The 72,089-nt window shown below is 34.1% G+C and overlaps 1 protein-coding gene across 3 annotated transcripts; it reads left to right on the top strand.

Moving 5' to 3' along the window:
- The first annotated feature begins 14,931 nt into the window (after nucleotides 1-14,931).
- Nucleotides 14,932-54,393, top strand: YTHDF3 (YTH N6-methyladenosine RNA binding protein 3). 3 transcript variants are annotated; one of them, XM_031946355.1, is made up of 8 exons: nucleotides 15,239-15,277; nucleotides 15,764-15,788; nucleotides 17,781-17,868; nucleotides 19,599-19,744; nucleotides 21,873-21,958; nucleotides 26,521-28,125; nucleotides 47,111-47,198; nucleotides 51,196-54,393. In XM_031946355.1, exons 6-8 carry the CDS (start codon nucleotides 26,539-26,541, stop codon nucleotides 51,204-51,206), a joined length of 1,686 nt encoding a protein of 561 aa, XP_031802215.1. In that variant the 5' UTR covers nucleotides 15,239-15,277; nucleotides 15,764-15,788; nucleotides 17,781-17,868; nucleotides 19,599-19,744; nucleotides 21,873-21,958; nucleotides 26,521-26,538; the 3' UTR covers nucleotides 51,207-54,393. The 3 variants fall into 3 exon arrangements, with proteins under 3 accessions (XP_031802214.1, XP_031802216.1, XP_031802215.1); XM_031946354.1 differs by lacking the exons at nucleotides 17,781-17,868; nucleotides 19,599-19,744 and having other exon boundaries at nucleotides 14,932-15,277; XM_031946356.1 differs by lacking the exons at nucleotides 15,764-15,788; nucleotides 17,781-17,868; nucleotides 19,599-19,744 and having other exon boundaries at nucleotides 14,932-15,277.
- The last annotated feature ends 17,696 nt before the right edge of the window (nucleotides 54,394-72,089 follow it).

Here is a 72,089-nt window from a genome sequence, read left to right as displayed (position 1 = left end):
ATGTTTGTTTTATGGTAGATTAAATAAATTAATATATAAACATACCCTTGGATATGTGCCGTGTTCTTGTACCACTCTGACCCTGTAATACTTCTACTCACATGAAAGTTACTTTAAAAAGGACTTGTAGAATGAAGTCAAATTCTAGCCATCTTTTGACTGAATATTCAATTCAAATTACATTTTGTAATAGAAATCTTCACTAATTTGTTGTTCAGTCATGTTTGATTCTTCATGACTGGGATTTTCTTGGCAAAGATACTACTGTGGTTTGCCATTTCCTTAATCGGCTCACTTTACAAATGAGGAAACTGAGGCAAAAAGGATCAAGTAATTTGCCCAAGGTCTTATAAGTACTGTCTGAAGCTAGATTTGAAGGAAGTACTCATTAGGAAGATGACTTTCCATTGCACCACCTACCTACCTCTACCTCACTAAATTAAAGATTCTTAAACTGTGGTTTGTGACCACATGGGGTGTCGTGGGACTGAATGTGAGGGTCACAAAATTATAATTTATTATTAGTGTTTGATTTGCATACCTATTTTATATATCTAGTGTCACTTAAAATTTCTCAAGCAAGAAGAGGTCACAAGTAGAAAAAAGTTTAAGTATTGCTCTAGACAAAAATCTTTCCTTCCTCTGACTTCAACTAAAATATAAGATGTAGCATACAAATAAATGCTTAATCATAAACTGTATGCATTTGTTCTTTGTTTAGTTTGTGGAATTAGACTGTAATCTAGGAAATATGTCCTATTTTATACCACTTAAGATAGTCACAGATAAAAATAATTTTAGAATTGGAAGAAATCTACCTCAAGCACCATCTTTTGCATGAAGCTTTTCCTAATCCACCCCAATTGTTACCTTGTTATTTACCTCAAACATATTAGAGAATACAAATGAGCTAAGAAATGGTTTTGGGGGAAAGAAGTGGAATAAATGAATAGCAAGATAGCAAAGGGGGTCTTAATAGATGTAGAATACTGCATGTGATGTCAATTTTTAAAATGTGATTTGATTTGCTCAATTTTTTTCTTCTTTTTTTTGTTTTTAAATAATTTGTTCTAAGAGATGGCTGAGACAGTAATATTCAATAACTTCATATGTATGCCACATACTTTTTATATGTACTTGTTTCTTCTATGAGAATGCAAATATAATGCAAGTAGGGATTATTTTTTTGTACTTGTAAATCCTCTACTTAGCACAAAGTCTGCCATGGGATTAGGTGTTAAAGTTTGTTGATATACACTCACTTTTATTGTCTTTTAAGAAGCTCACATCTGATTGGGGAGGAAAAAAGCAAATGCAAAATAATTTTGGGGAAGAGGTGGGAGCACAAGGCAAATAGGACAATCAAGAAAAAGGCTTCTTATAGGAAATAGTATTTAAACTGAGGTTTGAGGAGGGTAGGGATTCCACTATCAGGCAGAGGTGGGGAGGGAGAAAGTACACTCTAGGTAAGGGGTGGTAGTATATGAGCAAAAGCAAATAGGTAAGTGTATGCAAAAATTAATAAAATAGAGGATATTTTATTACCCCTCCTTTTTCAAAATGTTACAAATCTTTTGTTTCCGGTAAAGAAAATGTAGACTTTATATGCATTTTATATATATATATATAATATGCACTTCATTGATATTTAACAGTAAATGACTACTTCATCTGAAAACTTAATTTTTACAAGGACGTTTTCTGGGGAACTTTTTCAGACATTTTCTGAACTCAATTCCAACAAATAATATAATTTAATTCTCAATATTCAACATTCTCAGAAATCATACACTTCTTTTTGCCAAGTTCAAGAAATTACTTCTGAATGATAAAATTTAAAAAATTTTCATTTGAATTACATGCATCAATTAATTTCCTTATGTCATTCATCTAAATCCATTTTCCTTCATGATACTTATTTTAAAAGTCTTGTCAAACACAGAAGCAAGAAATTCCAGATTTATTTTTTTAATATTATAATAAATTCACCTTATAAATGCATTTTATTGAAAATATCTATAGAAATTTAGAAGGCATGAATCTCATTCAAGTCACATACAACTTTACACTAAAAATAAGTATGTTATACTGGAAATGGTATAGATTAAGTAAGATTTAACTTTGGAAGTAGTTGAATAGGGTATTTTCTACAACTTTTATTTATTTAAAACATTACAGCTACTATTTAATGAATTTAAATATTATGTGTAAAATGCCCAATAATAAAACAAATCAATAATTAAAATTACTTTTTTAGATTATACAATTCTGATCTACAGTATAAAATTTCCCAAGATCATTTCATAAATTCAAAAGGTTTAGAGCTACAAGGGCTTTTAGAGCCTGTCCAATCCAATTCCGTTATTTTAGATAAAGAAATTAAGGAATTTACAGATAGGAAAACTAAAGAAAACCATAAGTTAAGCAATTTGCCTTTTATTACACTAACAAGTTCTCATTTCTACTTCCCAATACCTACTATTTTGAATACATTAGGAAAAAAGGGAACACCACAAAGAGCATACAAAGATTTTCATGAGAATATTTTGATACATAATTTTGTGAAGACATAGGATCACTTAATGATTTTTTAAAAAATAAATGGATGTTTCAATTTTGAATGTTCTTGTAATAAACAGAGGCTTCAGAAATTAAGTTGTTGATCTTTCTGTGCTGTTCCTTTGGTTGTTATTTTACTAGCACTTGCAACTTCATTTAACATCCTGAGAAGAAAAGGCATATAGCTCTTTAAAATTCATGAATCAAGCACATTTGATTATTAAAGTATTTCCTCTATCACTAATTGGTACCTACACCTCATTGTATCCAAAAAAAAAAAAAAACAAAAAAACAAAAAAAAAAAAACCACTCTCAATTTTATGGCTGAATTTGAATCTGAAACCAGAAAATCAAGAGTTCTTTACATCTTACTCGGGACTCCATATATTACTTTAAAAATTAATGGCTTGTAACTTTCATTAGAATCCTGCTTTTTTTGTCATTTAAGAAAAGATTGACTAACAAGGTGGTATGCATGTATGTTCATACAAAGGTTTTTTTTTTTTTGTTTGTTTTTTAATTAAAAAGGGACTTTACTTAAACTTGTCTTCTGGGGGTAGGTTTCCAGACATACAAGAAAATCAATTTTAGTACTTTAGGTCTCTTCCTTCACCAATGCCAAAAGTAAAGGAATTTACTAGATAGGAATTATATTTGTAGCAATTAAGAAACTCTGGAAAGACTGGAAGTGGAGTCACACCACCACTAAGATACTGAGCAAGAAAATACTACAAAAGCATGTAAAGTTCTAAAGAAAAAAAAGAAATAATATATAATTCACTTTTATAAAAACAATAAAATGTAACTTATTTCTATGCTGCTATAAATGGACATAATTGCCTGATTGACATAAATACAAATAATATAAATTCGAAATGGCCTAAAGGATCAGGTGGATTCTTTATGCATATTGATTTTTTTTTATTAAGAGTTTGATATTAATTTCAAGGCAGTATATAATGTCCTAAAAGACTAAGTGAAGTTTTATGTTTCAACAGTACTAAGACTTTTGAGTAACATGTATATCATCATTTTAAAAAATGATTTGGTTGATAATGGAGAAAGCAAACAAACCAAAAGTGAGAAAGAAAATCTAATACAAGAAATGACAAAATCAGGATTTAGAAAGATTTAATGTTAAAATGAAAAAATTTACTTAAGTATTTCAAGGATCCATGAGTTTACTATTTTGTGTACTTTGTCCATTTGGTACAATTTATGATCCTCCACAATTGAATCTTCAAAAAGATGTTATGATTGAAAAATTCTTCACTCTGCAGTCAAGTTAGATGATGAGCTCTTGGGTATTGATATACAGTTCATTACTGGATTCATAATTGAAATCCTTCAGGATGACAGGCCCAAACAGAACTTATTAATCATATTAATTAATTAATTAACTAACACAATCTTTGGGAAATTAGTATCACATGTGGCATCAGAGCAGAATTCCAATAAATTAAATTTAATAGGAATAAATATCAAGTACTACCTTAAGGTTAAAAAACAAGCAGATTAAAAACCTCTCATATATAGATTATATAGGATTAGGACCAATTACCATGGAACACTTTACCCTAAAGGATTTTTAGCTTGTAATTATTTGTAATATACGAAGTAATTAGCTTATAAGTTGTTTATAAACTTTATTTCGAGGGCTTAATTTTATGGGTATAAGCAACTCTAAGTAGGTAAACTACCTCTAATAGTATAGCCTGTATCCCAACTATTCTCTTAAGGTATAGTTTTAGGGAACTATCTATGGTACTTAAACACTAAATGACTTAGCCTAAGGACACAGAGGCAAAGCCAGAAGTGGGATTGGAACCTAGTTTTCTAGATTTCCAAGGCCTCCGCCTCAATACCCTCTTAACAGGTTTTCTTAAAATTTTTTTTCTACTTGTGACCTCTTTTTGTCCAAGAAATTTTTATATGACCCCCACTTACATAAAACATACAAATCAAATATTTATTAATAATAAATTATAAAGAGATTTATTTTAAAACAATTCTTTGGTATACATAAAATCTCACCGTTTATTAAAGACAAAAGCAAATTTGCATACTGAGATGGATATGCTTATTTTTACATAAAGATTTAAATTTTGAAAGAATATATATTTCAGGATATAGAGCATTTTCAGCATTTTTTAGAGTTGATGGATATTTTGATTTTATAACTATGCTGAAAATGCTGCTATATATAAATATATAATACAAAATGGCAGAAGTATGTTTAGTGCCACTTTAGAAACTGTTGGAAACTTTGTCTTAATCCCAAGCCAAAATTCATTTAACAATTGTTTTAGGAAACTCAAATTTTAAACCTGTGTCACTTGTTAACTTGGCAAGTTTTCTTAAGACAGATAACTGACATTTTTTATTTCAATTGAGTATTTTTTATGAATGAATCCAACTTAGTTTTTTAGAATCAAAATTTGAAGGGAAGTATGTCTGAAACTCCAGGCACATTCCAATGATCATTTTTACAATTAAATTTTTATTTAATAACTAATAATTTAATTATTATATTATCATATACATGTAATATATAATATATTATATAATTATATTATGTATTAATAATTATAACTAAATAATTTTCAAGTATAAAATTATCTTTAGCTGTATACATTTCTAAAAATCATTTTCCATTCTATTCTTCAGTAACTTTTTTAAAGTTTCAATTTTATTCTTTAACATAAACAATTTTATCTTTTTAAAAGATGTTTATTAAATCAATTTTTAAAAAGTATTCAACAAGTAATAATTTTTAAAGTCACAAGTTATTATGAAAAAAATTAACAAAACCAGATTTCTGCTAAAAAACAACTTCATCTTTCAATTTCAACAATCTGTTTAAACCTTGCTTTCTCTCAAGCCACCTTACCTCTGCTTATATTAATAAACTTTTGTAGATGGAATGCATATCTTTGCAAAGGCTTTCTTGAAAACAAACATCTGTTAAGGGAACAGTTTTTAATAAAGTTAATGATTTTGAAAGTATCAAGCAGCACAATTTTTGCTACAAATTCAACAAGCATTGCTCCAGCACTGTCTGTACAGTCTCCAACATATTTTTTGTACCATAAACACTCAATTGTAAAAAATTCATTGACTTTTAAAGATATGTCTGTATGCGTATGTATATATGTCTTATCCTCTTGTGCCTTTCCAAAGAGCAAAAAACCAGTAATTCCTCACATATATATTTCCTTCACAAACATATCTTACAAAAGAACTGTGCCATGTTAGAAATATCAAGTATAGCAATAAGCTGCTGGACTGGTCATTACTAATTTCAGAAATTCTTTTGGAAACACTATCACTTGAATAAAAGAATTGTATTAATTTCATCCCCATACTTTTTTCCCTATGAACTTTTTCTGACATTTTTAAAAGAGTTATTTGGAGTTGTGACTTGTCCCACAATGTGTAGTAAGTATTAAGTGTCTGAGAGCAGATTTGAATTTAGGTCCTCCCAACTCCAGGGCTAGTGCTCTGTCCACTGTATCATCTAGCTGCCCTTATTGCTGATATTTTAATAGTAGTAAGTAATACAGGATCTTCTATTGTGTAGGGCTTTTTAGGTTTTGCAACTAAATAAGATGTTTCATAAGATGCAAGTAAATACTTTTTGGTAACAACAATTTCCCCAAAATGTTGCTTTTTTTAACTTTAAAATTTTAAAAGTTGTTCAAAATTTTCCTCTTATTTGCTGCAACATATTCTATGGTTGGTATTTAGCTGTTTTAGCTCCATTGGTTTCATGTTCTCCACAGCCAAAACTTCATTACAAATTAAGCAAAGAGATTTTTTCCACACCATCATCACTATTACAAGTAAAACCAAGTTGCAATTATTTGACATATTTTCTTTTCATTGTCCATTCAGGTGTACTATAACCTAGTTGTGAAGTCTTTGCAGCATTGATATCAGTATTTTTTACCTCTTTTATATATATATTTAAACAACTTATACAGAACTAAAATTTTTCTGCATAAAATAGAATTAAATATTGCTAATAATTTCTCAAATAAATACTAAATAGTATTTATGCATAATAGTTCATAATAGTTTATGATTAATTTAAAAAACTGATGTTCATACTTATATACACATACGTTGGTGATGGTAGAGAAATATTATTAAAGGACTTTTGTCTTGTTCCAATTAAACACTTATCTTTCTATAAAAGGAGAAAGTAGTAATTAAAAAAAAAAATCAAACATTCTAACACAACACAATACAAATATATACCAATCTTATACTTACATTCTGAGGAATGATGGTAGAAAATATTACAAGTTTTTATTTTCCGTAATTAAACTATTATTTCTCTAAGATCAGGAAACTTTGTATATACAGTAAAAATCAAAACAAACAAAAAACCCCCCACTGAAACTCATAACATAAAATGGTCTTGAATGTGAGCCAAGGCGTTATTGGCTGCATTTGTTGGTGCTGCATGGCTTGTCAGCATGACCAGTACAAAGTATGCATGTATGTTCAGAACCAAGGCTGCAGTGATGATGCAACATTGACAAATGCTGCCGGAAGCACCTCCAATTCACTATGCATTTGATTTTGAATTAATTTTGGCTTGTGTCTGATACCCTTTTATTCAGTTATGCAACCCCATATGGGGTTGCAACCCCACAGTTCAAGAAGTTTTGTTCCATATCATACTTTCTCTCAGCAATCAAAAGTATGATGTAGCTAAAATTTTAAGTTGCTTCAGGAAAAATAATGTCTAATTCATGGGTAATAATTACCCTACTGTATCCTATACCTGTCACAGCCAGTTCAGTTGAAGAGCATGAGACCAGTTTAAGCTACTTTTCTCAGAAACAGACTGATGGGATGGAAGCCAGTGATGGTAAGAAAAAGATTTCACTTTATTGAGCAGTACAGCCTTTGTTTTATATGATTCAGCAAGCATGATCAGTGAGCATTCTCCAATCACTGTGCAGAAAACCTGCATGAGCACCTTGTAGACAGTGAAGGAACACCAGAGGAGAGCCTACCCAGCGCATCAGCTGCTGGCTGCCAAATAAGCAGTTCCATGGGAACATCCTTGCAGTTAGCAACTAGCTGTGACCCTCGGCTATTTCCCTGCTCATATGTATACATGCCAACTTCTTGTCCTACCCCTAGAAGAAGGAAATGCCTTTCACTCCCATGGGTTCACCTCACCATTCCCCCTTATTGTTTTTTAGGTGCATTAGCTTTATTTCGGCAGAGGACTCCTGCACAGCATTAAACAATCTTCTAAAGAGATACCCAAAACATGTGGGTCCACACAATAAAGTAAAATAACAATTATGACAATCAAATGTTCAATACTCCAACACCAACTGGAGGAATTATCAAACCAATTTATAATTTTTTCTGTCATCTCATTTGGATTTAAATCTGCATGAGAAGCCTTTTCGATGTCTGAAGCCAATTTGTACAAACTTTCTATATCGTATGCTATAGGATTATTGAGGAATAGACCATTTAAATGCTTTTTGTTCTCATCCCAAGAATAATCTGACCTCAATTCATTATATTGGAGATTCGTCACACATAGATTCATGTTATCTATTATTGTATTTCAAGGTCCTCTGTAATTTAAGCAGTTCAACTTCCACTCCTATTTTTAATGTAGGTTCTTTATCATCATATAAAACTGATTATTTGAATCGGTTTAGCAAATCCTACTGACATATTTTTAGCTAGTTCTTGACATACTATGCCTGCACTATGCTATTCTATACTTCAGAAAGATACTGCTAATGAAATAGATAATGCAATCAGAGCCACCAACAGTGTGATACCTAAAATCACACAACTGATACATCATTTAATTCTGTGAACTACTGGATACTCTTTTTTTCTTATAATGATGTCAAATATGTGGTCTGTTTTGCTATACCACCAGTCTTCATTTTTGACTGGCATCATAGCTACATGGGTCCTAGTAATGACAAACATGGTCTGGGACTGACCAATTTTGGGCCTATGCATTTGATGATGAGTGAATGAATGAGATCCCATTCTGAATGAATAAAATTCTCCCTGTTCAGAGATGCAGGTTCAGAAGCAGAAAAAATTCAATACCCCAAAGTCTGGCAAAAAGGTGGTTTGAATTGATAATCAGACCAGGATCTTTCAATTGAATGAAAATTAGAATTTCCTGAATGAGGATGTGACTCACCAAAAGATCAATGGGAGTTGATTTGTCCTTGAATAATGCTGCTTATCTCACCCTAGGAGGATGGGTCTTCCCTCTAGACTCTGGGTAGCCTGGGAGACACTGATCTCTCTTCGTTTGCACGTCAAAGGAGACATGGTTTCAGTAATTATTTTACACAATTTTTCCAGAGTTCACTTGCATCACATTCAATAACAGTACAGTTTTTACAGATAACATTAAAATATTCACCTTGATTTGTAACATTAATATCATTTCCCTACATAAATGCCTATTTTTCCTCTAAGCATGCCCTTGTTCCTGTTGTCCACAAATGAGTTCCCTCCATGTCCTATATTGAGTCCCCAATTCGTGTTATCACCATGTAATCCATGGCAAGGAGCACCTTCCACAAGGATTCCCTATTGCTGGTATCCACATGAGCACAGGCATTTCTTTATAAGAATGTTCCTCAGTTACATGCCAAGATTGAACAATATTCTCTGTCAAGTTAACACAAATACAAAAATGTCCAACACATGGTTCTAGAAAGGGCCACCGGAACTCATTAGTCAGTTTGCAACTGTCCAATCCCCTTGCACATAAGAGGGTAATATTTGGGCAAGGCATCCCTTGCTCTCCTCACAGGTAGACCTGGTGGAGCCCCATTCCTGGAACACTCATGTTGTATGTGCACTTGTACAAAATAGGGATTTTTTTTCTTGTCCAACATAAAGGTGGATACAAGGTGAGGCCTGTAAAGTTATACTTTACTGACAGTACCATTTTGTTCCCTGTTCCTTGAAACATGAATTTGTCACATACCAAATGCGATCCATTTCCCCAGAGTACCACATTAGGTGATTTTATCACCCCACACAGTTATTCTTGGCCATGGAGGGTTCATCATGATAGCCAACAGTGATTCTCCCCTTTGACAGCAGATGGTAGATGGTGCCAATATTGCGAGATGAATTAGCATCTGTTGAATGGGCGTATTCATCTTTCTTGTTGACAGGCATTGCCTTCTCCTTTGTCTTCTAGGTGTTAGTGACAACCTTGAGATGTCTTGAAGGAACCTACTATTCAGCTCCATCTGTTGAGATACAAGCATACCCTGGTCCCCAGATTAATATCCTATGGGAGGGTCTTTTCACACAGCTTTTGTGTCTTTAGGGGGGCTTTGTATATAGTGGCTTGATTAAGCCCTGTTGTGCCCTTTTGATCTATAAAACTTCACAGCCCAACTCAGTTCTTGGGAGTCAAATTTTACATAATATATAGTATATATGACTTTGTCTATATCCCCTTGTGTCACTTGGTGCACCCCAAATCCCCCTTTTTATTTTTGAAGAAATCTCTTTATAGTTTGATTTGTATGTTCCATAATGGCTTGACCTGTGGGGTTATATGGTATGCCAAATATTCATATACCATGATTAAGAAGAAACTGCTGAACAGTCTTGGATGCATAGGGCGGTACATTATCAGTCTTTATATTTTTGGGCAACCCTGCTATTGAAAAACAATGATACAGATGGTAGATAACATGAGAGGCAGCATCTCTTCTCTGTAAAGTGGCCACAGTGAATCCTGAATAAGTATCCACTGTAACATGTATTTCTGGCTTTTTTGTAATGTGTAATTGTAAAATGTAAAAATAACATTTGCCAAATATTATTAGGTTTAAGCTCTTGTGGGTTAACACCTTTCTGAAGGGATGAGGGTTAATAAGAGACATAAGCAGTGCATCTTTTCACTATTTGCTTTGCTTTCTCTTTCTTTATATAAACTTTGTAAGAGATTTGGAGATAAGACAATCAGCATGGGCTTTTTCTGTTTTTTCTAAAGGGGTGATGATTGTATAAATTTCTAGGGATGCATCAACTTATCTGTTACCCTCGAATATGGGTCCTTATCAATGGTTTTGAGATCTCACATGTGTAATAAAAAAGGGATTAACATGTTATTGGATTGTGTCTTGGGCCAGTTTAAAAAGGGTAGTGATTTCTGACTTTTATGCTTGCTGTTTCTATTCTTTGTACAACCCCTACGGCATATTGGCTATCAGATATAATATTTATAGAGAGTTTTAGCATAAGGGACTGCATTACAGCATACAACTCATTCTTTTGAATGGAAGCATAAGAAGTGGAATATACGTTTTTGGCAGAACATAAAATAGCCGTCTTATAATCCCTTACAGCATCTATGAAAACATTTAAGCCAACTACAGGAGCAGATTTGGTAACTTTGGGAATAATCCACGACCACCTTTCAAAGAACTTCATGTAGATAAAATTAAAGCAGGCAGAGTCCTAACCTATTTCCAGCAGTTCAGTCCATAACTCATCATGTGCCAATAAGAACTCCAATCGGCTTACACATGTTGATCCAGATGATGCCCTTTCTATCATTGATTTGTAAAATATGAACGATATCTAAATAGGGTTTTATTACCTTTTTAACTTTTGACATATATATCTACTCAAGAATACTATTTCCTTGATGTATTATGCTTAAGGGTTGTTTTGGAGTGAGCAACACAAAGGTTTCAATGACTTTATGAATATCTCGCCTTCCAGTATGGGCATCATGGAACCTCTTTATAATCTCCTGGAAGCACTTCACAATCTGGTTTCAATCTATCTTTCCAGCATCATGGGACATAACCTGTCCTTGACACATATTATAATTGCCTTTCTCTGTACATTAGCAATGGCAAGCTCCCAGGCTAGAATGTAGCATTACTTCAACTCAACATCTCCTTTAAAATATAGCCCTCACACAATCTTCTACCATCAAGCCATACCTGAGGTCCCATATGCTAGTGCTTTCCCTCACATGTAACTCCTTTCATTTGTATGTATATGAAATATGTATTTATTAACTTTAAGCTGTATGTATTTTTATATGAACTACACGGATATAATGATTTACTAGGTTTTGGGGATACTTTTCTCCCTGTTCTCATTCCATCTGGATGATGCTTCTTAGGCCCTTTTACTGAATCCTCACCTACACCATGCCCTCTAATTGTAGGTGTCAGCAGCTTGTTCCCAGGCTATATTGTCTTCTTTATTACTTCACTTATCAGTAAGTAAGATCAGTATAAGTGATCTTATCATCTCCCAAGGATTTAATTACCATCTCTGTACAGATCTTTTTCCTATCTAGCAGTCCTAACCCTAATTGTTATGGGCCAGAACTCTGTACTTGAAGGAAGGATTCTTTTAAGGTGTTAAGTCAGTGGAATTGATAAGATAATGGTTATCTAGTTTAGCAAGGTGCTTGTTCAGTATGACTGATTTAATCTTACAACAAATAATGGTTTCCTAGTGATATAATGATTGGTTTATACTCAGTATACTCCATATAAGCTGGGACAAACTCAGCCAGAGAAATTCACTCCATCTCACACCACCATGGTGGCTGGCCTGTCTTCCTGCATTTCTTCCACTGAGACCAAGCTAGCCCAGGCCCTAGGCAAGGATACAATAAAGAACTTGGACTTTAACACTTGGCTATTCTCGTGGTGATTAATCTGCTGAAATGAAGGCTGTTCCAAGACCACCAGAAAACCAACCAGAACCTTACACCTAACCTATAGGCAGACCTCCAATTTCACCTCTCAAACCTTTTAGGCATCTTAAACAATATGTCCCAAACAACTCTCTTTACTTTTTCTCCTAAACTCTCTTTATGTTCACCTTCTCTACTACTATAGAGAGCAACATTACTCATGACATTTCTCAGGCCCATCATCTAATAGTTAGCTTTGACTATACCATCTCTTAGCCTCCCTAATCAAGCTCTTGTCAAAGTCAACTAGTTTCCCCTTTGCAACTTCTGTGGGATATGCCCTCTTCTCTCCTCTGACACTGTCTAGTTCACCTAGACACCTAGTTCAGACTTTTACCAGTTCACACTTGGACTATTACAGCACACTGGTAACTTGCTTCTTGTCTCTTTCTCTCCCCCAATCCATCTTCTATTTAGCCATCAAAGTGGTTTTCCTGAAGTGTAGGTCCAACCATGTCTCCTTCAGTCACACACTTATGGCCCCCTGGGTCAAATACAAAATCCTCTTATTTGGAATTCAAAAGCTTTGCAAACCTAGTCTCCTCCTACCTCCCCCCCCCCCCCCCCCAATCTACTCTTCAATACAGTCAGTCCCTTGGTGTTTCCCATGAACAAGAGATTCAATGCAAACAGCTCTAAGCATTTTCATTGGGTTCGCTATTTCTGGAGTAGTCTCCCTACTCACCTTCTAGGTTTCTTTTATGCCCCCAAAATAATCCCATCTTTTACTTGAAGTCTTCCCCAATTTTCCCTTAATTCTAATGCCTTCCCAATCCTAATTATTCCCTATTTATTCCACATAAGGCTTTGGATGTTTATTTGTATTTTGCCTCCTACATTAGATTGTAAGCTCCTTAAGGGGAAAGGCAATCTTTGGCCCTTCTTATATTACCAGTGGTGAGGTAGCTAAGTATGGCTGGTCTGCTTAAAATCCCTTTATAATGGGATTTTTTTTTTTTTTTTTTTTTTTTTTTTTTTTTGCTAAGAATGGAGAAAGGGGGTGGGGAATAATGGGATTTTTTTTTTGCTAAAAAATCTTTTTGCTTAGAATGGAGAAAGGGAGGGGGGGGCATTGTTTTGCACTAAACATGAGATAGAACATCATATGTTGAAAGCCTGAAAGATCAGAAAATTGTTAACTCAGTACTAACACATCATAACCCATCCCCACCCCTTCCTTCTCCTCCCAACTCCCACAACACACAGAATAATTCCTGCAGAAAAGGCTGTCTTACTCTCCATAAAATTTAAGAACCCCTGAGATATACACATACACTGAGGATTAGAGCAAATTACTAATTCTTCTTTAACGGTACAGTTAATTCAAATTCACCCGGCATATCCGCAGGGCTGGAATCAATTATCATATTTTTTTATAATTACAATTTCTAATCCATACAACCACTCGATGAATTTTTTTTTCAAACTAATTGGGGCCTAGCGGTAACTCTAATCTCACAGGGTTGTAAGACAATTCTAATGAGGTAAATTATAAAAACATGGATTTACATACCAGAAGGTGCTACAGAAATGATCATTACCATGAACATAATGGGAGAAACGGGAAGATTAAACAAGGTATGCTCCGTTTTCTTTCTTTTTTTTAAATTTTTATTTAATAGCCTTTTATTTACAGGATATATACATGGGTAACTTTACAGCGTTAACAATTGCCAAACCTCTTGTTCCAATTTTTCACCTCTTACCCCCCACCCCCTCCCCTAGATGTATGCTCCATTTTCTTTAAGAATTAAGCCGTACACAAAGATATTTTTATCTTGCTTTGACTACTGGAGTCCTAAGAAAGAGAAAAATGGGGCTGAGCACCATGGGCGGTCTTCCGGAACACCAGTTGCTAAAGTATAAATTTAAGGGATGCCCAGAGGCATTCACTCCACCAGCCTCGACCCAACGTCCCTCAGCACGATCCCCAGGACAATTTTCTAAGTCGCAAATACAGAATCTAGGGAGACGCCCGCCCTGGGCTGCACCCACTTACCCGAGGAGCGAGGCGCTGGGTGTGGGGGAGGGGACCTGAGCCGCTCCTCCTCGATTGACTCCCGGGGCTGGGACCAGGACCCCAGGCCCAAGCTCCGCTAACAGGCCCAAGTTAGTGACTGCGCCGGCCTCAGAAGCCTCACCTCACCCAGCCTCACCGCCCTGAGGTGACCTCAGACTGCACACAAGGAAGATACCCCACAGCCGCAGACTCTGCCGCGCGTGCGCATCAGGAGACACGTGCCTGGCCATAAGTCTCTCACGTGCCTCAAATCTTCTTGCTTTCCTATTTTCTCGGCTGGGGGGGGGGGGGGGGGGATATTAGTAAACCCAAGCACCACAGGCCCCGAGCTCTCCGTCCCCTCCCCGAGCTCTCCGTCTCCTCCCCGAGCTCTCCGTCCCCTCCCCGAGCTCTCCGTCCCCTCCCCGAGCTCTCCGTCCCCACCCCGGCCTCAGAGAAGGTAAAACGTTTCTGCGCGTATGTCCTGGTTGACGCGATTCCGTTTCCGCTTCCGGAAATAAGGCCTTGCGAAGCCCCTCTCACGTGATGTGGAGGTGGGGAGGAGGAGCAAGACTTGGTGGCGGGAGGGTGGAGGGAAGAAGAGAGGTCAGCGCGGACGTCAGAGTGGGGAGCGGAAGGTCAGGACTGCTCGGAGCGGAAGTGAGACGGGGAGTCTGTCCGCCATTGTGGACCCGAGGAGCGGAGTGCGAGAGAGAAGAGGAACGAGTAAGCGGAAAGCAGGAGTCCCCCTCCTCCGTTTCCCCAGTGCAAGCCTTCTTTCTTCCTGGCCTCGCAGCCAGCGGCGGCGATAGGGACAATCACTTGGCGGAGGGCGGCGGCCGACGGCTGGGAGTGCACGGGGAGAGGCCCAGGAGGCGGCGGCGGCGGCGGCGGCGGCGGCATCAGCAGCAGCAGCTCTTGGGTTGTGGTGAAGAATGTCAGCCACTAGCGTGGATCAGGTGAGGAAGCTTGAGGCCTCAGTCCGGCGAGGCCCCAAACTCCGGGGTTCCACCCTGGGGTGGAGATTCGGCTTCTCTTCCCCGCTGCTGCTGGCCCCATAACGGTGCTGACCGTCCGCCCGCCCGGCTCCAGCAGCTGCCAGCAGAGCCGCTGCTCGGGGCCGGAGCTGGCCGGGGTATAGGCGCTGGGCCCCGGCCGCAGACCGAGCCAGGGATCGCGTGTTCGGTGCTGAAGTGAAGAGAACTACTGGGCTGTAGGACTCGGCCTGGGGGACACTCTGTAGAGACTAGGAGAGAGCTAGGAAATTGGTGAGGAGTGGTTGGTAGACGGCTTAAAGATGGAGGAAGGGTGGGGGATGGTGGGGTGTGTTAATTCTACGCCAATTAGTTAAAAATAACTTGGATTTGGTGATTTCTTTGATTAACACGCTTTTCCCCCTCCTTCCTCTCTCCCTCACTACAACCGTTCTTCATCTTGTTACACAGAGACCTAAAGGGCAAGGAAATAAAGGTGAGCGTGAATTGTTTTTTTTTACCTAACTATTGTTTCCTATTGGGTGACTCTTGAGGCTGGAGTGTTGGCTTATTTTTTCCTTCTTAAAATGTACACTTTAAATAGAAAAGTACTAATCAAACTAAGCAGCTTTCCTAAATTCACATGCCATCCAGACAGCGTTTTCCCGCCTTACATTCATTTTTTGCAGTGGAGTGCAGAACAGATTTCCATGCCATATTCTTTTTCTTTACTTTTTTTTCCCTGAACAGAAAAGGGAATTTATGGTAACAGCGATAATTTTCAGTTGTTCAGTCATATGTAGCATATTGTGCAATTCCCATGCAGTTTCTGCACTTCCTATGTAGACAAGTTTGTTTTTAAAGTTGATGTCTGGTTTGACATCTCTACATTAATTGGGACGCAGTTGCAGCCCACTTAACATTGAGCATGACATGTTAATGAAAGTTGTTATGCTCATAACCTCAGTTGCACTAAAATTGGGTACTAAGAGTTAACATGTGAGAAATCGAAATTGAAGTAGCATGCCATCACTATATAATGAATGGAATCTCTCTAGTGTGTGATCCTGAGTCTATGAACAAGATTTGTTCTAATTTAGGAATAATTTATGACTTATCTAATATACTTTTGTTATTGGTTATATTTATAAATTGAAGGGCATTTTAAAAGTCTGACAGTCTACATACTACTTGAGATAATATATTTTCCTCTTAAAGGAATGTTTTCTTTGCTTCTTATTATGGTCCTGTGCAGTCAGCTGATTAAAACATGACAGTCATGTGACACAAAGTATAAAAAATACTTTCCAAGGAAAAAGGATCAATTAAAAGATTTTTTTCTTTTTTTTTTTTTAAATGAAAGCGAGACATATTGCTGGCCTGGTGTTATTGTAGGGTTGGAAATGATTCAAATTAAAAATACTTTTCCAGCTTATTTTCTTTTAGCAAATTTTTATTCCTTTAAGCTATCCTATATGTTCATTTTCCTCTCACCTTTAGTGTTCCATATATTTATCTTGAAATATATTTTTTACATCATTATTTCAAACTTGGTTAATTCTGAAATGTAGACCTGTTTCTAAGTTTTGGACTAAACTTGGTGTTAATTTTAATATTCTTTTCATTTATATGAAATTCTAAAATAGATGTCTGTTTTTGGAAGGAAAATCACATGTTATCTGAATTTGTATAAAGTATTGTGAAAAAAAATTGTCATCTTTAACATAATTTTTATTTGTCTTTTATATAAAAAAAAGTAGCACTGTCACAACTACCTGGAGAATATATGCTTTTGCCCCTAACACCATTTCTTTTTCTTTTCCTTTCTTTCTCTCCCTTTCCTTTTCCTCCTTTTTTCTCATCCACACACATTGATTTTTGAGATTAAAATCCCATTTTACTCAAATGCATTTGTGAAGATATTTTAGTGTAGTATAAATATTGCCTACTTAACATACCATCTTATTCAAAAATGAGGGCTTTTTTAAAATTGGAAAACTATAGAGAGAGAGAATAAAGTGACATTGACATTTCTTTACCTTTTTACATTTCTACCAGAAAACCGAAATTAAAATGTTTTTCCCCTCTACTACTCACTTGATATAATTGACTTATATAAATGGGGAAATGGTTAAGTTGCTAAATATTTGTGTTTTTAGCATTAAGGTAAGTAAACAAATTATAAAAAGTATATATAGCGTTTCATAGCTTGGTGTTTTAAAAAGGATAATCAGCTTTGTACAGTGAATATGATTTTCGACTTAGGTGGAAAAGAGGTCATAATGGTGGTTTTGGTATCTTAGATGGAAATTTTTTCCTATGCTTTTAAATGGCCTTTTTTTAAAACTTGAGTTAACTATTTTTAATTGCACTTGATTTTAATCCTTGAGTAACACTTTGTTCAAATGTATTTAAAAACATTGAGAGTAACTTACTTGGGTAGTTTTTTTATCCAAGAATTTTTCTTTCTTTCCCCCTTACTGTTCAGTTCATAGTCTCATCCATGGATAGAACGTTGGACTGGGAGTCCCAGGAGAACTGAGTTCTAATACTGACTGTTGCTACTGACTTGCCAAGTGAGCTTGAACACATTTCACCTTTTGGTCAGAATTTTCCCTCCACCTGTACAATGAAAATAGTAATACTAGATATAAATCCCACTGGTATGTTATGAGGATTACTATATTTACAGCAAATTTAGTTTGGTCCTGGATTCTGCTGTATACATTGGAAGGCACAACATGCCTGTCAGAAAATGTTTAATGTCATTTATAAGAAAACAAAGCTTTTTGTTTTGTTGATTTCCTCTTCACCGCTTCATCTATATCTGTACTGCAACAATGATCTACAGTGAAAGAGGGAAAAATTGGATTACCTGCAAAATATTGGAAATTAATTTTGAAAACTGCTTTAAAATTGATGTGTAATAGTGCATGTGCACCTAGCACACTTTTTATGCTTCTTCAGAGGGAGGATTAAGAGGGAAGGAATAAGTTTATAACTTAGTTCAATACATATAGAAATAGCAGCCATTAGTTATATACATGCAGTAATTAAATAATGTTGGTAAAGTGCTTTGAGCTCTTTTAGTGATGCTTAGAATTTTTCCTCATATTAAAAAAATAATTATTAGTGGTGGTAGAGAAAATCACCAGTGGATATTCTTAAATGAGTGCAAATTCAATAAACCACTATATTCTAATTTTAAAAATTATAAAGCCATATTTTATGTGATTTTATGAATTAAAAGTGAAACTATCTTCAAATTCTTCTTCAAAATAATAGGTACAGATTGTGAGAGTTGATGGAAAATTTCCTGTGTTCTTTTCTGATGTATCCTGTTCTTTGTAGATGTGCTCCTGACAAGTTTGTGTAAATTGAATTTTTAAAACTAGATTTTAAAACTAGATTTAAAACTAGATTCATTTCCCAAATCACTACAGAGATTTTTTTTTTTTTAATTTATGATTAATCTTTGGTAGTCATTGACTTATATTTTTAGCATTGGATTTCTCTTAATTACTGTCAAGTGATGATCTGAATAGAATATAGGAATAATTTGTAGGAAAAACACTTGCTCTATGGTAGCTATTAGAAAGGAATTATCCGAGATTCCTTTTGTAAAGCCCTTTTTGTCTTTTTGATAATATTTATCACCTATAATTTGTTGTATTTTTTTTTTTTTTTTTTGAAGCATTTTATACTTTTGATAGTTAAGCTAGGGCCTACCTTTGATCATCCTTGGCAAGATGAGAGTACAGATGTTTAATTGAAAGTCAAGGGTAAATATGAAATGTTTGCTAATTATTGGAACTTACTTAGTCATGGAACTTTTTTCCTGGTAACAAATACCAAAATTGTGTGTGCTGGAGCAAATGATCTCTTGTCACTTTCCCTTAAAGGCAGTACTGATGATGATGATGATGCAAAAAGTGGGGAAAGGACCAAGTGTCAAATTACTTCCTGGAGTCTCAAGACATACATAACTTTTTGTTTCCCTACTATGATTCTTCCACTGGTTTTATTGTTCTACAATTAGACAAATACATATAGTATACTCTTTCCCCAACAAGATATGTACATATGCATTTGTATAATTGTTTTCCTAAAAAAAAAAAAAAAAATTAAATTTCGACAGTATTGGTAAACCTTATATTTTAATGGTTCTCCTTTTCCATCCAAAATCAAAAAAAAAAATTCAAAGCACTTTACTGTCATTATTTTTATTAGTATTTCATTTTTACTAATCCTCAGAACATTGCCATGAGGAGATAGAGGGTATATGGTATTATCCCTGTTTTTGTAGGTGGGAAAACGATGCACAGATGTGTTGACTTTCCTAACTTCTTGGTGTAGTCAGGACCAGAACAAAGATCACCTGGCTCCTAAGGCCCATGTTCTATCTTGATTTGACTCTGCTCCAGAGAGCAGAGTAAACAGGCGAAGGATCATGTAAGTCATCTGTTCTCTTTTCATTGAAGAAGGTTTTCGGCACTACAGGACTGTGTTGGATTTCATGACTATTTCATGGTCTGAAGCTTTCAGTCTAAAAATATTGTCTTGTAGTTAATGATATTCAAAAACTAAATTAAAAGATTTTGGACTATTCCAGAAATGTATTTTTAAAGAGATGTATTCATATTAAGGGTTTTGATTTAACCTTACATGACTGAGATTTAGTGAAAAGTATAATTCATATTCTAATTTTGTTTAAATTGCTTGTCAGTATAAGTTAAATTACTTTTGATAAAATCTTCCTTCAAGCTGACATTCTTTGAGTAGTATTTTTAGACATTTGTAGACATGTTTATGTGTCATTTTAAGATTACCAATCATTTTCAGGTAAAATTTTAGGTAACTTCATAGATTTGAAGATTGTTATTCTATATTGAATATGTAATATGTTCAAAATTTCTACTGAGGAAGATGGGGGAAAAAAGGATCAAAACAGTGGGATAGGAAATATTTAGGTTAATTTTGAGAAAAACCTTTTTACTTTAATGCTTAAGTTTGTAAACAGATTTATGATGTATATTAGAATTTATTCCTTGGGCATCAAAAATTCTAGAAATTCATAATTATTTGCTTGAAACAGATTTTTAAATGATTCTTGGTAATAGAATAGATAGTATATCCAGAATAAAGGACCTGTTTTCTGTTGAAATGTAATTAACTGGAGCTTTAGCTAAAATGTTAAAATAAAAAAAGTGACTAAATTTTATACTGGAGAGATATAGTCTTGTACATATCTGACACTAGAAACAACTAAAGAACCGTCCCATTTATTCTTGATTTATGGAACAATTTTTAGTTTTGAATAACCCTAGATATAGCATAACTTATCTACTGTTGCTAATCTAGGCACAGTTGGTTGAGCTACCTTGGTGTGGAGCCAGGATCATGTCAACCTTTCTATGTAAAATCCTTCCATATTGCTATGTTTCAAAAATGTGAAGCAGTTATGTTGCCAGGCATTCCTATTTTTCAGTTCTCAGAATAGCCCAAACTTTCTCTATTACCATGCTACTTGTTAAACACTGAGAAACCCTTCTATGAGACATTGATTATATGTCACTCTCAAATTTTACATAAACAAGATTCAGGGTAAAAGTTGGTCAACAGTTGGACTAATGTGGCAATAGTATTGGACAAATTGTACTAGCCTGCTAGATTTTAGTTTAGAGAAAATGTTTATGCCATGATATACTCGACAAAAACTGGTTCTCAACTTAACTTAATAACTTGACTCTCTTAGCTGGACCAAGAGCTGGCAGTATTCTGATTTTTTTTTTTTTTTTTTTTTTTGGTGATTTTAAACATTTGGTTTTATAAGTCAGACATTAGTATTATAGGGACATTAGTGTACAAAAATAATTGCTTAGTAGCATTTGGTATAGGAGTAATTATAGTTATCTTTTATTTTGATGTGAAATCCTTTCTCATACTATGCTAAACCCTCTTGGGATTTTCAGATTGTTTTTTTTTTCCCTAGAATTCATGAAAACCTTATTTCAGCAATTATATTTTTTAAATATCAGTTTTCCCTGTTACTCTGGGTCTATCCAAGTAATAACTATAGAATGATCAGAGATGTGATATTTATTTTTAGAAAGTTCTGTGTTGTCTTGATTTCAGGTTCTTTGTGATTTTATTCTATACTTTGTGTTTCCCCTGCAAACAAGCCAAACCCAATTTAAAATTGCTATTTAGGTTGAAATGTAATAATATACTAGTGTGTTGAGGATTTTTTTTTAGTAGTGTTTTATTACTGTTATTTTTAGAAGGCAGGTAATCTTTTAATGTGTAAGAAATATGCTGTTATTTTTGCGGACACTGTAGATTTCAGAATATAAGTCACTTTCTGGTTCTTTTATCACAAAAATAAATATCTGACACTTAAATACTTAATGTGTTTCAAAGACTATTACTAATATGAATGCAATGTAGTTTGTTTTTTTGTTTTTTTTTCCTGAATTAGACTGAATAAGAATGAATTCATTCGGTTGCTGTATCACTATCTTAAGACATTGAGTAGTGCTCCATGAAAGCCTTCAGTAGCTTATAAATCTTACTTTTTTAGTTTCAGTACAAAATGGTTCGATTCATCAGAAAGATGCTGTGAATGATGATGATTTTGAGCCATACCTAAGTAGCCAGACAAATCAGGTAAGTGTATACTCATTCTTGAAATGGTAATCTTGGAAGTCTTCTGACATCATTTTTCTCTTTGTTATTTAGAATGTAAATTTCTATTTATAAAATATTTTACATTACCTTTTTTGAACTATTATTACCACGAAAGAAAGAACATATTAATAAGTGAAACTATCTTTAACATGAATTTAAAATTTGATTTGCTGTGATAATGTAGGACTTGATATTTTACCTTCATGTAAGAATAATTACTTTAGTATTATTTTCTTCTAAAAAATAGACATTTCTCAGATTCTAACATCTATTTTAGAGAAAAGGAAAAAAAAAAGGTGGGTTATCAAAACTAAAGTGTTTTTTTGTTTTTTTAAAGAAGGGGAAGGCTTAAATATAAAATTTGTAGTAAAATACAAAAAAAAAAATTTAATACACTTTGGCATCAATTCACAATAAAGTAGAAAAGAAAATTAAAACAATTTTTAGAAATTTCAGATGTCAAGAATCCTACCTGCCCCTGAATTTTCTGGATTATCATGTTTTGTCATTTTCATTTGATTATAGAAATCTTAAAAATATCTTGTGTTTTCAGTATTATGATAATACTTTTATTTTGTTTTAGGAAAGTATTTTTTCTTAAAACAATCATAGTAATTTTTGAGAGTCTTTTTGTTTGTTCCCAACCAAAATAATTGCTATATTCATAGAATCTTAGAAATTTGTGATAGTCTGTTTCGATGGAATATTTTAATTTTTTTATTTATGGAGACAAAAAAAAAAACTTTACAATAAAAGCATTTTTGAAGATGGTATGAATGTGAAGTCACTTGTCTGAATAAGCCAATATCTAAAGCTTATCATATTGAACTGGCTTTTGATTATAAATGTGTATTATTTCTAACTTGTTATAGTGTACCTTTTAAATGAATTTATTATAGCTTATAATGGCAACAAAAATAGATATTTTATTAAGGAAAAGTGAATTTTAAAAAGTACTTGGGATGGTAATTCCAATTATGAAAATATTTTAAATAAATTTTACTTAATAAGAGTCCATTTTGGAAGTAATTGTAAGTTTAGGTTTAATAATAGTTAGTACGTAACATGCTTTAATTTAGCTTATTTCATAAAATTCAATTATACTTACATGTATTACATGTGTATGTGATATTTTTATGCAAATTAAATATGTATGTAATCATGCCAAAATGCCATTTTATTAAATTAATTGGTAACTTGAAGTTATATTTAACTATGAGAGATATATGCCTCTTGATAGAATAGTTTTATAGAAAAAATTCTGGACAAGGTGGATTAACAATTTTTTGTGCTTTTTTTATAGGCTTTTGGAAATTTGTCCATATTTTTTATCTGCTTCTTAGATAACATTTCTCATAGAAAAATTCTGATTTTAAAATAAGCTCATTTATCTTGAGAGTATTAGTAAAATGCTCTCGTTAATGGAGGATTTCTGTATTTAGATATTTCTAAAAAAAAAAAAAAAAATTTCTAACTTATTTGTTTTCTGGGCACAGCATGATTTTCATAACACCAAAAACCATATTAAAGTAACTATCTTGTTCAGAAGGCAAATTTAGTGTCTGAGAGTAATCATTTTTGAAATCTAGTTATATTAAAATTTTATTTAAGTTCTTTTGTTTATCATATTCCTTTCATTTCTGAATAACCTTTTTCCCATGGACTTAACTTTTTAAGGAAGAGAAACAAGCAAAAATGGATATCGATCAACCATGTCTAGTATGTCCAGCATTATGTCAGTTTATTCCTTCTTTAGCAAGGATTTGAATTCACATAATTTTCAAATTGTTTTTTTTAATTGCTAAAATGCTGGATTAGAAAACTTTTACTATCAGCTGACATCTCTGCACAAATATGAAATGTTAGATATTTGTGAAATAAAAGTACATACGGTATTGGATAACTTTAATCTAAAAAAATGCAGCAAATTTTGCATGAATATTTTCAACATGGAATTAAGTTTTAATTGTCATTCTAACAACAGTGCCTTTGAATATTAGAAAATCAGAGGTTTGTATTGTATCATAATACTTTGAAGTAAAAGTTCTTTCTAATATTTACTATATCCATGTGAAAAGAGTACAAAACAAGTTTCATATTACATCCTTGCATCAATAATGAAAGAACATTTTGTATATAATGGCAATATTAAAGTACATTACCCCAATTGTACTCAGGTTGACAGTGTAAATTTTGTCTTCTGATTGGATAGAACCTGTATTCTAGTCCTAAGTCTGTTTCTAACAGTTTCTTAAGGCTCTTCTGAAAATTGTTAACAAGTAAATGTATGTTAGGAGTTTTTTCTCAAAGGGTCTTTTGAAGTTAAGAATTTAAATTATTCCTCCCTCAATTTTAGTGTTTCTAAAAGAAGTTGATTTAAATAATGCCATTGTATATAAATATATATTCACCTGATTATGGAGGCTTTGACTTTAACTAGGAATGCAGTCTTCAATTTTGTCAAAACAGGAAATGTTAACTGTACTACTTCATCTGAAGTATGGTAAAATAATATTTTTCCATGTTTTTCTTCAGAACAACCTTGATGAGAATAAAAAATTAACTTTGCCATTCTTCTAGAAATCTGAACGGAATGGGATTCTCGCCCATCCAAGTTCATGAGTATATATCTTTTGTTTGTTTATTATAGTTACTAACTTTTTTTGCCTCTATGCTAGATGTTTTGTTCCCTGGCCTTCAGATTTTAATGGCCTCATAGTAGTTAGAAATTGATTGAAGATTTGGAAGTAGGGTATGGTCAAACTGAGATTGTTGGTCATTTCATGTGTATTTTGTTCTGTTTTGAACTACTAGAATATTGTATTTATATAATAATCCTATAATGGGGCCATCAATAGGTGTTATATTCTATACACTGCAACTTTCAGCTTTATCCCTGCTTTTAGAATGATTGACTGTAAGGTTTTTTGTGCTCATTAGTATTTGTCAAATTTATTTAATTTTGTCTTTGTCACATACTTTTTTTTTTCACATGACTTAAATAACAAAATTTTAATTTAGCTCCAAAAGATTTCAAATTCAGGCACAATAAATTAAGAGTAGTGACTGTTTCTGTTCAATCTGGTATTTCTATATTGCTTCTAAGGTTTCCTTTAAAGCAACTTAGACCTCCTTTAAGCACTGATGGGCCTTAAAAAGCTCTACTTTTTTTTTTTCCTCAGTCATTGCTTGAATGAAAGTTTAAATTACTGTTTTATATCTGCCTTTTTTTCCCTTAGTCATTACTTCAATGAGTGTCAGTTATTGTTTTATGATTAGCAAGAAATTTTAGCTCTTTCTAGTCATTTTTGAGTCCTAAATATTAAGTAGATTTGAAACATCTAAAATCTAAATTTTAAAATAATACCTAATAATTAAATAAATGATTATTAAATTATTAGATTTAATCATATTACATAAAAATTTAAAATAAATACTATTTAATTATTAAAGATGACTTTAATAATTAGTGTTTGTGAATCTTTGGAATTTTAAAAAATATCAGGGTTGCCTGATTTTATTTATAGAGTAGTAGACCAGAAATCAAGAGATTTGAATCCCAGCTCTGCATTTTTCTTTAAATCTTTTTGATTTGGGCACAAACCACTTTGTCAGTTTCTGGATCTCTAAAATGAGGGCATTAAATTAGATATAATAGATCTCTAATTTAACTTCTAAACTTTTAACTCTGAATTTTAAAGCTTTGCAGTATTATGTATTAAAACCATAAATGGTGCCTTCAAGGTCATCTGATCCAAACCTTTCATTTTTCCATTGTGGACATGGAAGCATAAAATGATTAATGACTTGCCCAGTATCCATGATAATAAATGACAGAATAAGAATTTGAACTTAGATCCGCTTGAGTTTAAATCCAGAATTATTTCTTTTGCTACACTAAATTGCGTTCCAGTTTCCTTATCTGAGACACTTTTAAGTATCTTGACCCAAGCTCATACAGTAAAACCATCATTATAATAGTAGTCTCTTGTCTTAATTATGTTTTCTACTGCATCATAGTTATATATTTTGAGTGCATGTGAGTCAACATTTTGCAAGTCAAATCATTTTAAATGCTCTGGGAGAGCTTAACTATTTTTTAAAAAAAATTGTAGGAAATAATTTACTAAAAAGAACTTTCAAAGATGTAAATAATTCCTAATTTGGGGGAAAGGGTATGTTTTTATTTTTATATATAAACAGTTCTTGTTTTCCATAAATTCTCATTACATAAATTTGACTTAGTATGTAGCTACAGGGGCAGGGGCAAATAGTAGCAGGAGCACTGTTGTACCTCTGAGCCCCCTCTGTTCCAGGCACTGAAGCTGCTTGGACTACAAGGTATAGAGCTATGAAAGGGATCAGGCCACATGGAGCACCACTAGGGGAAGGGAAGGTCTACAGATGGGTCCACTTACACAATAACTGTAATGGGTATGTTAAAATAGAACATGCATTTTTTTGAAGTAACTTGGCATTGTTGAAATTTGTTTATAAATAAAGGTACATTTCACTACTGATTTGTGAATTTTCTTTTACAGAGTAACAGCTATCCACCAATGTCAGATCCATACATGCCTAGTTACTATGCTCCATCCATTGGATTTCCGTATTCTCTTGGTGAAGCAGCATGGTCTACAGCTGGAGACCCACCTATGCCATATTTGACAACCTATGGACAGATGAGCAATGGTGAACATCATTATATACCTGATGGTGTGTTTAGTCAACCTGGGGCTTTAGGAAATACTCCCCCATTCCTTGGTCAACATGGATTTAACTTTTTTCCTGGGAATGCAGATTTCTCTACTTGGGGGACAAGTGGATCTCAGGGACAATCAACACAAAGTTCTGCTTATAGTAGCAGTTATGGTTATCCACCTAGCTCTCTTGGGAGAGCTATAACTGATGGACAAGCTGGATTTGGCAATGATACTTTGAGTAAGGTGCCTGGCATTAGTAGTATCGAGCAAGGTATGACTGGACTGAAAATTGGTGGTGATATGACAGCTGCTGTGACAAAAACTGTAGGTTCCGCTTTGAGCAGTACAGGTATGACGAGCATTGCAGCAAATAGTGTACCCCCAGTTAGCAGTTCAGCACCAAAACCAACCTCTTGGGCTGCCATTGCCAGAAAGCCTGCCAAACCTCAACCGAAACTTAAACCTAAGGGCAATGTGGGAATTGGGGGACCTGCTGTACCACCACCTCCTATAAAACATAACATGAATATTGGAACTTGGGATGACAAAGGGTCAGTGGTAAAAGCTCCACCCACCCAACCAGTTCTGCCTCCTCAGACTATAATCCAGCAGCCTCAGCCATTAATTCAACCACCACCATTGGTGCAAAGCCAACTGCCTCAACAGCAGCCTCAGCCACCACAACCACAACAGCAACAAGGACCTCAGCCACAGGCCCAGCCTCACCAAGTACAGCAGCAGCCGCCGCCGCCGCAGCTGCAAAATCGTTGGGTAGCTCCTCGTAACAGAGGAGTAGGTTTCAACCAGAACAATGGACCAGGCAGTGAAAACTTTGGTTTAGGTGTTGTTCCTGTCAGCTCTTCACCATCTGGAGTAGAGGTTCACCCAGTGCTGGAAAAACTAAAGGCCATAAGTAACTATAATCCCAAAGACTTTGATTGGAACCTGAAGAATGGACGTGTGTTTATAATCAAAAGCTATTCTGAGGACGATATACATCGTTCCATTAAGTACTCTATCTGGTGTAGTACTGAACATGGTAATAAGCGTTTGGATGCAGCTTACCGTTCTCTGAATGGCAAAGGTCCGCTCTATTTACTCTTCAGTGTGAATGGTAGTGGACACTTTTGTGGAGTGGCTGAGATGAAGTCTGTTGTGGACTACAATGCATATGCTGGAGTCTGGTCTCAGGATAAGTGGAAGGGCAAATTTGATGTTAAATGGATCTTTGTCAAAGACGTTCCCAATAACCAATTGCGGCATATCCGTTTGGAAAATAATGACAACAAACCAGTTACAAATTCAAGGGACACTCAAGAGGTACCCCTAGAAAAAGCTAAGCAAGTGCTTAAAATAATTGCTACTTTCAAGCATACCACCTCAATCTTTGATGACTTTGCACATTATGAAAAGCGTCAAGAGGAGGAGGAAGCCATGCGTAGGGTAAGATAAATGATGTGACTTAAAAAAAAAAAAAATAAAAAAAAACATTTTTTTTAACAGAATTCCAGATTTAATATCAACAAAGTTTAGTGATATTTTTTAAATTATTGGTAACTAATGGTCAGTGTGTGTGTGTGTGTGTGTGTGTGTATATATAGCTCTTAGCCTCAAATTCACAAAATCTGTGCTGTTTGCACAACTGTAATTTATGAAATAAAAGTTTTATATTTAATGTGATTTAAATTAGCATACATATGTGTTCAGTTAAAAACAATTAAACCAACATTTGATGATCTGATTTTCTAAAACAGTTGGAAGAATGGTAAAAGGTTAATGTTTACAAAATAAGTATTTGATTTATAGCAACAGGTCATTTCAGGATTCCTTTATAAATAACCAGTGGTTAAAATATTTTATTGATAACTATGTTTATATATAGCTTTCTAAGACTAGTCTTCCTTTTCTTCCTTACTTGTGACCATCAAACTTAGTGGCATCAATATCCATCTTTTGAATCATGTTCTCTCAGTTTCATCAACCTTCAACTCCTATGACCTCTGACTTTGCTTTATCTCACTCATACACAATGGTATTCATGTATTAGATTTTACTATCATTTGAAACAATATACCTATAAAATTCTAAATTCTGAAATTCTTTCTTTCCACATGGTCTCTTATCCTTATGTTACTCCTACTATGTCACTTTTGAATCTATTCTTTATATTTCATTATTATTCCCTATTCTCTCATTCCATGGTTTCACTTCTTTCTTTCATTCATTCCATAGTTATTGAAATAAAAAAATTCTTACCCTAAATCCTTTGTTCCTCTCTTTCTATCCATTTATTCTCAACTCTAGGACACCTTTGTTACATATATTTTCTGTTCCTGCTATTGTGAACTATTGAAAGAAATCCTGGTAATTGTGATAGGCTTTAAATTCATGTCATTTATTTAACTTCATTTGAAGCCCTTGCTTATTTCCTTGCCTTTTTTTATCATGAGAATCACTCACAATCATAGCTCACTATTACATCTATAGACCTCCTACTGTCCCCTTTGCTCTACCACTCCCAAAGAAAAAGACCTCATCTGACTGAAAAGGTTAAAGCCTGATGTAGCTTTATGAGAGACTGATTTGAATCTCATCTTTGATACACACTTAGCCATGTGACCTTTAGCAAATCATATAATTTCACTGTGTCCCAGTTTTCTTATCTATAATTACCTCTCTTACATACTTTAGAAGTTTAAAGTGATATTATGTAAATGACATTTATCATTAGCATCTCCTAGCATCAAACTTAATCCTTAGTATGTCCTTCTTCTCTTTTGCTCACAGCTCTAAAGATGACATGATTCTTCCTTCTTGTCATCACTCTGTTGGTACCCCTGATTTAATCTCTCAATATATAGGAACTTATATTTTCATCATATCCACAAGCTTGCATGAATGCATGCATGCACTGTCCCTCTCACAAGTCCATGTTCTTTCACTTTTCAGATATGTGTTCAGAACTTCTGTTCTTAAAACACACAGACAAAACTTTTCCTTTTATCCTTTTAGGCTAGGACTTCTTAATTGTTTTGTGTATCCTGTATCCTTTTTAGCATTTTAGGGAATCTAGTGGATCCCTTATGCCTTGTTCCATACATTCATAATTGAAGGAAATGCTAAACTTTAATTAGATATTAGGGAAAAAAATAACTTTTTTTTCCCCCTATCTTAAGAGTCTTTTAAGAGACCCTTTGAAATCTATCTGTGGACTCCCAGATTAAAAACTACTTTAAATAATTCTCCAAAATTATTTTTCTAGAATAGTAGTTATTGCTTCTGTTCTTCCCTTGGCTTTAAGTCAGTTAACATTTTTTTTGGAGCCCTTACTACTTAGTTTTCACAGCATATTAGTGAGTTAATTCCTGGAGACACAAAATGAAATAACCTTTGCTTTCAGATAATTTACATTCTATCAGGGAAGACAGATATGTATATGTATATATGTACATAAAGTATATTCAAAGTAGTTTTTTGGAGGCTTGGGGGGCAGGGAACAACTAGCAGCTGTGGGCAGCATTGAGAAAGGCTTCATTTTGGAAATGGTCCTTGAACCGAGTTTTGAAGGAAACACTACCTTTTTGACTCACTTTTTGTGGCTTTAGCTTCATATAGTCGCTCTGGGTTTGCTTTATACAATTGAAGTTCATGTTTTTCTCCTCTGTTGACTGTCAGATTGTTCCATATGGGTTCACTCAGGTTCTCCTTGGAAATCTTCCTCTTCTAGGATCATTTAGCCGAGGGCCGTTTTTATAGACTTGTATGTTTTTTTAATGGCTTTTTTTTTTTTTTTCCCCCAAAAGGCAATTGGGGTTAAGTGACTTGCCCAGGGTGCGAGACCTAATAATTGTCTGAGGCTGAATTTAAATTCTGGTTCTTATCCACTGCACCACTTAGCTGCCCCAATGATTTGAGTTTTTTTTGTTTTTTTTTTTTAATTTATTGTTGACTTTTAAAAAGTCGCAATGATTTTTTCAGAATCCTTTTTCCTCCTAGAGGGCTCTCCATATAACAATATTTTTAAGACAAAAATAAACTAGCTAATTAGATGATCTATTAAAAAAAATCTGAAAATATGTGTAATATACAACACTTAATGGAACTTCTTCCTCAGCAAAGTGAGATTAGGGTATTTTATCTTTATCCATTTGACCAATTCTGCTTTTAAGGAGTTTTTCTTTGTAGTGGATTTTGCTGCCTCTTTTACTTTTGGCCTATTTTGTTTTTTTAAGGTGTTATTTTCTTCAGGGTGTGTGTGTCTGTCTGTGTCTGTGTCTGTGTCTGTCTTTTACCAAGACTTTTTTTTCTTCTTGAATTTTTTTCTTGATTTCTTGCATCTCTTTTTTTTTAATTTGATTAAAAAAAAATTTTTTTTTAAAGGGCCTGAGATCAGTTCATCTTTTTCTTTGAGGGTTTGGGTATATTAGTTTTGATTTTATTTTCTTCTTCTGAATTTGTGTTTTGCTCTTACCAGGAAGTATGGTAACGTTGTATGGTCTGGTTATTTTTTGTTGTTCCTTTGCTCATTTTTCTATCCTATTTTTTTGCTTTTAATTTCATGTTGAAGTTGGACTCTGCTCACAGAATGAAGGGGCACCGCCCCAAACTTTCAGAGGTCTTTTGTGGCATCATTAAGTATTCAGTTCTTCCAGGGTGGTATAACCTAAGGAAGTATGGTCACTGCTTTCCTTACCTGTGCTTTGGTCTCTGAGTGGCCACAAATTCTTTTCTACCCTGCAACTGTGACCAGAGTTCCTCCTTCCCTCTAATCTCAATCTCTCTTATGCTAGTGCTTCTACCTTGCCTTCAGGTGTAAACTGTAAACTCCTAACAACATTTAACCCCCATACTGTCTTTGGGCTGAAAGCTTCTTAAGCTGCCACTTTTGCAATTTCTCCCCATTTATTTATCCATTTATTTGCCAGTTATCCTCAAGGCCAGCTGTGTCCCAAGGCACAGGCTTGGCCTGTGCTGGACTAGAGTAGGCTCCATTCTCATCCTGTTATGGTTGAACTTCCAAGTTGTCTTAGCTGAAAAATTGTTTCACTCTGAAATATTGTAGGTTTTGCCACCCCAGAATTTATTCTGAGGAGTTATTTAAAACTGTTTTGTAAGAAATTGGGAAGAGCTTTGGCATGTGTCTTTCCTCCATCTTGACTCCACTCTCCTCATCTTTTTTTCAAGTTTTATTCTTTGACATTTTGTAACATTCACTTATTTATCATCATATTTATCACCCCTGTTGAGGAGGGGTGATAATTTTTTTGTTTATATTGTTGTATTTGTTATTCCTTGGTTCTTGTCCACAGAATTAGTTCATGTAAAAATTTCCAGTTATCTTGGTATTTATTACTTTTGTCATTTCTTACAATGAAGTAGTACTTCATCACATTCATGTACTACAACTTTGGGTCTTCTTCATTTGATTGATATCTACTTGTTTCCAAACACAAGTGTGATTTCTTTGGAGTAAAAGCCAATGGAATCCCTGAGTCAAAGACTATGGATAAAAAAGAAAAACAAGAAAATGAAAATACTTATCTTTGAGTTTATGTGAATAGTTGGAATTCCTTTAACTTTCTTAATTAAAAGGATTAGTAATTTTTTAGTATTACATTTGATTTTCTTTCTTTCTTTCTTTCTTTCTTTCTTTCTTTCTTTCTTTCTTTCTTTCTTTTTTTTTTTTTGGCTGAGGCAATTGGAGTTAAGTGATTCACACAGCTAGGAAGTGGTAAGTGTTTGAGGCCAGATTTGAACTCGGGTCTTCCTGGCTTCAGGGTTGGTATTCTATCCACTGCACCACCTAGCTGCCCCTGCATTTAATTTCAAACTTATTCCTAGCCTGCTTAGGGAGCCATCCTTTGGAGCATGACTAAAATAAGAGAAAACAATTAAAACTAGCTAATGCATTGATTGAATCTGAAATCATATGCACAAAGTTACCCTACTCTACCCTTTTTTGAGTTTAGTCTTTTTCATTTGGTGATAAATGGCATATTTTAGTGGATACTAAAAAAGTTTTTCATCTTTTGTTACTTTAATATGACATTTCATTACATCAACTGAAAAAAAGTACATTAACTTTAAATTTGTAGCATCCATTTTAATCATTTTTTAAGTCATTTTGTTACAGTGTAAGTTGAAAGTTAATTGAAAATATTGCTTATATGTTGAAATAAACAAGAGCCAATCATGCAACTGTTATTGACCTAGATTAAGGAGTTTGAGATGAAAGGTAGTTTAATTCTGCTTTGGTGGTATTGAACTTGAATCCATGGACACCCAATTCAGCAAGGCCTTGAGTTCTGTTTTTGACCCCTCAGTTATGCAACTTACCCTTTCTAAGTTTTAATTCATTTTTATCTATCAAATGCAAAGTGGAGCATGATGATATGTCTTTTTTTTTTTAATCTTAAAATTCTATCTGTAAGTTGTTCATCTTAGGCTATCCAAAATTCTAAGATGGGAAAATTAGAGACATAATAGGACAGCTTTTAAAAAATTTCTTTTTTATTTGCAGTGTCTAGTTTGTAATTATTCAGTGGATATTATTGTCTTAGCTAGAAGAAGATCCTGTACCCAGGAAACGAAATTTGTTTTTCTCCTGGTATTTTCTGATTAAAGATTATTGTTATTGTCTTGGTCCACACCAAATTTCTGCATATTTTGAGAATGTCAGAACTCAGTACTTGAAGCGTTGTAAATCTCAAAACTCATTACTATTAAATTTGAATCTCATCTTCCCCACAAATTCTCATGGAACTAAATTTTATGTATTCTTCAATAAAATATAAATAATTAAGCATATATCTTCTCGTAGGTTTACAGTACTTTATCTTTCTGGTTCTAATTTTTATATCCCCCCCCTAATTTTATACTTTAAAAATTTATTCCAATTTTTATTTTTTCATTGTTTTCATTTTACATTTATTTGTCAATTACCTCCCCCCCCCCACACACACACCTTCCATTCCCCATCACCCAGAGAACCATCCTTTAAAAGAAGAATAAAAAAGAGGAAGAAAGTTCAGTAAAACTTAGGAACACATCAGCCACATAGTGCATTCTTTTATCTCTTCTTTGTAACCAAGTTTAGTCATGATGACTTCACAGCATTTAATTTTAATTGTTTTGTTATTACACTTTCCACTTCCATTGTATAATTGTGATTATTGTTTCTGACTTTTTCATTTTGCATCCGTTCATTTGTCTTTCCATGCTTCTTTGTATTGATGATAGCCATTGTTTCTTAAGTTCCAGTAATGTTCTATTATATTCTTGTACATAACCTTAATTAGGAATTTTCAGATTGATCTATCTATTCCTCAGTTCTTTATCATTAACTTCTTTGGGGGGGGGGGTGTTAATAGGATTTTTATTTATTTACTTATTTTTATTAAAGCTTTTTATTTTCAAAACCTATGCATAGATAAATTTTCAACATTGACCCTTTCAAAATTTTGTGTTTCAAATTCTCCCCCTTTCCTTCAACCCCTCCCCCAAATGGCAAGTAATCCAATATATGTTAAACATATCATTTACTTATGATAGGACTTTTTTTTCCCCTTCCTTCATTCCTTCCTTCCTCCCTCCATCCATCTTTTCTTCCTTTCCTTTCTTCCTTACTGTCATTGACCTCCTTAATGTATATATGCAGAAGAATTTTTAGGTCAAATCCTTAGTCACTATCTTTGCATAATAGCATTTTCTTTTTTAGAGTGATTGATCATTTCCTTGCTCCACCCACATTATTCTCACATTAGTATTCCCATCATAGCAATTTCTGCAGCCTTTCTAATTTTCATTTTCTTTGCCAATTTAGTGGACGAGAGGTAATAATAGTAATAGCTCTAATATTTATGTGACACTTAACCATGTGCTAGGCATTGTGCCTTTAGGGAACACATTGACAGTCCTTACATTGAAGGAGCTCACAGTTTAATGAAGGAGATAATAATCAAACAAATGTATTTTTAAAAATTGTATTTGAGATAAGTAGAAAATAATTAAGAGAGGAAAAGTATTGGAAAAGAAATCTTCATGTTGACTGGGGGATTTTAGTTGGGTCTTAAAGGAGAGAATTTTAGACTTGGGGAGGGGGGGGGAATAACCAGAAAAACTGCCTGGAGCAAAAGCAAAGTGATAAAAGAGTCTGATTCATGGAATAGTAATAAGGCCAGTGTCACTGGATCAAAGAATGTATGACAAACAGTAAGATATAAGTAGATTGAAAAGGTAGGAGAGTTAGGGGGAGCTTAGTTATGAAAGGCTTTGAATGTCAAAAAGGATTTGTAATTTAGTCCTGGAGGTAATAGAGAGTCTTTAGAAGGTCTTTGAGTTGCATGGGTATGGTCAGAGTTGGATCTGTTTTTTAGGAACCCACTCATAATATCCATTTAATCAGGAAATTTCATGTGGAGGAATCCTAGATGTTCTATCTATGTAGTGGTCTAGTCCTTGGAAATATCTTGTCTTGGACATTCTTACAACAATTCTGAAGGGGATTTTGCTTCTCTGGTTTCAAGTTATTTGTGCAAATTCCTAGGTAATTCTGCTAAAATCTGGCAGTAACAAGACTTAGGATAGTTTAATACAATCTCTTAAATTGGGGAAAAACTATTCCATAAGTTAGGATTCTTATTCTTTAAATGACAGAACTATAAGGAACCCAAATTCACTTTAAAACGTCAGAGAATTTCAGTTTTTAATATACCACTTGTTCTTTCTATCTTGATCTAAACCCCCTACCTGACATGGACTATGCTATCAACAAACTGAAGGAAAAAAAAAGAAAGGATGAAAAATGAAGCCATTCTCTTTCTTAAAAAACATACTTCAAAATAGGAAAACAATTTCACTTTTTTTTAAAACAATTATCAATGTAATTTTACATATAAAATCCTTAAATCCAATTTTTGAGAACTAATTACTTGAAATATACTCAAAAGTCTGAATTTTCCATTTGATATTTGGAATCCAATCTTATTCATATAAATATGCATGTGTCCTAGTTCTTAGAGAAAACAGTCTAATGCTGTTACTTTCTCAAATTTTAGTGTTCATTTAATTAGAAAATTATTACATTATGTCTTTATACTTTATCTGACTCCTCCTTTAGGAGAATATCATTCTATTATAATTTGTACTCAAAATGTTGATAATTTTAATTTATTGAATAGATTCAATCTCACAACAACGAAAAGTTATATGAATCAAATTTATACAATTTGACTCTCCAGCGGTAGAAATCTGCAGTGAAAGGAAAAGGAGGGACATGGTTATGATAAAATCAAAATTCACTTCAAAGGCACAGAACAACTTGATATGAGCCCTTCCTTTAGATCTCTTAAGTCCAGGTAAGACATTTAACAGCTAGTCACATAATAGTGTTACACATAATTCACATGATATCAAAAATCTAGCTCAAGATTTAGGCAGGTAGGAGATATCTGTTTATAGCACTATAGGGAAGCTAAATCTAGAGCATCCTATCTTAGGCCATTATGCTGAAGTCATCACTTCATTTATTTCCAGGGACAGATATCTATCTGTGACAGTTTTCAGACTGTAGTATATGCCTTTTTCTGCTTTAGTAGTGAAATGTTGGTTTAATGAGCAGCAGACAGCCATGTCTGAAATTGAACTCAGAGCAGTATTAAATTGCTGTGCCAACAGATTTTACCTCAAGTAAGAGAATTTCACTAATTATAGTTTAGGGCTAGGTTATTGTTTTTACTCAAATGTTCAAACAGTTAAGAAGTAAAAAAAAAAATAAGAACATTTCACTTATTCTTCATTTAGAAATTAAGAATAATCATATTCTGAAGTTCCACCCATACATGATAGTTTACTAAAGGAAGTCCAGGGGCAGCTAGTTGGTGTAGTGGATAGAGCACCAGCCCTGAAATCAGGAAGACCTGAGTTCAAATTTGGCCTCAGACACTTAACACCTCCCAGCTGTGTGACCCTGGACAAGTCACTTAGTCCTCAACACCCCAGCAAAAAAAATAAATAAATAAAATAAAAATTTTGAAAAGTCCAAATGATTGTTAGTTGTGAGCTTCCAATCTGTATTGTCCATTCTACCTTAAGGCAAAATTGAAACTTGAGGTCTGTTGTTATTAAAGATGCAACCTCAACACATACTATTTAATAATTTATTGAAGTTACATCTTAATCACCATATACCTTTTCATAAATGATAGCTAAATTTCCAGATAAAAACTCATTTATTACAGTAAACTTATAAATGCCTTTATTTGACAAAGAATGGGAGAAGGGACACTATTTTCTCAGTCTTATTTTTAGAATTTTACAACATCCAGTCAGTAGGATTGATAAGATCTTATGATCATGCCTGATTATGAGTTTTAAGGGATTTTGATATCTGAAAGAATTTATGCAAGTTTTCCCCCAAACATTAACTTTAATCAACATCATCATTTTCAAACATGTATTTTTTTAAATGAAATCTGTGAACAACTTAGTTTATGATCCAACAGAATCCAGACCAAATAGAAGCCATTTCTGTAATAGAGAAGTAATTTCTCTTTTAATCTAGACCCCATTTACTATAATTTTGTAACAAATTTTACAAGAAATTTCAGAAAAGCAGTAATAACAGAAGATAATGTCTTTTTAAGCCTTTTAATTTCAAAATACATGCATAGTTTTAAACATTCACCCTTGCAAAATCTTGTGTTCCAGATTTTTTCTACCTCCCTTCCTCCCACCTCTTACACAGTAAAAAAATCTACTGTTAAATCCATATGTTAAACATGTGCAGTTAATTTAAACATATTTCCACATTTATAATGGAACACATGAAAAAGCAGATAAAAGAAAAATGAGAAAGGAAACAAAAAAACAAGCCAACAACAAAAAGAGATGAAAATACTATGTTGTGATCCACATTCAGTCCTCATGTGGGGAGGTGGAGGGAAGGGGTGCAGATGTCTCTCTCCATCACAAGTCTATAATTGGCCTGAATCATATCATTATTGAAAAGAACCCTGTCCATCAGAATACATAATCTTGTTGCTTTATATAATGTTCTCTTGATTCTACTCACTTCACTTTGCATCAGTTCATGTAAATCTCTCCAGACATTTCTGAAATCAGCCTGCTGATAGTTTCTTACAGAACAGTAATCTTCCATAACATTCATATAACATATCTTATAAAGCCATTCTCCAACTGATGGGCATCCACTCAGTTTCCAGTTCCTTGCCACCACAAAAAGAGCTGCTAAAACATTTTTGCACGTGTGGTTTCTTTTCCCCTTTTTTTATGATCTCTTTTGAGATACAGGCCCAGTAGAGACACTTATGGATAAAAAAATATGCACAGTTTAATAGCCCTTTGGGCATAGTACCATATTGTTCTCTAGAATGGTTGAATCAGTTTACAACTCCACTAACAAAGTAATAGTATGCCAGTTTTCCCACATCCCCTCCAACATTTATCATTTTTTTTCCTGTCATCTCAGCCAATCTGAGAGGTGTGTAGTGGTACATCAGAGTTATCTTAATTTGCATTTCTCTGATGAATAGTGATTTAAATAATTTTTTTCATAACTAGACATAGTTTTAATTTGTTTACTTAATAATTGTTTGTATCCTTTGATCATTTATCTATTGGAGAATGGTTTGTGTTCTTAAAAATTTGAGTTAGTTCTCTATTTTAGAAATGGGGCCTTTATCAATATCCTTGAATGTCAAAATGTTTTCCCAGTTTTTTGCTTCTCTTCTAATCTTGTCTGCATTGGCTTTGTTTGTACAAAACCTTTTTAATTTACTATAATCAAAATTATCCATTTTGCATTTCATAATGCATTCTAGACCTTTTTTAGCCACAGATTTCCTCCTTCACAGATCTGAGAGATAGACTATCCTTTATTCTTCTAATTTGCTTATAGTGTCACTCTTTATGTCTAAATTGTGAACCTATTTCGACCTTATTTTGTTATAGGGTATTAGGTGTTGGTCAATGCCTGATAATACTATGTATTTAAAACTAAAATTTATTGCCAATCATATAACATCAATTTATTTGAATGCATCTTTAAATTATCTTACAGAGTATTAGTCATTTTATTACCTTTGGCCATTTTATACTACTCCCATCAAAAACCAGGTATAGAATTACCCATCATGTTCAACTAAAGAAATAATTACAATAGTTAGCATGTATGTAATATTTCTAGATCATTTGATCCTCATAACAACCTGGGAGGTAGATGCTATTTCTGAGGCAGATAGAGGGAGGTGACTTGCTTAAGGTCACAGCTAATACATTTCTTCATGCCAAGTAGCAGTAGTTTCTATTTGGTTCTGATGTATAATAATTTAGTTTTAGAATAAAATTTTGTCTCATTTTCAAAGGTGCATGGTGGTACTACTAGCTCTCTGTCACTTTTTCTTTATTTCCTTTTAAATTTCCCAAAAAGGGCAGCTATGTGGCAAGTGGAGAGAGCACCAGACTGAAGTCAGGAGGACCTGAGTTCAAATCTGGTTTCAGACACTTAATACTTCCTAGCTGTGTGGGCAAGTCACAACCCCAATTGCCTCAGCCCATTCCCCCTCAAAAAAGAAAAGAAATTACCCAAAAAGCTAAATCAGTTTGTAAGGTGTCTCATCTTTCTCTGAAGCTTTCAGTTTTAATTCTGGATGAAAAGATGGTGAGAGGCTCAAAATGACAACCTCAAATTCCTATCTATCACCCTACTTTGGAGTTATAGACTTATCTAAAGCTTGTGATACATCCTTTGAATGGCTATTGAGGAGCAGAATATGGCATTTCCCAGATTATCAAAATAATTAATCTTTACTCCCTTATATTTCCTGCTTTGAAATTTCAAAACTCTTTTTAGGTTTTTAAGATCTTACAAATGCATAGTTTTTTAGAAATTCCTTAGTTGACCTAATTGGCCCAAATAATTTATTCTGTTTTATAAGACTTTGAAAATTCTATATCAGCCTTCCCAAAAGACATTTTTAGTTCCTGGTCATTTCTGTTATTGTGAAACAAAGGGTAGACAGAACTTCCTCAGGACTTCTCTTCTGTGTGTGTGTGTGTGTGTGTGTGTGTGTGTGTGTGTGTGTGTTTAATCTCTCTTCCAATGCCTTAATTCAATTTTGTTCTTAAATTGTTCTCTGACTTAAATACATTTTTCTCTTTTCATGGTTAATAAAAGTTAAGAACAAGCAGTTTTTAAGTACCAGATAAATTTAAACTACAAATTGTAAGGCTTTTTTTTTTTTTTTTTTTTTTTTTTTTTTTTGTGATGGTGATGGTTGTTGAGCAATTGAGGTTAAGTGATTTTCCCAGGGTCACATAGTTTGGAAGTATTGTGTGTGAGGTCAAATTTGAACTCGGGTCTTCCTGACTTAAGGGCTGATTCCCACTGTGCCATCTAGCTGCCCTTGCCTTTTTTTTTTTTTTTAAACTGCTTTTAATCTAACTTCAATTTCCTTTCTCTAATCAGTAAAATCAACTTTCTTTCTACCTTGCACAAAAATTATAGATTTATCAGTCTTCAGGGAAAGAGATAAGTCTAATTCTTCTCAGTATTTCTCAATAATTTTCTTATATTTCCTTAAAACAAATTGGACCAAGTGGTACTCCCACCCCCCAAAAAACTCACTAAAACATAAGTCTTTCCTTCCAGAAAGGGGAAAGAGGTGCTTAATCTTAACTGCACACTTCTAAAATCTACTAAGACCTTTTTAACAATTACCATAATTTGGAAATTTACAGTAAAGATATTATGTGTCAATTACAAATCAGGTTTATAATGCCATAAATTTTTACACATCAGGGACAAGTTTTCTGTTTTTTAAGGGAGTGGGGATCTGACTTTTTACTTCTGTTACTTTAACATAGTCAAGGCTGAAATAACAAAAGTATTTTTATTGGGATAGGGAGTTTGGCATCAGAAAGCTGTGAAAACTATTTCAAATATGAAACTTTATTAATATTCCCCAGAATTCTTACCTCTGGATGCAGTTTTCCTTTTTTCATACATCTTTTTGGCTGGCTGCATTTTCTTTGAAATATTCCAGAGTATCAAAATATACAAACAATGCTAAATATGACACAAAAACAAACAATTTTAGATAATACAATAAGAAACACATAGAAAGGTCACAGCACACAATTTACTAAAAGCTACTTCAGAGCCTTTGAGACCTATTGAGATTTTTATATATTTTAGATAAAATTTTAATTTTTTTATTGCATAATAATCAAGTGCCAAATTGAGACCAAAATAAATTTTATCATCTGATTCTCTTACAGTTTTCATAAATTTTCATATAGCACATTCTTCCACTGGTCCTAAGCTCTTCCCTTCCCACTAACACTCCCCATCCCCCCCCCCCCCCCCCCCCCCCCCCCCCCCCCCCCCCCCCCCCCCCCCCCCCCCCCAAAAAAAAAAATCTCATTTTCCCTAGGGAACGTCTTCAACAATGTAGAGGTTTACCTTAGCTTATTTTCTTAAGGGCACTTTTACTGTGAGATTTGCCTTAAATTCTTAAAGGGATTTCCCAAAGCTATGTACTTCCCCAACTGTAGAATGAATTATCTTCTATTTGGATTCCTTTCAAATCTATATATTAAGGCCTGCTCTTTCACTTAAGCTTCTGTCCCTTATCAGCTATTGGCTCTTGAACATTTTAAACGAAGTATTAAAGGCATCATAAACTCAACAGGTCCAAAACTAATGCATTATTTTTTCATTGAATAGCCAGAAAGTACAGAATTTTATTATTTTTCTTTTTAAAAAAGCTTTATTTATAAAATGTGTGTTTTATTTCTTTTCAAAATGATGAGATTTAGTTTTTAATAGCTTTTTATTTAAAAATATATGCAAAGATAGTTTTCAACATTCAGTCTTGCAAAACCTTGTTAAATATTTTTTCTGTTTTCATTCCCTCCACTAGACAACAATATATGTTAAAGTTGTCCAGTTCTTCTATACATATTTCCACAATTATCTTGCTACACAAGAAAAGTCAGATCAAAATAGGAAAAAAATGAGAAAGAAAACAAAAAATGAGCAACAACAACAAAGATGAGAAAATATTATGTTGTGATCCCAAAGATGAGAAAATATTATGTTGTGATTTACATTCAGTCTCCACAGTCCTTTTTCTGGCTACTATCGCAGTTATTGAAATTGGTCTGAATCACCTTTGTTGAAAAAAGCCATATCTATCACAATTGATCATCACATAATCATCATCTTGTTGCTGTGTCCAGTGTTCTCTTGGTTCTACTCGATTCACTTATCATGTAAGTCTCTCCAGGCCTTTCTGAAATCATCCTGCTGATCATTTTTTACAAGGCAATAATATTCTGTTACATTTATTACTCCATAACATATTTAAGCATTCTCCAGCTGATGGATGATGCATTTTATCTTTATCTTCCAAACTTGCCTATTTTTCTTGAAAGCGCTCCCACACTTCTAGCCCCCAGTTTATGACCATGTCATAATCCTGAATGCCTCACTTCACCTCACCCTTCATATTTAGTTAGCCAACAGATATTGTGCACAGCTTAGATAACCATCATCTTAACTCATCACTTCAACACCTAGATTACACCTTTTGCATAACTCCCTTCCTCAAATCTTTCATCATTTTATTCTATTCTATATACTGCCAGAGTGATTTTTCTGAAATGGAGATGTGACCATGTGATTCCCCTACTCAACCAATTATAATATAAAATATAAACTTTATTAGCTTTTAAAGCCCGTGATATCATGGCTTCAGTCTATCTCTTGGCCATTGTTGGACATTATTCCTTCTTCCTACAATAATGCAATCTAGATAAACTGGCATTCTCTTTATTCTTCTCACCAGACATACCATCTCTTGAGTTTTTGAATTGGCTGTCCCACATGATTGTAATGTACTCCCTTTTTATTTTCTGCCTTGGAGTTTCTTCTCCTAATCTGTATGAAGCTTTTCTTTATCCATCTACCTGCTAATACTCTTCCTGAGTTTATATGTACTTTAATACATCATATTTGCCAAGTTAAAAGATATTTGTATTACAAGTTCTTGTTCTCTTTGAAAGTTAGCTTTAAAAACTAATTCTATCCTTGTTAATAGAAATAAGATTTATAATGTTTTTTTCCCTCATAATCTTGAGACATAAGTGGTTCAAGTCTTACTATTCCTGTTTTACAGATGAGAAAATGGGCTCCAAAAGTTTTAGTAACTTGCCCCCATCCCCTGAATCCAGCATACTATTCATCATCCCAAGTTATAGGATCACCTTTTTATTTCATTTTTCTCTTTTGCTCTCATTAACTCTCCTACTCTAAATCTTTTATACTTCACTTTTTCCTTTCCTCAGAACTTAGAGGAAAAATGGTTCCTATATTTTTGATCACCATTTTATTTGTTGTCTTCTACAATACAAACTTTCTCTTGGTCATTCTCCTAAAGGGGAAAAAAAAAAACCCAAACACCATTCCTATGTATAATCTTACCCTCCACTTTCCCTCAGCTGTTACTTTTTTCCTTCTGCTAAACTAATTTGTTTATATCTTTTCTACTTCTCCCATTCACTCCCCAACCCCTTGCAGTCTGGCTTTATCCCAGCTTTTCTCCTTCTGTTGGCTAATGATTTCTCTATCATCAGATCAAATGGTACTTTTTTTAGTCCTTATCCTCCCTAACCTCTGAAGCATTTCCTACTCAATCTCCTTTCTTCCAAGCCCCATGACCATTCTCTTCAGGGAGGCATTCTTAAACCTCAATGCTTAAATTAATCTCTTACTCATTAGGTTTTTCATAAGACTTTTATTGCTCACCTTTGCATTTATCATATACTTATTTATATTAGCTATTTGTGCTGGAAGATTCCACACGCCATTAAATTTTGAGGTTAGTGCCTATCTTGTTCCATCTGTTTCTTTAGCCTAGCACAGGAATATATCAAATTCTGTTGAAAATAATTGAAATTAATCTCATAACTTGATATGTTAAAGTCTCATAATTTGGGGAAGGCTATCCCTTTCCTAAGCAGATATAGCGCCTTGTTTCCAAATCACCATTTAGGATTGTAGAATTTTGTTGCTATCAGAACCTTAGAGATCATCTAATAATACACATGAAAAGAACTTGGTTTTTAAAAAATTCTTTGATAATTGTGTTTCACTAAAGTTGGTTTCTAGTCTTTCCTCTGTGTTGTAAGGATCAAATGAAATATTTGTAAAGTGTTTAGCTCAGTGCCTGACACTATATGCTATATGAATGTTTTTCTCTTCTTCCCTTAATCTGAGAAGAGGTCCATCTGTTCACCATATTGCCAGAGAGGTACATAACACAAAACAGATAAAAAAATCCTTCATGTAGTACATCTCATAGATGAGGAAAATAGGTTAAACCAGAAAGGTTAAACCACTTGGGAAATTCATAAAGCTCTTACTTCTAGTCTAGTAGTGTTCTTTTTACTCTACTTGTAATTCCATAATATGTATACAGATATAGAAATATATACAAATTCCAATTATCACCCGTTCTTCTTCAGTAGTCTTTAATTTTAGAATTGATAAAGAATTAGAGAGGAAATTTTTTAGTGTCTATCATGTAAAATTTTAAACATTTGCTATATGCTAAACTTTTATATAAATATTGGTATCTAGGAATAAACTTGTCATACAAATTTTTAATTGTCCTGAAAAAGAATGGAATACTAGATAAATTTTTTTTTATTTAAAAATAAAATTAATCAGCAGTCTTCATCTTTTAAAAATGACATGCATTAAACTTGCTGAAAATACAGTGTTTTGTGTTTGCATTAGTCAAATGACACTCTACAGAAATTTGGGCCTGGTCCTGCGATCTGAATTCCCTCTCTGCAGCTCTATTGCTTACTTAGAGTTGCCTGAACTTTGCTGATGGCTGCACAGCATAGGCCAGAGATAAGATTTCATCCCAGGCCTTCTTGATGACTAGGGCTAGCTTTCTATGTCTTTGCTAGCCACACTCACGCACATGTTAAAAGTTTTTTTTAACTATTACTAAACTTAAGTTTGCTCAAAAGTAGAAAATGAATTGATCTGGAAATTAGGACATTTGGGTTGGGTGTGTACTCTTTCTTGATATAGCTATGTGTATCTTTTGTACTTTCTGTGCCAGTTTTTCTGAGGTTTAAAAGGTTGGGATAGAGGAGATAATCTGAAATTCTTTCCAACTCTGCTTTTGAGTGATTTAAGGAAATTCTATGAGGACCATATTTTTTAGAACTTACAGTTTTTCTTCTGTTGTATATTTTCTTTAGTAACTAATTGTGAAGTTTAAACTGGAGCTGAAGACTTGAGGACCACTAGATGGCTCTTTATTCACTTCTAAATCTTGTATTAGCTTTACTTGTTTTTATATTATATCAAGTCTTGGTTATTAAACAAAATAAATAAATTGAACTTCAAATAAGAGCCAGTGATGCTTTTTATTTTACTTTTTAATTGAGTGGAAAATTTTAAAATAAAGGATTAGTAGTCTGCCTGATTACAGTAATATTGTTAACTCCATGTGATAGGTTAAGAATTAATTTCTTCATCAAAAGTTTTATTTTCAGAAGTAGAAATTATATTTTAGAGGATTAGGAATCTTAATAGCAAATATTCCAGATGAGGCAAAGACCCTCCCGTGGTATTTTATTTTAAAAAGGAGAAGATTCATAGGACTGATTGTGGATTTAATTCTGGAAGACACTTTAAGGAAGATGTTAGAGAATGACCTGGGAAAACAGGAAAAGGATTCTAGGTAATAGAATTAGAAGGGGGTTTTAGAGGCCAGAGTATGTCTAATACTTCTTCCCACTATTTCCCTTCCTCCTCCCCTCCTCCCCCCCCCAATTCCTCTTCCACTATTTTGCTGATGTGACTAAGGCTCAGAGAAATGAATGATTTGTCTCAGGTCATAGAAAAAAAAAAATGACTTGGATCATTAGAAATTCTAGTTTTGGAAGAAGTTATTGGTGAACAAGTTTCTTTATAGCAAAGCAGCTTCCTAAACTGATTAGAGATGCAAGTGCTCATCTTAGATCAGACCTTCTTAGTCTTTTTTGGTGTTAAGTTAGTAGGGGCTAGAAAGGTTTTTTTGGGGGGGCTTTAAAATTAGAAAGAAACCCTGTGTAACATGAAAGAAAAGGAAAAAGTGAAAAAGGAGGTAGGACTTTCCCCTAAGTTTGGGCCTTTTTACCCTCAACTAAGAGGAAGTAAGTAGAATCTTTAAATGGAGATGTTTTTAAAATATAGCCACAAAATATATGCCATCCTTCTTTAATGTCTTTTGAATTTTTGTCCCCTTTCCCCCAACACAACACATTTCTTTTTTTTTTTTGACAGTTAAATAGTTGAGCTTCCAAATTAAAAAAAAAAAAGCATAATATTTTAAAAATAAAAATAATTATAAGAGCTTTCTTGGTTTAGATGTGTGATTTTATAGTGTAAGGAAACAACCTTCAATAAAGCTACGATCTCTCTAACTTAGTTTTTTAGTTTCCTGTGACATTAAAAAATTGTCACTTGATTATATTATGTATCAGAAGCAGTATAAGAACTTAGAAATAATTGACTCCAAGGTCAGCTGCTTTGTCAGTTATATCACATTCTTAATCATGGAAGCCACATGATATGGCAGAACTTGAACCTTGATGGGAATTAGAAAACCTGGGTTCTAGTTGCAAGTTTCTTCATTTGATGTGTAACTTTGAGAAAATCATTCAATAGTCTTTTGCATAATGAAATATACATGATGCACAACTAGTGAATTATTCTATCAAAGTTTTACTTCCCTAGTGTTATTAATTTTACACAGAAATAATTGGTACTCAGATTCTATTCTTCATTGTGTCAGAGACCAAATTCCAACTTCTCTAAGGATATGTCAGTAGAAGTATTCTTTGAAATATTCTATCATGCAGTGAAGGTTTTGAGTAAAACATTCTGCTTTTGTAACCAGTTTTCCAAGTGATCATCAGCTAATCAGGGAGACTCATAACCATGAAACAAACAAAAAAATTCACTTGTGATTTTGTAAAATCTGGCAGATGCTGACTGTAGAAAGTATTGGGACTCTTGTGCCAAAAATAAACATGACATAATTTTAATGGTACTGTGAAAGTTACAAATTTGTGTACTTTCTACCCAATATTTTTTCCAGGTTACCTGTTGAAATGGCTAGTCCATTCAGTTATTAAGCATTGCCAAAATGTGATACTGGTTTTTGTAACACATGGAGCATGGTCTTTCAGAATTTTTAGCATCATTAATAAATTAGTTTGTCAATCATTCAGTTATTTATTTGTGAAGTGAAGCTGATACATAGGCACTTAGATTAACTATGACTAATATTTTTCTTTGAAGTGTACTAACAATTTTTTTGCCTTTCAATTCTATCTTTAGAAGATACAACACTTCCTTGCTAGGGGAAATATTGAGAGGGTCCCTATAAGCATATACTACCTTCCCACTAGCGAAGTTATGCTCTCAGGTATGAGAAAACAGAATTTAGATTCCAAGCTACTCTTCTAACAGTATGACTCACTATATGGAATTAATGTTTCTTTCTCAAGTTGACTAAAATGAATTTTGGAAATTCAGATTTTGTTTTTTGATTAACTTCCATCATAAAATCTAGACTTTACCTAGAAAACGATTTTGCAGCCAAACTTAATATATGAAGTTTTGGCATCATAGATTTTTTTTCCTTTTATATTAATAGTAAAAATAAAGTTGTAATCCCAAAACAAAATGTCTTTAGGTTTAAGTACAGTCAGCAATACATTTGTTTCTAGTTATTTTTATTCTCTACAACAAACACTTTAATGTTGCGGGCATTATTTAAATTATTATAAAGTATCTTAACATCTTAAAAGTTATTTTAAAATTAAGATTTCTTCAACTGTAGTTTAACACAAGATAGTTAAAATATTATTCAGTCACCTAAAATATTATGCAGTCAATAAAATCTTTGTTTCAGTAATAAAAGGAAGTTGTGCTTTTCTGCTTTTCTAATTCACAAACAGTTTTTCATTTGGAATGAATTTAGAATTGTATTTAATCCAAGTTGCTTTAGGGCTGGAGATAGCTTTTTGTTTATTTTTGTTTAATGCATACTAGGCACAAATTCTTTTTTAAAATTTATTTGAACTACATTGCAAAATAAAGAAAATATTTTTTATGTGCAGAAGGAATGTCAACTATACAACAATTATTCAATTAAGGATAAATCCAAGTACAGGATAACTGGACATAATTTGTGTTTAATCTTATTGATTAATTGCATTTTCTTTGGTATGCTATTAAAATTTCAATCACAAATATTGATTTAATTAAAATTGTTGATGATACCATGAAAAAAGCATTTCTATGTATTTAGATAACTCTTCCCCATTATTCAAGGTACACTCCAATAATTTACTAGTAAGAAAATGACTTGTAGTTGTCCTCAGACACTTGTCATATGTAACTTTTGTGAGAAAATTGCATGAGCATATTATAAAACACTAGAGATTATCATAATTTTTTATCCATATTGCTATAAATAACCAAAATTTGTCATAGATGCAAATGCTATAAACATAAACATGCCCCTTTCTCTCTGACAACTGCCACCACTTTTGTGCCGTTCTTCACCACCTCATGGTTGGCATCCAGTTCATCCTTCAGCCACCAGGCAAAGTAATTTTCTTATTGTGCAGTTTTGACCATGTGAGTTCCCTCCCTTTCAGTGTTTCCCTATCACCTTCAGGATCAAATATAAATCCTGCATAGCATCCAAAATCTTCTCCTGGCTTGCATGACTGTGCAACTAAAATTTCATCTTCTAGAAGAATGCAAGCTTAATTCTAGTGCTTTCCCTTTGTTTAATTATTTCTTATTCATTATATATAACTTATTAGTTCCTTATTTTTTTCACCATTTACGGTTCCTAGAGGACAGGGACTATCTTTTGCCTCCCTTTTCCCCCCTGATGCTTAGTATATGCCTGGCACATAGTAGGCACTTAATAAATTTTTATTGACTCACTGCCCTTATATCTTTGAAACAGTTTCCTTCTGATGTGATCAGTCATAGAGAAATAGATTCTAATAGATTTTTTGTCATTGACCTTAACTGAGACTGGAAGTAAGATTATATGCTTAGAGCTGAATGGGACCTTAGAGGTTTATTCTTTCAAATTCCCTTATTATAAGGAAACTGAAGTTCAGAGAGGTAAATTATAATAGGTAATGTCCTATATAAAGTCCTATATAAATAGGACTTTAAGGTTTGCAAAGCACTTTACTTACACTGCCTTTTGATCTTGACAACTGTGTGAAGCAGGTAGTTCCATCATTTTACAGATGAGAAAATTGAGAAAAAGATCAAAAGACTTGCCTAGGATCATGTAATGAGGGAGCTATGGGGTGCAATGATTGTAGTCCTGTGCCTGGAGTCAGGACCTTAGACACTTCATTTAACCCTATATGGCTCCATTTTCTCATCTGTAAAATTAACTGGAGAAAACTTCTAGTATCTTTTCTAAGAAAACCTCAAATGGTGTCACAGAGTTGGACTATCATAAATGAAAATAAGAAAGGATAAATTTGGGGCAGCTAGATAGCACGGTAGATAAAATTCATCTTCATGAGTTGAAATATCTCTTCAAACAATAATAACTTATCTCTGGGCACATCACTTAACCCTGTTTGCTTCAGTTTCCTCATCTATAAAATGACTTGGAGAAAGAAATGGCAAGCCACTCCAATCTTTGCCAAGAAAACCTTAAATAGCACCATGAAGAGTCAGATGTGACTGAAACAATTAAACAAGAAAAAGAGTTGTATAACTAGCAAATATTACATCCTGACTCCCAATTAAGTCCTTTTCTGACTTAGGTGAATTGGTAGGCAATGACTTACTCAGTCACACTACTTTTGAATATCCATGGGATTGCTCCAAAATCCATATTCTTTCCAATGTACTATACTGTCACCTTTTATTTCCTAAATGGAGGAAATTAGTAAAATCTTTAAAAGAAGTAGGCAAATAATTATAATACACATGGAAAGGAAACGGATCCCCCTAATCCTTTTATGCTACACAAGTTATTCAATCCTATGTGGATTTTTACAGATGTTACGATGTCTTTCATTCTTTTTTTTTTTTTTAATTCTATTTTTTAAAATATATATATGTGTAAACATTCATTTTGTATGAGTGAAAAATCTGCTTGCTTTATGGTCTATCTCCAGCTGTTATTAACCAACTGTTGAATTCTCCTGTACTTGTCATTCAAATGCTAATTAATCTCTGCTTAGTAGAAAAAAACACCCAAAACTTTATAACATCATTGCTCATGATATTTTCTTCCCCTGAGGCAATTGGGTTAAGTAATTTGACCAGGGTCACACAGCTAGGAAGTGTTAAGTGTCTGAGGTCAAATTTGAACTCCAGTCCTCCTGACTTCAGGGCTGGTGCTTTATCTATTTTGCCACGTAGCTGCCCCCCCCCCCCCCCCCCCCCCCCGCCCCCGCCCCCCCCCCCGTGATAAATTTCAAAGTGAAATAGACTGCTCTATCCCTTGGCAGAAAATCTGAATTGATTAAAGAATATGTAAGTCCTAGTGTCAGATTGATTTGGCAGAGAAATTTAATATTGATGTCTTCTTAGTCTGTTGTATTTGAAATAAAACAATAAATAAATAAATAAAACAAGGTAACAAGAAATTAGAATAGAATACTTAAAGTAATACATGATATATAAATGAATTGTTTCAATTGTATAAAGTTGTTTGAAGTGATTGTATTGCTTTTGTTTCAGGAATAATATGAAAATGGAGAACTATTCTTTAGTTTTAAAATTTCAGGATTTTCCATCATCCCACTCTTCACTAGGACTATCTATCCCTTATTTTCTCTTATGCTTCTTTCAGACCATTCTCGTTAACTTTCTAGCTGATATGACATATTCATTCTTAGCTTGATGCTTACAGACATTCTTAGACTTTCCCCTATGTCTAAATTCTAATATCTATTGTGCTTATTTTTTAAAGTGTTGTTAAAATACACACAGAATTTTATAAATCTTAAATCATTCTGTAGGTGTTAATGCCTGAGACTCTGATACTTTAAGTGACTTGATAATATTAAGTGACATGGTCACACAAAAATTGGGGTCAGGGTTGGACTTCAGTCAAGACATATTTTTTCTGATTCTGAGCCCAAGTATACTATTTTTTTAAAAATAAGTTTTTATTGATGTTTTTATTTATTCTGATTAACAGAAGCTGTAACTGTGTAGTATTTAAAAAGCATTATTATTATTTTAGTAATGATCTATTTAGAATTTGGTTATAATGTGTTAATGACCATACAGGAAAATGTTGGTTTGGACAGCATTATGGAGGAATGCCCCTATATTAAACAGAAAAAATGACAATTATTACAAATGAAATGAAAAGAAAAGCATTCTTTTATAACTTGATTTTTTTTTTTTTTCTTCAGGAGAGAAATAGAAACAAACAATAACTATGTGGAGATGCCCTGCTAGAATTACAACACTAATGATGTAGACTCTGGAAATGCCTCCTATGTCTAAGAAGACGTTATTAAAGCTTTTTTTTTTTTTCTTCTGCTTAAGGTGACATCTTTGAACACTTTAACACACAATTGACTCTTCTTGTATTGGTTCTCATCAGCGCATTTGCCCTTATACTCTCTCACCAAACACTTGAGAACTGTAACTTTGTCAAGCACTTTCTGTCCTGAAGCTTTTACCAGTATCTGCTGTCTTTTGTAATTATGCATCCTAGCTAAGGCACAGGAGACTGAATGAATGCAAGGATTCATTAACTCTTTGAATTTGTTAAATACTAACAACCATTAGAAGTGGTTCAATGATGTAAGATTCATACTGCTTCAACTTTTTCTTTGTCGTAGTTTTTTAATTGTCAATTTTTAGCTCTTTGACAAATTAAAAGCAAAATCATGCCATATTTAGTCCTGGAGTAAAACTCAAGTCTAAATGTTCATGTGAAAATTATTGTAGTAAACTTTCAATATGGCAAAGCAACCTTAAGCTATATTTTAGCCAAACAAAATATAATCTAAAATTATATTAGAATGATATTTCCCTTGTCTCAAATTGTTTGGTGTAACAGCATATTGATATGCAGCTTGGTGGATGTCACCAATTAATGCACATTCTTCTTCCTCTTCCCCTATTCTCCTCCCCCAACTTATAACATGTATACTGAAAAATGTGCATTTGTCTGAGGAATTATTTTGTTTGCTACCACTTGATGAATCTCAAAGTTTTAAGTAAATGTACCTCAGTCTAATCAGACTTTTTATGACCTTTCTAACTACATTTAAAATAATCCTTAATTCTTATTTCTGGATCTTTGCGAGCCTGACAGATTGCTATCATGAAGTAAAAAATTTACTCCTAGATGATTCATTAGCTAAATAAACATAGTTCTTGTTTAGCAAGCATATACTGTTTCTCACCTTTTTTCCTCCAGCTTTCGCAGTGTTCTAGCATCCTCAAAATACTTTGAAATATGGCCTTGATCCATGAATTAAATCAGTATCTAAGTGAATATATTGATGTTTTATTGATCAGAGCTATATTAATGGGAATATAGCATATCTGGGTATTCTTGTAGTTGGCTTTTTTTTTTTTAAACATCTTACCTTTTCTTTAATTTTAGCTACATATCAGCATTAATTTTGTATCTTGGAAGAAATTGATTTAAACAATTTAAAACATCAAGCATCTGTATTAACTGATTTGATTGCATAACATGATGATGATGAACATAATATACTAGCACCAGAAATTACTGTCCTAAACGGAAAAAACTGTGTAGAAAGAAAATGTTTTAAGGCTGTTAATAGCAATACAGAAGATCCGAATACCTTGATGTTTCACATTACTCCACATATGTTCACATCATGTTTGGAAATGTTTCTATTTACTGTGGTCTCAGTGATCACTTCAGTTCCAAAATTTAATGATAAATATAGCATTGGTTTCTCTGAGGCTTTCATTTAAATATTTTTAGGTTGCACAGTTCTTCCTGTATAAATACTGTATCCAAATGAAATGATACAGTATTTACAAATAACTATAGCTATTTCACAGCTACTTAGTAGTCAGTCTAGTTATTTCAGTGTGTTGATAACATTCAAATCTCAGTAGCATAAAACAAAAACACTTTTCTTAAAAGGAAATTGCACCTATTTTACCCATTCTAAGTGTTTAAAAAAGTAAGCCATGAAACTTTTTATATCGTGTCTGTTGTAGTTGTTTATAATTGCAATTGGCATTTGGGTATAGTTACCAAACTTTTTTTTTTTAATCAGTAATGATAATAGGGCATATCATATCATCAGGATGTTGGCTATTCTGCTTGATCTAAGGAACTGATCCTTTAGAGCTTCAGAGAGAGCCTGAGCCCTTCTCTACCCCCAGAGGGCCTCTATTTTTGGCACTTTAATACAAATTTTGTTTTTTAAAAATACATCTAGTTCAAATTTGTTTAATTTACATAGACTTCTATGGAATAAATCAGCATGGGAGCACTTTTCAGCAAGCCAGCTGATTGCAATAGCAGGCTCAAATGTCATGTGTAATTAAATAGTTTGAAATAAGATTTATTCACAGTGAGAAATACATTGCAGTGCCTTCAACCTGGATTGCTAATGTTAAGTGAAATAGGTGCAATAGTCCTTTGGAATAAGAATTTTCTATTTTATAATGTAGGGTTTTCTCCCAATTGGTAATTGTTTTTCTTCATTAAATTTTCTTCTAAGCACCCGTTTTCTCTTCCTTCTTGGTCTATCAACATAGTACTTATAAGATTTATTTTCCTTCAGTGAAGCTAGTAGATAATTGTCTCAGCAGCACAACTGAATGTTCTTTAACTGTAGGACCAAATGGCAGAGAACCTGGGTTCTGAGATGGGAGAGCACTTACCAAATATTTGAAGTAATAGAGAATACAGAAAAATTATTGGCCCAGTAAATTTTTTGTTTAATGTTTTTCCTAGTTCTGGTTTGAATGTTTCTTATTAAAATTACCTTCTGTAGGTATTTTATGTTGGAAGGTGTTCTAGTTTATATATTTAAAAGTAAAAAACTAACTAACCAAAATTAGTATTCTTTCTCTATACATACTGGTATACATACTGGTACTTGCAGATTCTTTCCAAAAGAAGCCCCAGCCTTTTTTTAGTTTTGGTATTTCTTTCCACATTTTTAACTTAAAATAGTCATTCTAACTCAAGAACTGTTTTCTTTTTGAATACCATGCATGGGGGTGGGGCTGATGTTAAACAGTTTGCAATAAAAAGAATCAGCTTAAATAATTTAATACTTTCAAATGAATTTTGCATCCTTTAAAAATAAGTTTTAAGGAATTTAAGAGACTTGTGTTTTCATTAAGTTTTGCATATCTTTTGTTATGCCATGTAAATTCCCTTCTCTTTTTCTTATGATTAAAGAAAAGGTTATGATAAAATGATTAGTTCATTTACATTCTCTTGTAGCAAGAACATGGGACTTTGAATTTTGTCGTGTTTGGGTTTGTTCATTCATGTGAATGATGGTACAGTTGGGTGAGGATTTCTGTTATGGTACCAAAACTCACCATTTGGTCCTCTTTAATCTTTGAGGGTTTCAATAAAAACTGTTCACTCACACCTGCCTTTTTTTTTTTTTTCCTATATTTTCTTTTGTTAATATATAAGATATTGACCAATGAAGAATAAATTTTGCAACATTTTTTGCTTAACAGAATTATGGTTTTCCTGATATACACCTTTCCCTCTGAGTACAAATGGATTATATCACAACATAATTTGAAATTTAGCTTTAAAACAGCCTTTTCAGGTTTGTGTTAATACTTTCACTATAGAATAATTTTTCTTATTTGAACAGGTGGTATAAACTCAATTTTTTAGAATTATTTACCTGTTTTTTTTTTTTTTTTTTTTTTTAAGCAATAATATCAAGCTAGGGCAACACAACTCTTTTCTAGTTTTTACATGCCTGTTAAATTTTCCTCCTTGGGAAAAAAAAATCAAAACCGTCCAATCTCTTTCCTCTTTTCCTACTCAGTCCTCAAGCTGAATGTCACAAGCTTATCTTGAGCTTTTAATCCCTATACCTTGATGATAATACTGAGGGAGCATGCTTGTAAATAGCAATTATGCTGTAGAGATATTTTAAGAAAACTAGAATGTGGGGGTGATGTTGACACAAAGCAGTCTCTTCATCTCCTACCATACTCCTTTAATTTATTGGAAGTTATTTTGATTGCACCTTGTGTTTCTCATTACAATACTTGATATTCTATCCATATATTAATATGGAATATTTCTATACTGGGAACAACTTTGTAACTTTATTTTTAAGGATAATCACTAAAGCTGAATACTTAAAATTTGCGTAATTACAATAGCAAGAAAAGTTACTACCTACAAGGCACTATTAAGATTCACCTTTTATTTTGCTATTTTTTTGTTTTCTTTCATGTACACTGAGTAATTCCACTGTTCCTCAGAAAAACGACTTGTCAGTTTAAGATATGGGAGCAAATGACACATTAAACAAGAATAAAACAATAGTGAAAATATAGGATAAAAATAAAAATTTGTAAGCTAATATTCTTTACTATAAATGTAAATGTGTAATTTTAATAATTTGGTAATTTAAAATTAGAAGCATTTCTAGATGCATCTAGATCTAGGCGATGTCATTTCATTTATAATATAGCATACCAAAGTGAAAACATGAATTATAGGGAATAAATCATTAATAATCATATTAATCTTAGTTTTACAAATTTAATCCTTTCCCAATTTTTATAGCTCTGAAAAGATAAAATGCTGATTAAAACTGAAAGGGTAATTTTTATTAAAGTGGTAATCCTTTCTCCAGCATTTTAAGAAGCTAAATTTGCAAATAAAAATTTTTAAGTCAGGGGTAGCTAGGTGGAAGAATGGATAGAGCACCAGCCCTGAAATTAGGAGGACCCGAGTTCAAATGTGGTCTTAGACATTTAACACTTCGTAGTTGTGTGAGCCTGGGCAAGTAACTTAACCCCAATTACATCAGCAAAAGAAAAAAAAAAGCTTGTAAGTCTTATTTTCTAATATAACTAAAATTCTTGCAAACTAAAAACAAGCTTTTCCTCTTGAACTTACTTGTTTTGTATTTTTGATCATTATGCCTTCATTTTGAAGTTATTTTGGCATTTATAAATAATAAATGTTCTCCCTTTCTGAATCATATAACTTATTTATTTTGAGGACAAAAATTAGTATTTACTCAAATAATACTAAGCTCAGAATTGTTTTTCTTCTTTTCTTCTCCAGCATAAAGCAATCAAAAACGCAGTCATTTACCACTTCTCTCATTGCCCAAACTAATCGTTTTACATGTTTACCAGAGACTAGCTTATTATTTTTGAACCATTGAAATTATATAGTGGCAGATGACCTTAAAACTAAAAGTGCATGTAATCCTAGTTAAGTTGTGGTTTTTATTAGATATTTAAATACAGAACTGACTCCTGAATTCTTTAAGTGGCTGTGATTAATGCAACTTTTTAGTCTGCAAATTTCCATGGTGAAACTTGGCAATGTAGAAGATAATGAACCTTTGGAAGCATGGGGAGGTAAATAACAACAGAATATTTTTAGGAATTTTGAACATTGTTGCTACCTGTTAGTGGGCAAAATAGTCAAGGAAGATTTCATGATTATCTTCAAGAATAGCAAGAAACCTCAGGAGATAAGTCATTTCTTTCATAAAACTTGTTCCTATTTCAGAAACAAGTGCAGAAGTGCTTATAAGCAGTTTTATATAGGATTATTAATGAATAAGTAGCTACATGTTATCTTTATCTTCATCCCCATATCTATTCTATATGTAGATATTCAACTAATGTCTCTTAAAATATATTTTAACATACTTTGAACAGTATTCAAAACTTCAAAATTGAAAAAAAAAAAGTACTTTTTCAGCATGGAGTCCTAATACATTTTAATATAATGAGGTGTATCTCCTTTTCTCCCCATTAAAATTATTTGCTGTGATGAACAACTTTTGAAACAATTTCATGATGTATGTGTAAACAACTTGGGAATCCATTACAATAGCATAGTATAGTATAATATAGTGTTGAAGACATTCTGCCAATGTACCTGACCAGAGACTTCTTTGGGTTTAGGAGTAATCTTGGGCCATGGAAAAGGTAAGTAATGTACTCTGTGACTCTCCTGCAGATTGTGTGTATGCAAGGAAAGACTTTAAACTAGCCTTTCCTGATTTTCAGAGCAGATCTCTTATCAGCAGTGCTGCGATATGGGCAAAGCTACACATTTTTGCACATAATGTAAATATTTTATGGGCCATGAAAAGATTTCAAACTGAGAACTCTGTGCTGAATATCCTCAATTTAGACTGAAAGCAAATTTTGGGATCTAATCCCAAGTCTTATTGATGGACAAGCTGAAGCCCAGAGAGTGACCTTGTCCATAGTCACATAGCCAGTAATTGGCAAAGCTGGGATTTGAACCTAAATCTCTGACTAATACAGCTTTCTCTTCTCCCCTCCCCTTTTTTGTGAAAGAATAACTTAATAAGTAAAAAAAAAAAAAAAAAAAAAAAAAGTCATTTTGAACTTTCTCTTTTCATAAACTGGATAGACTAGAGATTATATTCATTATTAAAGAATCTTAGCGTAATACAAATCTTAGCCCTCTTTTTTCCCCACTGTCAGAGAACAGGTCTGTTGACTATTTTGCATTTTTATCTATTCCATAAGTTTCCATAGCTAGAAAAATTCATTTTCTTGTCTTTCAAATTTCTGGGCTTGAGAGTCTGGCTGCTCCTCAAGTGATTGAAACATTCCAACACCAGGCCTACACTTGCATCTTTACCATTAGGGGGAAAACCTAGCAATAGGGGAGAGGTTGTACACCATGATTATAACATTTTAAATATCTGAAGTCAATTCCTGCCACAATGTAGCACATATAGGAAGTTGCTAAAGAGTGTTGAGTAAAATCTTTTTCATATGATCTGGATTCAGATTCCAGCATAGGCTCTTTAGCTAAGTGACCAGCAAACCACATTTACTTCTATGATTTTTTTAAAGTGTTCTTGATTTAAAAAAAAAAAAAATTGTGCCATATTTTTGCATATACATAAAGTGTTGCATCATTTGGTAGACCAAAGATTGGTCATATGTTAAATTCATCTTTTTTTTCATTAATATTTTTTTTAAAAAACATTTTTTTAATAGTGTGTTTAGCTTACTCTTGCCCACAATACACCTCTCTAATGCCTTCAGGATGATAATCATTTTCAGTTCTTTAGAGACTAATATTCCATGACTCAGCCTAGCCATGTAAAATATTGCCATTTAAAGAATGGTCTTTGTTTAAGGAGAAGACGCCTTAAAAGGCATCCTGCCTACCCTTTCCTTACTAGGTAAGTTCAAGCACAACTCTATTTGGAGGTATTATCGAAGGTAAACTTATAACAAGTTTTGTGGTTTGTCCACATAATTTCATATCCATCTAGATTTTTTTTCCTATTTAAATAGGTTATGTTCTTGCAAGGTTATTGATCTTGTCTAGGTGGTTTTGCAATACTCTATGATGGTATAATAAAATCAGTGCCATCTGCAAACAGAATAATCTTGAGGAGACCTTTACTATCTATAATAAATTCTCAATTTTGTGTGCTAAATGTCCTTCATGATAGTTATAAACATCTTGAAATACATAAATCTGTTTCATTCCTTCGCTGATTAGCAAATAAAATCAGTCATGTTTTTAAGACATCTTGAATAATTTTGATATATACATGAAGACATTGAATGAGAATCTAATGTGGTATTTTACTGAAGCAAATGTGTGTGTGTGTGTGTGTGTTTATATAATAAAATGTGATTTTGCTTTGTATTTTTTAGCTTTTTTTAAAGATGTAGCCTAGTGTGGAATATTACTTGTCCGAACCTTTCTGTTCCTTTCTACCACCCTCATCAAGAACATTCTAATAGTTTATTCTCTTAAAAAGCATATTTAAAAGAAAAACAGAGCAGAAAGCGAGTGATGAGGTTGTAGAGATACTCTTTGTTCCTTTTTTTGGTAATAATGTCCAATGTTTTTCCTACTCATTTAATATCTTAACTTCTCATAGATCATAAAAACTGATGCCTCTAAACTTCATAAATATCAAGTTGAAAAGAATCTTGGAGGTCATCTAGTCCATTTCCTTACTTTTGAGAAGATTGAAATTTAGAGAAATTAAATGACTTGCCCAATGTCATACAGTCTGATGGCAAAATGGAGGTTCAGACTCATGTATTATAATTTTATATTAGACTGCTTCATGACCTTCATTGGCCTTAAATCATTTTTCTTCCAGCATGTGTGAAGACCAAGTTAGCACCCTAGATACCTTAGAATCAGCCGGAGTCAGGATAAGCAAAAGTCCTTGGTCTTTATTCTTGGTCTTTAGGGAGGGGAATGGGCACAGGAATCTCCAAGACCTCTCCTTTTCATCTTCCACCCAAAAGTGACTCTGTCTTGTCTTACTCCACCCTCTAGTCCCACTTACAATTCTCTGTAAACACCAACAGATTGAGCCAGCATAGAATAGTGGGACTGGTCATTTTCCAAGCATATGCTAATAAGAGTATTGTCCAATAAGTAATTAGCCTTAAGTGCTCAGTTGTCTGAGTGCATCTGCTCAGAGTTTCAGCCCTTTATATCTCCCACTTTCTTTTGTTTTAGAACACAGGTGGTCATGCTATTCCTGACTTCTCAAGGAGGTGAGAACCTCAGAAAGGAGGTGATCACACCCTCCCTGACTTCTCAGGAAAGGAGGTGAAAACAAAAAGGTGATCACCGCCCCCCTCTCGACTTCTCAGGAAGGGAGATGAAAAGCACCAAAGGGAAGTGGGGAGTCAAGCCAGATAGTGTTAGTGGGTTTCTGGGCTTAGGGTCTTATTAGAAACAGGTATGTACAAACCCCTCAGCATACACAAGCACATAGCGATAACACACAGGCTATATTAGTGATGACTCTCCTCACAGCCAGTTCGGGCTCAATGTGGTGTAACAAACATGAATTGTACATGCAAGTAGTGGTATAACAAACACTATAAATCAATATGGTGGTATAAAAGATTTCCAGAAGTTCTAAAGGAGGGTATGTAAACAACAGTCACGTATATGCCTTCTTCAGCAGCCAAGAGATAGTCCAAAACCAATCTATTGTCCATTGCTTCATGTGTCAGGGAATCCAATGATTCCTGCAGATTTTGAAGCCCTGCAACAGTCTTATCATTTCTCAGAAAATCCAATGATTTCTGAGGATTTTTTAAGTTATACAATAATCATGTCTCAGAGAATCCAATGATTCTTGAGGGTTTTCAAGTCCTGCAACAGTCTTTTCATATCTCAGGGATTCCAGTGATTCCTGAGGATTTTGAAGTCTTTACAATTTTTGATGTCCATGAGTCAAACACATAACTGCCATGCTCTTTCAGTGGTGGGTACAGTCACTGACAGAACCACCTGATGTTTCTTGGGTTTCTTCGTTTCAAGGGTCTGCTCCGTCTCTAATGGACAAGGCGAATATGGCTCATTGGCACCCATCTGATTCCTTCTCTGTCTGTAGAGATACAAGCAAACCCTCTTCCCCAAGTAGTTAACATATCTGATCCCTTCCATTCACCACTTTCTGGGTCTCTCCATATCACCTGGCGATTATCGAAAAATAGTGGAGCTGCTCGCACTGGACACTGCCCTTCTGGTGGGTTATAAAACCTGTCTGCCAGAGCCAGCGAATCTTTGTCAAAAATCAAGAAGCTGATTGTATAAAGAGCTAAATTTAGAAGTTGTCTAGGGTTATCTGTGGCTCCCCTTTTTGTTTTTGGAGGAGTGTCTTGATGTCTTAATCCTCCCTACTATTGGCTGTCCTTGAGGATTAAAGGGTATGCCAGTGGTGTGTAAAATCTTATACTCTGCACAAAAGTGTGCAAAATGTTTAGAAATATATGCAGGTCCATTATCTGTTTTTATTACTTGTGGCACACCCATAATTGCAAATGCTTGAATAAGGAATTCAGTGACCACTCGGGCTGTCTCTTTTGCTGCTGGTATTGCAAAAGTGAATCCTGAAAAGGTGTCTACCACAATATGGATAAAAGACAGATGACCAAAAGATTTATAATGGGTCACATCCATTTGTCAAATTTCATTGGGTCTCAAACCATGAGGGTTCTTCCTCTCTTGTTATTCCAAATTGTAAACATAAAGCTTGCAGCCTGATGATATTTAAACTGAGATTCTTGGGCTTCTTGAGATAAAGGAGTATTGGCTAACATAGTTAGAAACTATTTGCCTTTGAATTACCATCAAAAATAGGACTTGGAAGTCCACTATGAAAGTGGACATGCAAGATATAAATCTTACCTGAATGCTTTCTCACTTGTTCTTGAAGTTCCTTAAAGAGCTGATATATATTAGAGACTACAAATTTTATTTGGGTTGTGGCAATTCTTTCTACCACACCTACTGAATAGGCCGAATAAGATAACTATGTTTATATCTTCTGGATCATAAGAGCTAGAATGATTGCGTACAATTCATTCTGCTGAATGTACTGAAAAGGAGTTCAGACTACTCTCTTTATAGTTAAGTCACAAGAGTTTATAGCTCAAGTATTGTGTTTGGATGCATCTGTAAAGATAATTGGTCCTTTAAGAGGAACTTTGGAAACTTTCTTCAAGAATTCATTGTCAATTATGTAATAGTCTGGTTATCTTTAATGGACACCCATGTGTAAAATTTGGAGCCATGGCTAATAAAATTTGCCACTCTGGGATGATTTCACAGCATGCATTAATTTGTATATTAGTATAAAAGGTGTATATCTTATCAGGTCTTATCCCAGATAATTGTACTGCTTGTTTAATGGCCTTTAATAAAATTCTAGCTACAAGCACTGGGTAAGGAATAAGGCTTTATTCTGGTTGTGCCGGGAGGTTCACCCACTCTATCACACTGTCTCCTTGATGAAGGACTGCTATGGGTGCCTCTTATGTAGCAAAAACTGATGTTTCCAAGGGTTTTTGAATGACTCAACCACATTGGATAAAGAGAGTTCAACTCCTCTCAAAGCCTCTTGAGCTTTTTTTGTAAGTTGACATGGTGAGTTTAAAGCATTGTCTCCCCTTAAAATGTTATATAACTGTTGCAATTGATAGGTAGTCAAGCCTAACACTGGACACATCCATTGGATATCTCCTATCAATTTCTGAAAGTCATTTAAGCTTCTCTGTTCTTAAGTACAGTTTTTATACTGTAAGCACCTTAGGGTATACTTCATATCCTAAATATTGAAAAGGATCATGTCTGAATTTTTTCTGGAGCTATGTGCAATTTGTAGTTCCGTAGTGTTCCTGTGGTCTTTTATAACATGTCTATAACATTTGTTCCTCAGGTGCACATCCCAATATATCATCCATGTAATGTAATAACATTACTTTTGGAAATGCTTTTCTTACTAGAGTAAGAGCAGCAGCAAATACATTTGACACATGGTAGAGCTGTTTTTCATTACCTGTGGCAAAACTGTCCATTCATATCTTTTATAAGGTTCAGCTAAGTTAACCTGGGCACTGAAAGGGGAAATTTTTTTATATCCTCCTTATCTAGAGAGAGAATAGAAACAATCCTTACTGTCTATAACCCAAAGAGGCCATTCTCTAGGCAACTGAGTAGGAGATGGAAGTCCAGACTGAAGAATTCCCTTAGTTTCCATCTGTTCATTTACCTTTCTTAAATCAGTCAGCATCCTCCATTTTCCAGATTTCTTTCTTACAACAAATACTGGGGAATTCCAAGGACTTAGAGAAGGTTGTAAGTGTCCTTGGTCAAGCTGCTCCTGTACTATATCTAATAAGGCCTGAATTTTATTAGTACCTAAGAGCCACTGTTTTATCCACACTGGTGTATCAGTTTTCCATTGGATAGGAATGGGTGAAAGTTGTCAGGCCTTCAAAAGCAGCCCTGCCTAAAAAACTGAAGTACTCATTTTTAATACTAATTGTTGTAAAATGTCTCTTTCCCCACAGATTGATGGGGATTTTTCAACTACAAACGGAGTAAAAACTCCTGTTTCACCTTCAAAAGTCCATCTCAAAGGGGTAGCACTAATTCAGCTGCTATTGATCCTCTTACGCCAGACATGTAGGTGTCTGCCTTAATCTTTGGCCAGTGACTGGGCCAGTTGGCACTTCTAATGACTGTAGGATCTGCACCAGTGTCTACCAATCTTTATAATGGTATACCATTTATATATATAGTGAGCATAGAATGGTAAGCTGTCACAGCTGCTGTATAGCATATTCCTGGATTTTGTTGCTTGGAGTCAGAATCTGGGTGACTATCACTAGATTTCTTATTAAGAGTATGTATCAGTAAACCTGATGCTACTACTTCTCCTGGTTGATAAATCACACATTGTCTACCTGTATTAGTGACTGGGATATTATCTACACATTCCCCAATTTCCCACATCAGTGTATGGATGGACACTGTTTTGTAAGCACTCTCAGGAGGTGAAATGGTCAAGCCTACTGTGCCTGGAGGCAAGGGATCCATAGACTGGAGAGGAACAGATTTCACCTCTCCAGAAGGTATCTCTGTTGTCCCAGATGCATACAACTCTATTCTCCCCAATTGTAATCCTTTTCTCCCATCAGATTGATTCCTGGCTGATTGATTGTGTAATCCCTTTCTCCCATCAGATGGCTTCTTGGATGATTGGTCATGTCTGGGTACTGGACTTCTAGGCACTCTCTGGGTGCACAATCGGCTGCTATCATGCACCAAGTGTTTTTTGCCTGGGGCCCTGGAGCTGGGCTTTTCATCCCATTTTCCTGAATCAGTCTACATTCTGATGCTCAATGGAAGCCTCTGTTGCATTTTGGAATGGAGTATTGGGTCTTATTCTCCCACCCTGTTTTCTCACTCAGTCTCTATACCAACACTGAGCTCTCAGATGCCCTACTTTACCACATTGAAAGCATTGACGAGTCTCTCTGGAAGTCCCTTATCAGAAGGGACCCTGTCTTCCTATGTTGGGATCTTGGGAAGTCTATATCATAGCCTGGGTATAAAAGGCATTTATGCCCACTGTGGCACAGCGTCTTAGGATCTCCTCTAAAGGAGAATCCTTTCGTATTCCTAGTATAATTCTTCAACAAATCTCATTAGCATTTCCTTTAGCAAGTTGCCTTATAATGTCTGTTACTGCATTTTTACCATTAGTTCGTATGACAGAAGTCTGCAAACATCCCACAAAATCAGCAAAAAGTTTATTTAGCCCTTGTCCTGTTTTTGTGAAGGCCTCTCCTTTATCGTTTTTATTGGGGAGAGAAGCCCATGCTTTGATAGCAGCAGCAATTTGCTTATATGCTGCTATGGGGTAATTAATCTGTACTGAAATTTCTGCATGAGAACCTACACCTGTTAATTGGTCATAGGTGATTGGAGTATTAACTCCACTTTGACTATTTTGTTGGGCTTGTATCCTACAGAGCTCACTATATTCAGAAAGCCACAACAAGTTTTGTCCAGGTTCTAAACATGTCCTTACTATAGATTTCCAATCACTAGGGGTTAAGACTTCATAAGCCAAATTCTGTAATAGCATCTTAACATAGGTTGATTTCTATATCAAAAGGAGTGTATTTTCTACTTTCTTGACCTGAAGTGTTAAACTGTTGAATCACAGGATACATTCCTATTTTCAAATCAGCTAAATCCTGCACTTCTTCTGTAGCTTTAAGTACTGCCTTTTGCAATCTAGTCATAGGAGGGGGTGATTGCTGAGGGGGAGGTACTGGTGGTGTCACTGCCCCTCCCACTACTCCTCCTCCCTCCATTCAGGAAGGTGGAGTTGATGGGGATGTGTCAAGGATCTGCTCTGTAGGCGAAGTTGAAGCTGCCTTGTGAGAGGGAGAATCACCAAGACCTTGAACCTGATTTAATTCCTCATGCCCTCTGGTAATAATGTCACTAATCCATTCTTTGTCTTACTTTTTCCTCATACTTCCTCATCTGGCTGTTGCTAAAACTTTTCTTTTTTCTATGACTTGAAGGATTCTTTAGGGCCAATTGTATTATGTTGTATGTATAGAATGCTTCCTTGGAAATTGAATGAGGACCTTTATCATTGTAGTATACACAGAGTTGATTTCCTACCAGCCTCCAATTATCTAGCCCTATTTCCTCTTCCTTTAAGAACCAAGGGGATGTGTGTTCCAATGTACCCAAGAGTATAGCAATCTGCAATTAAGTTTCAATTAAGCCTTGTTCCTTGATCAACTTAAGTATGCTTTCTATAGGGCCCCCTCGGGGCGGGGTTGGGGCTTGGGCTGGGGGAGAATCTTTTCCCAATATCTGCCCCATTCAGCTAGAAAAGATTACTAGTTTAGCCCTTAACAAAGTAAATTCCCTGTTTGTCTATTAAAATACTCACCCAATTTCCTGGTCACTGGAGACGTCAGTGAAAGTAGGGTCCTTGATCCACACATTGGGCACCAAATATGAAGACCGAGTTAGCACCCTAGATACCTTAGAATCAGCGGGAGTCAGGATCCTTGGTCTTTATTCTTGGTCTTTAGTGAGGTGAATGGGCACAGCAATCTCCACCACTTCTCCTCTTCATCTCTAGCCCAAAAGTGAATGACTTGTCTTACTCCACCGTCTAATCCCTCTTACACCCTCTGTATACACCAACAGATTAAGCCAGCACAGAATAGTGGGAAGGGCCATTTTCCAAGCATATGCTAATAGAGTATTATCCAATATATAATTAGCCTTAAGTGCTCAGTTGTCCAAGTACATCTGCTTAGAGTTTCAGCCCTTTACAAGCATGGGCCTCCTTTATACTTGATTTAGTTCAGTTGCCTTTTCTTCTTTTTTTTAAAATTCTATTTCTAATTCATTAAGGACACCTAGGACTAATATTCAGATTTAAGTATGGTGCCTCCACTGTCCTTAATGGTGAAAAGTTTGCAGGAAAACAAAATTACAGATTTTTTCCTTTAATTGTTGTCTTCCTAGTGTGATTATTCAATGATTTCTTTACTCAGCTGAATGTATTCTCTTCAGTTACCAATAATTTCTCAATTGCCAAATCTGATGACATTTTCTCAATACTCTTATTTGATTTCTATTCAGCATTTAATATTATTGACCACCTCTTCTCAATATTCTTTTTGGATTTTCATGACTTGGTTCTTTCTGTTTACTTTTTTTCTTTTTGCTTGATTATTTCTCACTATCCTTTAGTGTTTTATCATCCATGTCATATCCCCAAACTATGAATCTTTGTTCTGAGTCCTTTTTTCTCTACACTAGGGTTTGGTGACAGCATTGTTTTCAGTGAGTTTAAAATGTCATCTATATGCAACTGATTCCTAAAGCTATATCTTCTCTAATTTGCCTGCCAAGGTAGAGAAGCACATTTCCAACTACCTATTCAACCTAACTATCTATGTCTCATAGACATCTCAAATTCAACGTGTCTAAGACAGAACTCATGTTCTTACCCATCCCTGTTCTAATCATAACCTGTTTCTATTAAGGGCATCACCAATCTTAAGTCATTCAGGCTCCCAGCTTGGGTGTGATCCTCAAGCCAATGATCCCACATGTCCTATTAGTTGTTAAATCTTCCATATTTCCTATCTGTTCCTTTCTTCTTAATATGGCCATGAGTCACTTTACTTTGGGCCTCCTTAACTTCATTTGGACTATTGCAATGGTCTCTTGTAGATCTCCCTCTTCAAATGATCTACCACTGCAAATCTTTTCCCACTTGAAACCATTCTTTAAATAGTTTTGAAAATGATATACTAAAGCACAGATTTAATCATGCACCTCCCTTACTCATACTAAAGTAGTTCCCATTTCCTTTTAGGATCAAATATAAACTGAAATTTAAAGCCTTTCACAATCTAACTCTAAATCAACCTTTCCAACTTATACATAACTCCCTTTAATGCACCCTGTATTCCCACCATATTGAACTTTCTATTCTTTATATAATACATCCCAACTTCATTCTCTATTGTTTGCAAAGTCTGTCTCCCATGTTAAGAATCCCTTGTTTCCTTCAAAACTCAGCTGAGATACTGTGTCCTACATGAATTTTTTCCTGTTTTTCCTGACCTGCTGATTTCCTTATTGGAAACATTGAAATCATTGAGCTATATTAAAACATATGTAATGACTTCTTTTGAAGTATCTAACCGGCTTCATAACCTTTTTCTATCTTCCTTTTATTTGCAATAAGTCTTGATACATAAATGGCAGTTATTTTATAGTTTTTGCTAACTACTGTGAGCACTGTGAGCAAGGTGACTATTACATAGGTAACAAACACTACAGATTTTCAATATATGCAATACATATGTATATTGCTCTGTTGTTTGTAACCTTTGAATATTCAGTTTGGCCAGTGAGAGAAATTCCATCCTGGTATTTCTTTTTCCTTCTATCACCCCATACCCCAGCACTTGATTTGCCAATACTTAGTACTGTTTTCTCAATTGGTTGAATTTTTTTGTTGTTCAGCTGATTTTTCAGTCATATCCAACTTTCTGTGACCCCATTTAGGGTTTTCTTGGCAAAGATAATGGAGCAGTTTGCTAATTTTCAAACAGGGCTAAGTGACTTGATCAGGGTCACACACTTAGTAACTATCTTAGGCCGGATTTGGACTCAAGTCTTCCTGACTCCAGGCTCAGCAGTCTATCCACTGAGCCATGGAGCTGCCCCCAATGGCTTTAACTAGCATTGACCTAATTGGAGTTTCTACAAATTCAGGATGAATTGTTTCGACAAATGTGTGAAATAAAACATTTAGAAAATCCGATTGAAAATTATTCTAGTCTTAAGGTCCATTCAAAGCACTCTTGGAAAGTTGTTTACTAAGCAATCACTGGTTTTTGTGATGGCTGAATCCTGACATAGCCAAAAATTAACCTAACTGGAGTCTGAGATAACTATTCAATGCTTGAGATGAAACTGGGCCAAGACCCAAGACTATCATCCCACATGTGAGATCATTGACCTTGCAATAAAAGAGTGCTATTCTTTCAAACCAAATTTTTCTATTCTTTTCCAATTATACCACATCTTGGCAACACTAACACTTTATATAATATTGTACGTAATACTATATGAGTAGAATAGTTGTTTTCCATGAAGCCCAACTTGATATATTTTAGAATTCAAAATTGAGTAAACTCAATTTTTATTTAGGTTTCTGATAGTAAAACCAAATGACATAAGATGAGTTGGTTCCCAAAATAGTATTTCTGACATTAAAAATAACCAGGGCTATGTAATGTAAGGTTAATTTGGGTGGAATGGAGACTTCCCAATCCAGTAATGGAAAAACTAATTATCCTTTGCTACCAGTGGGGGTTCTGTATTGTCCACCTATTCTCTGCATTGTGGAATTTGAGAGTCAAAGGATTTAAGCAGGCACTTGATCCAACCCATTTTTGAAAGAAATCCTGCAGGTGACCTAGCTTCTACTTTGGAAATCTATGAGGTGAAATCTCCCTCTCAAAAATATGCATTACACTTTTGGACAGCACTATTCATTCAGAGATCATAGTTGGGAAAACCTTGGCATGCTACAGGATCCCATCAGCCTTGGTACTCCACCTTGTCACCACCCTCTATCCCTCTAACTGGAGAGTGAATTCCACAACTTTCAGTTAATGAGGGAACTCTGAGGGAACTCTGTTCAGAGATTTTCTTCCTTTATTACCTGGCTGCATTACTCTGGTATTTCTCTGATTTTTCCATGTTCCAGCATTAACTGCTTTCTCTGAGTTCTTTCTACTCACCTCCCCTCATTTTCAGTTTCCTTTTGTGTTTTGTCTGCCCCAATTTGATTGTAAGCTTTGTATTTGTATGCTCTTCACTTAGGATGATAGATGATTAGTAAATATTTGATTAATAAAATTTGTTTTGGCACCAATCTAAACAGGCCTCTTTTCAGCTTCTACCTGTTTGCTTTTGATTTTGCCCCTCATGGGACAAACACAAGTTTTCTAACCTTTCTTCCATAGGACAGCTATTTAAATACTTGACATAAGTTGTGTTTCCACTAAATGTTTTATTTTCTAGGCTAAATATTCTTTTTTCCCCTTTGGGTCTGGAATCAAGAAGACTGGGTCAAAAAGACTGAGCAATCACATTGGCCCCAGATGCTAGCTGTGTGACCGTGAACAAGTAACCTCAGTTTGCCTTGTTGTCTCTCAGAGGATTATTTTGAGAATTAAGAGAGAAAATATTTGTAAAAAAAAAAATGTTTGGCACAGTCCTTGGCAGAGGGTAGGGGCTGTATAAATGCTTATTTCCTTCTTTCCCCCCACTTTATTGGAGTGCTGCTGAATAGGAAATGAAGAGATGGCTTGCCTGGGAACTCTCTTTAAATAGAGACTTTTTGAAGAGTTCTTTTCTCTATCTTCAGATGAATACCAAGACAGATGAAATGGATGTTGAGTTTCCTGATGATGGAGGTCCCTAAGGGACATCATAAAGTCTAATCCAAGGAATTTAACTAGTAGAAAATAAAGAGTTCATTGTGATGAGGTTTGGCGCAGGGCAGAGAGTTGTGGGAACCCCTTTTGGTCAGTGCAAGTCCTTCATAAAAGAATTTATGTACCCAAAAATGTTAGTCTGGCAAGGTCCTCACAGAAAAGTAAAGGTCTAGCAGAGGAGTCCTGGCAGAAAGATAAACAAGGGGTGTAGAGAAATCTTGGCAGAAAGATAAAGAAGGGTTAATGCTGAGAAAAAGGTGTCTTCTCAGTGGGTAGGGGTTCCTTGCAGGCAGCTATGCCAAGGAGAGGTCCCTTGGCCTGGTACGTTCCTGCTTTGGCCCTCTGCAAAGGAATGAGCAAGCAGAAACCTGTTTTATCTTGGCTGGGGGCAGTTTGAGTTGAAATCCAATTGAATAGAAGATTTCCAATTGAATGAGTGCCTGAACTAATCTTCAACTCAATACAGGGTGTAATCAGTAGTGAGTATTATCAGTGGGGGTTGTGCTGGTCTCCTCCAGGGTAACAAAAAGAAACTACTTATCTTGATTCCCTGGACTGTCTCTTTCTCAGGGGAGAGCTGCTCTGAAGGTTCATTGAGAATTTCTCCCCTTCAAGGAGTTTCTCAAGCATTTATTTCATGGTGCCCCCCCAAGTCAAGACTGTATCCGGTTCCTGTCAATTGTACTGATCTGAGTTCGAAAATGTATTAAAAGTTGTTTACCCATATATTGTTGTGGTTATTGTGTAAACTTTCTCTTGTTTCCCAGGGCACCCCATTTGGCATTTCAGTGGCTCCATTTCACAGGGTTTAATCTTCTCCACAAGAATGGTGTGAAGTAATTCATCAAAAACTTTGCTAAAGTTTAGGCAAACTATATCTGCAGTATTCCTTTTACCAACTGCTTTAATAATCTTGTCAAAAAAGGAAATGAGGTTAGTCTGATGTAAGCTCTTAAAGAAGTCATGCTGATTTTTTGTAATCATTGGTTCCTTATAGAAATTTTTGCCAATGATTTCTTTAATGATCTGTTCTAGAAATTTCTAAGGAATCAAAATCTTCCTTACTGGACTACTTGGTTCTCTTGCTGTTTTGGAAAAAAAAAAAGTTTATCTTTTAGTGTTTGAGTAAAAAAGATAATGAAGTCTATTTTGGACATATTGAATTTGAGATACCTACAGGACATTGTTTGAAAAATTCAATAGGCAGTTGGAAATGCATGACTGGAGCACAAGAGAGTGATTAGGAACATAGCCAAATACTCCTGTACATGGGGCCTTTAAATTAAATTTAAATTAAATTAAATTAATAATCAAAACAAAACATATTGAATATACAATTTAATGAATGAAATAAATTAAAAATCACTTTTAAGAGAATAACGAATTACTATTTGTGAGCTTAGATTTTCAAATCAATGTGTTTTAAAAATGTCTTAAAAAAAAGTCTCTTTCTGCATTTGAGTTAAGACCCATTCCTTGAGAGCAGTATTTTGTAAAGAGGCAGTATCCTAACAAATGAACTTTAATATTTGAACCACCTGCAGATGTTTTGATTTCAAATCAATAGATATTTGCAGTAATACCCACTCTGTGCAACACACTATAGGGAATTGAAAGTACAGTTTTGTCCCTCGAGGTGCTTACTTAGGGAAATATCCTGCATATTAACAGTGATAATTCGTGGTATAATTTGATAATGTGGTTAAGAGGTGCAAAACATTAAGCTACTTTGAAAAATATATAGCTCAAAAAACTTATGATATTATTGTAACAAGATTTTCATAAGAATTGGAGACTTCTGTCACAAAATTCTTGAATGTATGGAATGCTTTCCCATGTTCCATCTTTCTATATGCTTCTGTTCAATGTATCTATTTTCAGAAAATGGTTTTCCTTTAATTTCAGAGTATAACATAGCATTATGTTCTCTTTAGGCAGTTAGGTTGCACAGTATACAGAGCACTGGACTTGTAATTAGGAAGATTCATCTTTATAAGTTCAAATTACTAGCTACGTGACCCTGGACAAGTTATTTAACCCTTTTTGCCTTTCTTCCTTATCTGTAAGATGAATTGGATAAGAAAACGGCAAAATACTCCAGTCTCTTTGCCAAGAAATCCCAAATGAGATTATGCAGAGTCAGAGACAGCTGAAATGATTGAACATCAATAAAATATTCTCTTTAATCTTAGAAACCTTGTCCCTTCTTTTATTTCCCTATTGTCAGTGATATTCAGGAGGAAAAATGTTTGGCAGTAAAGGGATTTTTGCAATTTTTCAAAAGCATGTAAAGGTTTTAACCAATTATATTTTACTTCCTTGCTTAGTGTGCATTTTTATTATAGAAAAAGAGAAGCTAAAAAATAACAAAAGTAACAGCAGAGGGAGCTATTGAGATTTGATCTGATTAAATTTTCCATTGCATTTCACTAGTTAGGACTATATTTTACTTAATATTCTCAGAAGCTTGCTCATTTCAGTTACTATTGTGCAGTACCTAAATGTTTTTGTTTGTTTCTAAATAATCAGTAAAAGAGATAGGAAGTTTCTAAGTTTCCCTACTCCTACTATACAGGGACCATAATTTTAGAGCTAAAGAGATATTGAAGGTCGTAATGTCTATCTCCCTCATTTTAAAGAAGAAAAAATGAATAAATTGATAGGTTTTTCTTTTTTTCTTCCCATCTCATAGAAAAAGCACTTTTGCAACTTTAAAACGCTATGTAAGTGTGATTTA

This window comes from Sarcophilus harrisii, chromosome 1, assembly GCF_902635505.1.
Source record: "Sarcophilus harrisii chromosome 1, mSarHar1.11, whole genome shotgun sequence".
Taxonomy (NCBI): Eukaryota; Metazoa; Chordata; class Mammalia; order Dasyuromorphia; family Dasyuridae; genus Sarcophilus; species Sarcophilus harrisii.
This window is presented reverse-complemented; position numbering and strand designations above follow the sequence as displayed.

What these genes read in the sequence shown, in the direction of transcription:
- YTHDF3 (XM_031946354.1), top strand. Translation starts at nt 15,254, where the DNA reads ATGTCAGCCACTAGCGTGGATCAG. An exon ending in CAGCCACTAGCGTGGATCAG is followed by an intron (nt 15,278 to 15,763) that starts GTGAGGAAGCTT and finishes CTTGTTACACAG; the next exon opens with AGACCTAAAGGGCAAGGAAA. An exon ending in TAAGTAGCCAGACAAATCAG is followed by an intron (nt 21,959 to 26,520) that starts GTAAGTGTATAC and finishes TTTCTTTTACAG; the next exon opens with AGTAACAGCTATCCACCAAT.